The 72,089-nt window shown below is 32.4% G+C and overlaps 4 protein-coding genes, 2 long non-coding RNA genes and 1 pseudogene across 6 annotated transcripts; 2 read left to right on the top strand and 5 right to left on the bottom strand.

Annotated features, from left to right (window-relative positions):
- Window positions 1–14,977: 14,977 nt before the first annotated feature.
- On the bottom strand, window positions 14,978–52,955 carry LOC134262262 (uncharacterized). The gene is made up of 2 exons (XM_062744633.1): window positions 52,899–52,955; window positions 14,978–16,256 (listed from the first exon to the last, which is right to left on the bottom strand). Exon 2 carries the CDS (start codon window positions 15,996–15,998, stop codon window positions 15,102–15,104), a length of 897 nt encoding a protein of 298 aa, XP_062600617.1. The 5' UTR covers window positions 15,999–16,256; window positions 52,899–52,955; the 3' UTR covers window positions 14,978–15,101.
- Window positions 19,896–20,631, bottom strand: LOC134262261 (uncharacterized). The gene is made up of 3 exons (XR_009990991.1): window positions 20,535–20,631; window positions 20,247–20,352; window positions 19,896–20,018 (listed from the first exon to the last, which is right to left on the bottom strand). It is a non-coding gene; the product is annotated as an uncharacterized LOC134262261 (long non-coding RNA).
- Window positions 20,859–21,812, top strand: LOC134262260 (uncharacterized). The gene is made up of 3 exons (XR_009990990.1): window positions 20,859–21,032; window positions 21,486–21,580; window positions 21,725–21,812. It is a non-coding gene; the product is annotated as an uncharacterized LOC134262260 (long non-coding RNA).
- LOC134262264 (uncharacterized) lies at window positions 29,402–30,895 on the bottom strand. The gene has a single exon (XM_062744634.1). The coding sequence runs from the start codon at window positions 30,893–30,895 to the stop codon at window positions 29,402–29,404; it is 1,494 nt and encodes a 497-aa protein (XP_062600618.1).
- On the bottom strand, window positions 30,900–34,646 carry LOC134262258 (uncharacterized). Its single transcript, XM_062744632.1, has 3 exons — window positions 34,475–34,646; window positions 32,237–32,353; window positions 30,900–30,940 (listed from the first exon to the last, which is right to left on the bottom strand). Exons 1-3 carry the CDS (start codon window positions 34,644–34,646, stop codon window positions 30,900–30,902), a joined length of 330 nt encoding a protein of 109 aa, XP_062600616.1.
- LOC134262259 (uncharacterized) lies at window positions 43,850–52,014 on the top strand (annotated as a pseudogene).
- A 634-nt stretch (window positions 52,956–53,589) lies between the features above and the next one.
- LOC134262265 (uncharacterized) lies at window positions 53,590–65,398 on the bottom strand. Its single transcript, XM_062744635.1, has 5 exons — window positions 65,324–65,398; window positions 55,525–55,692; window positions 54,776–54,927; window positions 54,445–54,501; window positions 53,590–53,667 (listed from the first exon to the last, which is right to left on the bottom strand). The coding sequence occupies exons 1-5, from the start codon at window positions 65,349–65,351 to the stop codon at window positions 53,590–53,592; spliced, it is 483 nt and encodes a 160-aa protein (XP_062600619.1). The 5' UTR covers window positions 65,352–65,398.
- Window positions 65,399–72,089: the final 6,691 nt, after the last annotated feature.

The following is a 72,089-nucleotide window of genomic DNA, read 5'->3' as shown; positions in this document are numbered from 1 at the left end:
TGTATGTGACAACAAAGTTTAAGTAGTTTTAAAAACATGTCATTAACACGATTCGATACTTAAGGTATCCGGCCCATATTAGGACCAAAATTTCTAACCTTAAATATCAATTGTTTATAAAATATCCTGCTATTATTTTAAAGCATTTTAAAGTAGAAAGGGATTTACCAAGAGAAATTTTCAAAAATTTTATTACCTAAGCAGAAATTAATTATTGAAGATTGCATTGAAGTCTATGGAAGGAAGTAATTTTTTTAAGATAGAAAATAAATACTTCAAATATCAAGAAATGCTATGGTGGAAAGATGTATTTGATAACTGGGAATAGAAAAACAATTAGAAATAATTTTTTTACCAGACAGATTTTTTTAAAATTAATTTTTAATGAATAAAATCAAAGGGAGATAACTTGTCAGGGGCAGGAAAAGGTAAAAAATTAGGACATGTCCCACTCTTATATTCTGATACTAAAGGATGAAAATTACTTCTAACCACACTGTTTATTCAGCCCATACATATCCATTATACATTCAATTCCATTCAATATGAGGCTAATATGGATCGGATACCTTAAGTCACACGTGTTTAATGATTTTTTGGACATATTGGTCAAGAAAGTACATGGCGTTAAAAAAGTAAGTGGAATAATGGAAGCATAGAAGAAAATTTCAGTATATCTGGCCAGAACTGGTGATAAGACGCTATGAGGAGGCACATGAGTATGGACGAGCACTCGCTGGCAAAACGCAACGTCACTAACCCTAACCCTGCATAAAGACTTTATCTTTCCCAAAGCGGAATTAACGGTTATGAAACCGATATTTACAGACAGAAAATTGTCAAAAAAGGCTAAAATCGAGACGTCCAATGTGTACGGCAGTCCGTGAGGATCGTTATTTGGCCAATTTTGCTGAGACGCACCGCTTCCAAAGTGCTCCTAAGCTTAATACTGGGCATCAGAGGGCAACGGACAGACGGATTTCTTCTCAAACAGTTTGAAACAGACTTCAGGAAGCAAATCTCAAGTCTTGCCGACCAGCCGTATGTCCTGTATTGAAATAAGAGTGCCGCAGAAATCGACTACAGCAGGCAACAGAACACAAAAATTTGGCAACAACATCATTGGTGTTCTGTTCTCTTCTTAGACGAGTCACGATTTTGGATTGCAAATGGGGAAAGATATGCTGATTGTTTCATTTCTGAGCAATACAGAGTAAATGGGGGTTTGGTGATGATTTGGGCAGGTATAAGTATTTACTGCAAAACAGATCTGCTCATTATTTGAAGGCAACCTGACAGGTTTAAAATACCGAAATGATGTTCTTCTTCCTATTGCTAGACGTATTGCATGTACTCTGGAGGAGGATTTCATCTTAATGGATGATAATGCTCGACCTCATAGAGTCCGAATCGTAAACGAGTACATGGAAAGTGAAATAACTTAGCGTATAGACTCGCCAAGTCGTTTTTAGACCTGAAGTTAATTGAACATGTCTGGAACATTCTTTAGCAACGCATTTCAGTTCATCTTACACTTCCCTGAAATCGACGGAAGCTTCAGACAGCATTGCAGGAGGTATGGCAACAGATCCCTCAGGCTAGCATTGGACGGTTGATGGGCAGCATTGGTCCGCAATGCAGGGCTTCGCGGGGAGGTCATACAAAATACTGGCAATCATTTTAGTGACGTAATTTGACTTTTCTGAAAAAAAATCTCATTTTCAGGTCTACCACCAACATGCCGAATTCTAAAGTGACCGTAAAAAATATTCGTAGCGTGTGTTCAAACAAATTTATCACATCTAATGTTTAATTTTCACTTTTTAAATGTAAAATATGATACTAAAATTAAAACTGCTTTCTGTTTTCTATGATACAGTATTTGTCAAACATATTTCATTTGAAGATCTTTAACTTTTTTTGTCCAGTATACATATTATACTGTCACATCACAAACTCAAACATAGAATAAACATGCAACATGATCATGTACGTAGGCCTAACGTTAGGCTAAGGGTCTTCATGTACGTGCAGACGACAGCATTCGTATTTACTTTTTTTATTGCAACTTTATTTCGAAGTATATGACAAATTTCCTTTGATATTGTAAATCTTTCCTAAATTTATTGACATACTGTAAGAAAATAACAAGAGGCCCATGGGCCTTATAGGTCACCTGAGTGTCATGCGACAACTTTCCAACAATTAAATTTGATTCATGTTAAAATAAACCAGAGACCATGAAATTCACAATTTTGAAAGAGGCACCATTGCTCATCATAATTATACTCTTAGCATGCTTATTTGGTTACTTAATACCAAGAGGTAGATCAGAGTAACAAAGAGAAAATGCATTTCCACTTTTAGTGAATTTCATGGCCCCTGGGTCAGGTCTTGTTGTGGGTCCACAGTTGAGCTCCCCATACCACAGGAACCACTGACCCTGGGACCACATCTTTCAAAATTTTGGATTTTTAAAAAAAAACATTTCATCATGCAGTTGATTAATACCAAAGTGCAGATTTCAAAGCATTAAATTATTTCAGACTATGTTACCCCCCCCCAAGAAAAAGTACTTCTGTCCCAGGGGCCAGGAAATTAACCACTTTTGGAAGAAGCAGGTTTTTTTGTCAAACATGTAGATATACTAAGAACATTGGCATTATACCAAAAACAAAGGAAAAGATTTTCAAAGAATTCATGCATTTTCACTATATAAACACAAGAAGCCCTAGCCCAGGGACCCTGAAATTAAAAATTCTCAAAGAGGCATCTTTCCTCCTCATAACTATGTACATAGTTCATTGGTTAAATATCCAGTGCAGAAAAGAAGAGTTTTAAAGAATTTATGCATTTTCACTATATAATCAATAAAGCCCCGCCTTAACACCAGAACCCCCAGCCCAGGGGCCATGAAATTCACAATTTTGGAAGAGGTAGCCGTATTCAACATATCTATGTATTGATTGGTTTAATTAAGAAATAAAGTCCGCGTTTTCGTGAATGCTGTAGAATAACCTCCGAGGTCGATAAATGTGGTTTGAAAGATAAAAGCCGAGGCGTTAGCCGAGGCTTTTATATTTCAAACAACATTTCGAAACCGAGGAGGTTATTCTGCATCATTCACGACAACAAGGACTTTATTTCTATTCTACCATTTATTCTACAATCGTAAATTACGGATAATCGTTTCCTCTACAGAGAAACGAATTAGGTCACCATGTCTCGATTACGCTCTTTCATTTAACATCAGAGGTAAAATTTGTTTGCTTACTTGTGTATAGAATGCAGACGATTTGAGCTTTCGTTACATTAAAAATAGCCTTTTTAGCTCACCTGAGCCGAAGGCTCAAGTGAGCTATTCTGATCAAAATTTATCCGTCGTCTTTCGTTGTTGTCGTAAACTTTTCACATTTTCATCTTCTTCTCAAGAATCTCTGGGCCAATTTCAACCAAACTTAGCACAAAGTATACTTGGGTGAAGGGGGTTCAAGTTTGTTCAAAAGAAGGGCCACGCCCTCTTCAAAGGGGAGATAATTAATTTGAATTAGGAAAAATTAATGGCATTTTAAAAAAATCTTCTTCTCAAGAACCACTTGGCCAGGAAGGATGAAACTAATGTGGTATCATGCTCAGATAGTGTAGATTCAAGTTTGTTCAAATCATGACTCCCAGGGGTAGGGTGGGGCCAAACTGGCCGATCGAAGTTTTACATAGGTATAGCAAAAATCTTTAAAAATCTTTTTCTCAAGAACCACTGGGCCAGGAACGATGAAACTCATGTGGAATCATCCTCAGGTAGTATAAATTCATGTTTGTTCAAATCATGACCCCAGGTGGTAGGGTGGGGCTAAAATGACCGATCAAAGTTTTACATAGGAATATATAGGAACAGTCTTTAAAAATTTTCTCACGAACCACTGGGCGAGGAACGATGAAACTCATGTGGAATCATTCATGTGGAATCATCCTCAGGTAGTGTATATTAAAGTTTGTTCAAATCATGACCCCTGGGGGTAGGGTGGGGCCAAAATGGCCGATCAAAGTTTTACATAGGAATATATAGGAACAATCTTTAAAAATCTTATTCTGAAGAACCACTGGGCCATTAAAGATAGAACACATGTGAAATCATCCTCAGGTGGTGTAGATTCAAATTTGTTCACATTATGAACCCCGGGGTAGGGTGGGGCAAAAATGGTCGATCAATGTTTTTCATAAGAATATATAGGGAAATCTTTTAAAATCTCCTTTTCAAGTACTTCAAAGCCAAGATTAGTAACATTTATATGGAATCATCCTCAGTGTAGATTCTAATTTATTTAAATCATGACCCCCTGGGGGTTAAAATTTAAGCCCCCCTCCAACCTCAGTAAACTTTCATTTATGATCTGATATTTGCTTTTTCCTAGCCGGTGTGCTCAGGTGAGCGCTGTGGCCCCTGGGTCTCTTGTTAAATTACAAATTTGTTCGTAATATGTATTGATCAGTTAAAATGAATATACAATAACAAAATCATGTTCCTGTTTTACTGCTAAAATCACGTTGTTTAATGTGTAGGGAGGTCCGTGGAATAGCCCCGCTTAGCTATAAAAACCGACATTCTTCAGCAATTTGATGCAATGTACAGTGTTTATACTGCAAAAGACGACACATCGATGCGGTCTAAACAAGTGTTTCATTCTACAGCCAAACATGCATTTGAATTGCTCAGATTTGATACGTGTTTCCGATCTGATAATTTTTTGATGACGTTCGTGATTTAGTGGAGAATAATGTCCACCGGTTTCCTTTGATCTCTACAATAATCATGGTAGAATACTCAGGAGCAAAGAAGAAGATTTTAAAAGAAATGATTCATGTTTTACTACATAATCTATATAGCCCCGCCCTAACATTAGAACCCCTGACCCTAGGGCCATGAAATTCAAAATTTTGGAAGAGGCAGCCTTATTCAACATAGCTGTGTACTTGGTTACTTTATTAAATGCCTGTGAACAGAAAAGAAGAATTTCAAAGATTATTTGCATTTTCAACTATATAATCTATAGAGTCCCACCCTACCACTAGGACCTCTGGCCATGGACCATTAGATTCACAATTTGAGAAGAGGCAGTCTTATTCAACATAACTATGCACTTGGTCAGCTTATTTAATGCCCAGGAGCAGAAAAGAAGAATTTCAAAGAAATAATGTATTTTCACTGTATAACCAATAGAACCCCGCCCTAGCACTGGAACCCCTGATCATGAACCTGGGGCATAAAATTTACAATTTTGGAAGAAACATTCTTGCTCATCATTACTAGGTACTTAGTTAGTTTATTTGATACCCAGTAGGAGAGAAGATTTTCAAAGAATTAATGTATTATCACTATAAAATCAATAGAGCCTCGCCATTACACCAGAACCCCTGACCCTGGGGCGATGAAATTCACAATTTTGGAAGAGGCATTCTTGCTCATTATAACTATATACTTAGTTAGATTGTTGAATACCCAGGAGCAGAGAAGAAGATTTATAAAGAAATCATGCATTTTCACTATATAACCAATAGAGCCCCACCTCAATGGTCATTACATTCATGCTAATAGTTTGACTGCTTGATGTCCAGATGTAAAGAAGAAGATTTTTAAAGATTGCACTATTTTTTGTGGATTTGGCCCCACCCCTCAGGTCCCTGAGGGGCAGGGACCATGAAATTCAAAATATTTGTTCCCCTTTACCCATAGATGCTTTATGTAAAATTTGGTGGGAATTGGTTAAGTGGTTGCAGAGAAGAAGCTTAAAATGTTCAAATGTTAACACACGACGAACGACGCACAGCCGCACGACGCCGGACGAAAACAGAAAGCAATAGGTCACTTGAGTTTACTGTGACCTAAAAAGATAACATTTATGATTTTTACCTGTTTACATTCGGTAAGAAACTAGGCCGCTTCATTCTATGGCTTCATTCTATGGCGGCCTATGCGGGTTAAAAAATGGAATAATAGAACATGTAGAAATCATTTGAGTCTACACTACTAGCTGGCGTTCATTAAAACAAAGTCAGATAGACAAAAATAATAATTTTACATTTTTTGATTAATGATATTACCAGTAATTATAATCTATTTTTTTCTAAACTATTTTTTAGGGGTCAGTATTGTTTTCTGATGAAAAATCACACATGAAGAACTTTACAAGAGGGCAGGGATTGAATCACTTAAATCAGAGAAAACCATGCCAATCAGACTGAGAAGGTGAGACTGGATTTGACTAGTCCCAGGGAAGCCACCATCCAACACCACGCCAGGACCCAATCCGAAACCCACATGGCAAGAGAGAGAACATTCCAACAAACTATTTTGAAGTTTTATTTGTTAAATGATTACTTTTTGTTCATAAAAAGCTTTTCTTAACAAAATTCCAATTAGAACATGAAATTTTCACACTAAGTTTTATTATTTGGTGAATAGAAACACATAACCTAAATGCCTTGATTTATTTTCATTAAATGCTGAAAAAGGAATAGGGTGGGGATATAAAAAACCAGAGGTCTCTGTCGAGACTGTAGCTCTACTGATTTGTTCTTAAAAGTGTATGAGAAAAGAGGTCATTGCCATTAGACCAAAACTGTAGAAGGAGTAGCGTTTTAAAGGAATTTCACAGACATTTTTATTTTTTGTAACAATGGTAACATCATTCATGGAAATCAAAATCCAATGCATTATTCTATGTATCTTAGTGTAGTCTACTTGTGTGCCAAGCAATATTGAAATCAGATAAAACTTTAGGAGGAGTAGCATTTTAAAGGAATTTCACAGAAAATTCTATTTTTAGTAACAATGGCAACACCGTTCGTCGAAATCAAACACCGATGCATAATTTTATGTATCTTAGTGTAGTCTACTTGTGTGCCAAGTTATGTTGAAATCAGATCAAAACTGTAGGAGGAGTAGCATTTTAAAGGAATTTAACAGAAATTTCTGTTTTTAGTTACCATGGTACATGTAACACCGTTCATAAAAATCAAAAACCGATGCATAATTTTATGTATCTTAGTGTAGTCTACTTGTTTGCCAAGTTATATTGAAATCAGACCCAAACTGTACAAGGAGTAGCGTTTTGAAAAATTGTTTACAGACAGACGGACAGCTAGACAGACAGAAGGACGGACGCCGGGCGCATTTCTATCGCATAGGTTCTGGTTTCTGACCAGTAGAGCTAAAAATATCAAAATTTCTTATATGTTAACTACCCCCTACATTTCTTGCTATGAAAAGGAACCATAATATATACCTTAAGAAATTGTACAACAGTTTTCTGGAAAAGTTTAATTGTAGAAATATGTTTTTCTCTGATTTTCCGAGAAATTTCATAGGGAAAAATTTGCCTAAATTTGACACCAGTGAACACTTTTTTAGGGTACAAATTATATAATTGGTATTTATTTGCTCATATTTTGCTTTAAAAAATCAACTTTGCAATACTTTCAAGTAAATTTAAGCCAAATTAGATTTAAATTGATTGTATTTTTATGTTCATAAGGTATTTTATAGTCTAATATCTTTTTCAATGAAATTTTCGATGCTCTATTTTGGCCTATCTTTGAGGTTGAATATCTCTTAGATGAACACTGACATACACTTTTCTTGTCTTTAAATTGTTCCTTGGATATTAAACTTTCTGAAAAATATAAGCACGTGGAAAGTTTAATGCACGTTTTTTCCCGCATATCAGCAGAATACATCCTTAAAAGCATAATTTCACACAAAACCTATTACCTACAGTAATTAATACAGTAAATATTTTATATATAGGCCATACCTCAAGGGATCACATAAATCCAGATTTTGTGCCAACAATCTTTTCTCACCGAGCCGTTCCTAAAAGCATTCTGCAAGAAAAAGTTCAACATCACCAGAGGCTTCTTGAAACAAAACAGAACATTGCGAAGAACGAATCTGCTTAATTTCTACTCTCCTTGAGCCAGGAAGAACCAGTGTGTGTCACGACTAGATCCTCCTCACAAATGCCATTGCGATCTGTCTGTGATATACATGTACCCGTACAAACATGACAGGTCTGATTGTGACAAAACAGAACCTGAAGAGTGTGTGCGACAAGAATGCTGAGACTTGTGTGTGAAACAAGAACAGGAACTGCTACAGCGCAAGTGTGAAGAACAGGTTCAAGCCCTCATTAGAAAGACTGGAAGACGAAAACAAATTTCTGAGGGATGATTTTGAGAAGATGACACTTAGTTTCACTAAAGCAGTGATTTGAAAACAATAAAAACATAGCTGAGCAAGTCTATTTTTGCTTATGCAAATACAATTTATTTTAACACGTTGAAAGAAAGGATATTGTAATATTCCGGAAATTTATATTGTAATCATTTAGGTTCGGTGATTAGGATGTGAATGTTAACATCCTCTTTAAAAGGTATATAAAGGCTGAATCCGCATTACAAAGCGTCCATTCCAGCGCAAGCTGTGCTAAGAGTAAGACGTGTGCGAACCATAACAGCAGTAAGTGAGACTTAACAAAATAGTCAGCTTACAGAAGAAGTCCACCTTATAAAAAAAAAATAAGGTGTAGTCTACACAAAGCGTGAATTAATAAAGACTGTTATGTTTTGGAGTAGCAAGCCACTCAGAGGCTAACCAGCAACGGAGGTTAGCCACCACAACTGTAATTCGTCTTAAGTTTGTTGAACCGTATGGCAACCAGGCTGTTGTGTACAGTGTGTCTTCCTGAATAAGGCTAGCAGTGTGCTAGCTGAAGTTGAAGGGCTGTCACTTGTACTGACTGTGTCCTGAATAAGGCTGCTGCAGTACAAGCGTCAGTCCGAGGTTGGCCAGTGTAAGGGATAGCCTACCCACTGCCATTTTCTTAATCATCTGTAATTATTTGATTTACTATTCAATATTAACGTGATTATTTACCTAGATAAGGTTGGTCATCTATTAGTATATTTTGCAGGCCTTTGTAAACAATCATTTGTCAATCATATATTAAGAAAAATTATATTATATTATATAGGAAATCATCCTCAAGACTTAGATCAACAAGGTGCGACCCCGATTGCTATTATATATTCCGCTCGACAATATGTCAACTGACATAGTTTGGAATTTGATTCCTGCTGTATATTACATGTATATCTATATCTCGAAATTAAAAAAAAAAACACTCTTTCCTTTTTTTGATCACAAGACAAAGAAACAGAGGAAAAGTAATTATCAGTGGCAGCAATCTATGAAAAAGCTTAAAGCTAGGACTTCCAAGTTAGTTACAGAAGTAACAAGTAGTTTTCCTAATTGCACAAAATGTAAATACTGACTAGAGGTACTGTGAGCAATGAGCTCATTAAATGATACCCGCCTCCCATAATGTCCATGTGTTGCTAAACACTGTTTTACGGTAATGTGTAAAGAGGAATAACTCGTCCTATCAAATGTTATCCATAAGCTTCTATATGTGACGTCATAGGTAAACATATAATGGCAATGTCCATGTTTTGCTATGGGAAACCTAAAATATGTGTCGAATAAAAAAAGTAAAATAGAAGAAGCACAATGGCAATATGTAATAAAGATTTTGTGAAAGTTTCAATACATTTCACTCGGTACAGTGCTGCTATCCTATAAGTTGACAATTCTATCCTATCCTATCGTGAATCCTGTATCCTGAATCCTATCCTCTCTATCCTATTTCCTATACTTCTTTTAGGGGACCAATCCTATCCTATCCTATCCTATCCTATCCTATCGGGTATGTTAAAAATCGGAATCAATAATGAAAAAACGAAATTAATATTTAAATACAATTTTTAGCACCGATATAGCAGTAAATATTCGACTTATAAAAGATAAATATTATGAACAGGACTATATTAATATTTCCGTGAATTTTGTTATCTAAAATCGAGCTCGAAAAACTAAATTGAGTATTCCGAGCTCGACCGACTTCAATTTCCAAAATGGCGCGGATGAGAGTAGATGTGAAAGCGGGTGTGTGTCGTTATCGACAAGAAGGACGTTCTGTGGGTGAAATTCAGAGGCTTTTGAAGATTCACCATGGGACTAGTGTTTCCAGAGAGGCTATCTACAAGTTTTTAAGACACGGGACCATCGTGAGGAGGAGACATTCAAAGTTTGTAACGAAGAGAAAACTGTTGTTTGTGCACAAACAATTCATTCATATGTGGATGTCCGAAAATAAAGAACTAACGGCTGGAGCAATTAGAAACCGGTTAAGAGAACTTTTTCATGTGTGTGTGTCATTGTCTACGGTGAACAAAGCAAGACCAGAAATGGGGTGGAGCAGCAACACCGGGAAATACTGCCAGCAGATCAGCCATGCCAACAAGCGGGTAAGTACGAACGTTAACTATGTTTGTTTCGATTTTTTTTTTGTTTTGATTTTGTTCGTTTGTAATAAAAAGGGCCAAATTCAAATAAAAAACTGGATTTTAAATTTAGAAAAACATTTTCCTCTGTGAACATGGTGAAATTTGAGAGAACATAATCATGATCATTAATAATATTTTCAAAATAAATTGATTTTTTAAAGCACCAAATTCTTAATACTTATGCTGCCCCCGTATTTACCACAAAACACTCGGCAGTTAGTTTACGGTCTTTATTTCAGCATAAGTTCGCCGTAAGAACTACAATAAACAAAACACTAATAAGTTCTTACATTCTCACATACACTAACACACACATACTCAGTAATGAATTTAAGTCACGAGATACAGAATTATAAACTATAGAAAATACCAAAACAGAGGTTGAGGAAATTCGAACTGTCCATGAATACAAGCTTTAAAAGAGTCAACTTGCTAAAATATCACCTATCGATATGCCTATCTTTAACAAACAATATGATAATACACTTACAACGAGGTGCTTGACCAACTTTCTCAGCGATCATGTTCACATTCACATGGCAGAACAAAAACAAGCGTGCATTCTTTGCGCCTTTTTCACACAACGAACGATAACTCTCACACAGGATGCAGAAGTACAAAATAAGATAACTCGTTCCACTACAATATTGCCTACAAAGTCACTATTTCCTGTTTTAAAAACAATAAAAAATAGAAACTATCAGAATGCATAAAGCAGATGATCACTGGGCCTTCATATAAACTTGTTTCCCTTATGTTTCTCACACCCTGCCCCTTGGCCTGTGAGTAACGGACAGCATTGAGCAGTTGAACAGGCTGTAGAAAATAGAAACTATCAGATTGAATGAATAAAGCAGGTGATCACTGAGCATTCATTTTCACTTTTTTCTCACTTCCTGCCTCTTGGCATGTGAGTAACGGACAACATTGGGCAGTTGAATAGGCTGTATAATTTCCATCCTAAACATACACTAAGTCTTGTATAAGTATAACAGTATCAAGAAGTTTGTACACATACAAAAGCACATTGTAGTACAGACAATAAAAACCAAATGTAACATTTATTTAATAGGAAATAAATGGTAAATAAATGTTTCTTACTGTTACATAATTATTTTATTATATATAATAAAATGATATACTACTTATTTAATAAAATTGATGCACTAAGAATTTCACACTTTTTTTAGAGTGCCTGCAACCTATTTAATGTTTTATTTTATTTTCAGGCTCGAATGCAATGGTCCTGTCAGATGTTCAGGAGACGAGAGAACTTTCATGATGTCATCTTTGCCGATGAAAGTTCTGTGGAAATGAATGCCCATGGGAAGCTTTTCTTCCACCATTGTACCACAGGGATGCAGATGTCAACACGCAAACGATCAAGGCCAAAGCATGCTTATAAGGTAACTAAAGGTGTTTCAAATACACTATTAACAATTTCTATAGAAAGATTGTAGCAAAACATGGATCTGTGCCAATATTCAACACTCAACATGTTGCTTTTTGTTCATGTTGTTGATTACGTAACTTGAAAGGAGCATCTACTATCTCGTACTCAATGTAGAGTAGAATTATTTTTTCTAGGAATGTGAATAGCATATCAACTTTCATGTACCCTTTGTATTTTGTTGCTTGCTATGATAATGTACAGTAAATACAGATGACAGACTTGAGATGTCTGTTGTTCAGTGGTTGTTGTGTTTTTAGTTCAAAGCTTAGCAACATAAATATATACTTGAATGAAATATAATATATTTTTATACCACGATATGTTTTGATTATGTTTTTAATTACGCCTATCTGCTTTTAGGATTGTAAAAAGAGAAAAAAAAGTTTTTATTAATTAATGGAGCAAATAGAACCACATCTGATCTAAACAACCCTTGCTTTCATTCAAATTAGTCAACATGGTGCAAGCTACTTTTTGAATAGTGATGAATTGTTTACAAATGCATTGAATTTTTTTCAGGTCCATGTTTGGGCAGGAATTTCATACAGAGGAAGGACCCCGATATGCATATTCACCGGCATTATGAACTCTTCCCTGTACCAAAGAATTCTGGGAGCCAATCTCTTGCCATTTGTGAGGGAGAAGTTTCCTGAAGGATTTCGATTTTATCAGGTAAATAAATTTAAATTTTTACTTTCTGATACAAATTACATATAAAGATTAGGCTTTTAAGATTTACTGTAAACCAACTATTATTTGTGTCATCTTTTATTTGCAATTCTTCAGTTTAAATCAATCCAAGATAACTAATTTTCAAGTACAAGGAAACATTTTCTACAAAACAAAGCAAAATAAATGGTTCATGGGAATTAATATTTGCGACTCAAAGTAGGTTGCAATAGTAATTAATATTTCACGCGTGTGAATAACTTTGATTTTACAGTAATCTCCTGTTTGGGTTCATGTAAAAAGACACAGAAGTATGCTTTTCACACTGGGCTTAAAACTTATTTACGTGAAACCTACATCAGATTAATCTGCTATTATTTGCAGTTGATACATCTTGAGTAGAAAATGTTTGTTACATAACTTTAATTTAAGCAATTCCTGTAACTTAACTAACATTTGAACCATTAAAGAAAGAGTTTTTACTATTTCTACTTTGTGCTTACCCAAGTATTCTTTCTCTTATAGCAAAATCTGGAAATTGAATGTCTTATCTTTCCTTTAGAGCAGGAATTATGCATAGGCTCAAATTATATCTCATGACCTCATTATATTTATTTGTTTTTTATTTTTACTTCAGGACAATGACTCCAAACACACGAGTAGGTCAACGAAAGAATGGATGAGTCAGAATGGTATCCTAACCAGCGTCATGAAGACCCCCGCTTCCTCTCCAGACCTGAACCCCATTGAGAATGTCTGGGCATCGATGAAACACCATCTCCAGACACAGATCAAGCCCAAGACGAGAGATGAGCTTGTGAATGGTATCAGATCGTTTTGGGAGAACCTTACTACAGAGCAGTGTGGAAAGTACATCGACCACATACATCGAGTTATTCCACAAGTTATTCTAAATGGTGGAGAGGCAACAAACTTTTAAGTGGCTAACTGAACTTTCGATCTGTAAATACCATTGTTTACCACTAGTAAACCATTACTGAAAAAGTGAAGTTGGAACCAACAATTAAGAGAATGTGTATTAAGATATATATATGTTTGTGTGTGATGTAAATGTCTTGTTATAAATATATACATATGTTAATAAGATTAGTATTATTTTTGTCTATAGTCAATTTTTGTTTCATCCGCTTTTTTTCTTTCAATATACTTGGGTATTAGATTTGAGCAAATATTAATGATGTTAACAAAGAGGAAATTTGTACACACAGTATTTCTCAAAAATGTAAATATTTTTTACTATCTAATGCACTTTTAAATGTACATGGAATACTGGTATCTCTGCAGACAAACCTAAATACTGTATTGGACATTTAACACAATTTTTGTCAATGAATGTAACATAGGTTCACTGTATTTGAAATATAAAAGCTGTACATAGAAGGGATTTTTTAAAATACTTTTTTTTATTCTTTTGTTTGTTGTTTGGCATACTCTTTGAGTATTATATAATTAATGCATATCAATTAATATTGATTTTATTGTTTTAACATGGATATCTTTTCAGAAATATTTTTATGTTTATTGTATTGGCAGTTCCAGGTCATATCATTGACAAGTATGGAAGGTTCTTAGTGTGCATTGTGAATAAAATCATCTTAATTCAAAAATCTCAACACGTGTTAATTGTATATGTTTTGGATACCATGATAAGAGTGACATTTCGTCTGTGTCCTTAAATTTGTTTTGTGAAAATACTTGAACTGAAGTGAGCTCTGCTCTAAGACTATAAGTTGAGAATAGAACTAAATCAAAATTTAAATTTTCAAATTTTAATATTTTATTCAAATTTATACACATGACAGAAGAAAACTTTCTTAAATCATCAAAATTATTTTAAAAGTTATATTTGTGTGAAAATTTGTTTTAAATCTATTCTCAGTTTATGATCTTAGGCTTAAGGTAACTGGTGGATAACTCTTTCCCAGATAACTCCTTCCTTCTGATCACAAAATTGTCTATTGAAAATACCATAGGAAAAAAGCATCTGTAGATACAGAGCCCCCTCCCAAAGAAATATAATTAGGTTTCTTATGATTCAGCAGACGGACTGAAATACAAATGTATATTGATTTTGAAAAAAAACCCAAAACATTTACTTCCTGGCATAATTTGCTAAATACTGTATACAGGGGAATTTTCAGGCCCATTTTATTTTAAAATTTTGACCCCCTTGATCCATAGGTGGGGGAATTAAGAAATACACAGCATGATTTCATCAACAGAATTGCAACTGGATGAATTTAAAATGGGGCATAATTGTTTCCAAGTGTGAAAGGGCGAAAATAACCCTGTATGCAGTAGTAACTGTGAAAGAGAAAAGAAAAAAAAATACTACAATAAAATTTATTATTTAATAAAAGAACATCAATATTTTAAAGTCTATGTTCATCTCTTATTACATTTAAGAACATCAATATTTTAAAGTCTATGTTCATCTCTTATCACATTTAATATAAAAAAAACCCATGTGTTACAAATAATACTGAAATACACATGTATTGTAGTAAAATCAAAATCATATATGCCTCCAGCCAAATTCTGATCTTAGGGCAACTTTTCATTTAAGAGTCGAACACCAAACACTAGTATTGTAGTCCAAAGATGCTGAAGATTTCTTTACTTCTTCCTCTTCTGCAGCAACCCATTGTTTACCGAGTTTATTGCCTTCATCAGTCCATCTGTCATAGTTCTCTACATAGAGTTGAACGAGGCTGTGTCTCATCCTAGGGGACATCTTTTCTTTTCCTTTTCGCCCAGAAAAGTTCATGTTTCGACTCAATTCCTCCTCGTTGAAGAGGATCTTTGTCATTGTCCAAAGGAAGTTACCGGCTGAACAAGCTGAGTTTCTAGCTGTCTGCTGAAGTTCTTTGTTCACCACAAATTTACAATTTCCAGGCACAATGTCCTTTGGCGAACTAACATTATGGATGGTTGCATTTGATGGGCAGTTAGGCAGTATGGTGTTGTTTACAGATGAAAATGCAGAAACAACATCTGTCCTTGAAATTCCAACAGAAAGAGGCACCTCTTCCACACGATTTTCTTCATTTTCCTTGTCCTCCTCACTTTCTGTGTTCTCTTCATCCCTCTGTACATCACCATCCTCTTCCACCGGTCTGTCTGAGAACAAGTCATCTGGGGTAGGGGGTCCTTCACATGGCTGACAGTTCTCTTTCTCAAAAAGTTCAATGGCACTAAGAGGCTTCCTTTTGGGCTTTTGTGTCTCACTGGCACTTCTGTCTGTTCGGATTACACTAGGAGGGCATCTCGAAGTAGGGCATGGGGTTGTCATCTGCCTCAAGTAGTCACTGAGCCCACTAACCTCTTGTGGAGGATTTTCAAAAAGTTCCAGGAGTCTGCTGAGCTTATTGTTGGTCTCCACCTGCGTCTGCTGAATGAGGTCTAACTTTTCCAAGCAATGTTCCTTCACAGCGGGAGTGGACCACACGTCCATCTTAGACCTCGACAGGGAAACACTTGTCCTGGCATTTGCGGCTTTAATGTCTCTATCACTGCTTAGGACAACGACGGCATCAGTCTGAGTTGCACAGTTTGTACGATGGTTGGCGTCATTTTCGACCTGAAGCTGTATGACATCGGCTTGATCCACTGTGAGGTCACTGGTATAACACGGAGGCCTGTTTGGGGTGGCTATTTCATCTGTGGTATCTCCTCCACCTTGGAAAAGAACTTTAATTTTTCTTCCATCAGCCTAAGAAAAAAATGAAGTCAGATTTACTTTAAAGAACTTGATGGAAAATTTAAACAGGAAGCATTTGGACAATAGTTATACCATGAGTGAGTACAAGACACTCATCACTGCTTGAAAAAACACCTTTACAAAACTTTACTTGAGAAGTAAATTTCATTAAAGGTGCTCCAAAAAGCAAGGTCATCTTTGTATTAACTTTACAAAACGTAAAGGTGAAAAGGTAACCTTTTCTAACACGAAAAGATAATTAAATATAACCTTTCACCTTTAATGCCATATTAAAGTTTATTAAATATACATATTTTATAAAAGTCTTATTTAAATTCTGACTATTGTTTAATACACTTATACTTTGGATTTTCACAGTTAGTTTAAAGAATCTAATCTAGTCAGTACCCAGAATTTTAAGACAAATGTCAAAGATAATTTTAATTATCTTGTATCCATTTCCAGTTGAAATTAGTATTAGAAATGGTCATCTACAGAATCAAACACTCGACTCATCATTTTTTGACAGACTACACCTCAAATAATACAACAACTATGCTGTAAGCCAGGTTAGCTTAGTTGGAGCAGCTGGCGTTTTTTTTGATACATATTTAACATACATTACATTGAATGTGAAACAATAAAGCACTGGAATGCATTTGTAAAATATTTTACTTGTAATAAATTATACCCCTATCACAGACATTAAAAACCGCCCAGGCAAAAACCATAGATGGTTAACTATGGAAAACCTGTGTCCGTCGCTATGTAAATAATGTCTCAAGGGAGAATGCCGGACGTGCATTCAGTGCAATAGTTAAAAATGCACGAACACTCTATAATATTTGCATGTATGAAAAAATCCAAATTAAAATACATTTCAACAGTTTTGTTATTTCCATTACCAGTATATTTATACAAATATGATATATATTTTATATATAAAGCAAAAAAAAAATGTGTGTGTATTGAAGAGCACTGGCTTAGAATGATTTGAACACCTTACTGAATACTCATTTCTCAATGGCCTTCCTTTGGCCACGCCCACATATACAACCAAAACCATTAATATACGTTCCTCTCATACAATGTGTTCCCGCTCTACTACGAAACACGGGAAAAAAATATTATCTGCACCAGGATTGCCTACAACTCTCTGGATTGGATGGCATAGATTTTTTTTATGTACATTGATATTAATGATATATTAATTAATGATATAACAATGGGAAAAATTGGCATAGTGATAATTTTCATTTTCCAAACAAAAATGATCTAAAATATTCTGTATTTTGGCTTTGTATAATGTGAAAAAAATTACATAAAAGGCTATTTGATTTGCGCTTATATACAGGCTAATAACACCTTCAACTTGTAATGCAAAATGATGCATTTTACATATTCACAAACACAAAAAATGGTGAAAAATCTATTAGAATATATGTGAGGATGCAGTTTGCAAAATGCATGAGATTATGTATGAGTCCAGCTTCACCCAGTGAGCCTGTCTGTGCTTGACTTAGTTTAGATTATGTTTTTATGTCTGTGGTATATGTTAGTGTGTTTGCATATGTGTCCAGCTTCACACATTTTCATGCATGTGCTCGACTTCACACGCCTTGGAAAATATGTAATAGGTTGTGGCAGATGCATGTGTATTTGTGTATGTGTCCAGCTTCACACATTTTCATGTATGTGCTCGACTTCACACACCTTGGAAAATATGTAATAGGTTGTGGCAGATGCATGTGTATTTGTGTATGTGTCCAGCTTCACACATTTTCATGTATGTGCTCGACTTCACACACCTTGGAAAATATGTAATAGGTTATGGTAGATGCATGTTTGCATGTATCCAGATATATGCATTTTCATGTGTGTGCTCGATTTACATGTCATCAATGTAAAATATGTAAACATGGTGGTGTAAAACGTTTACAAGTGTATGATGCACACAGAGAAAAAAAAGTTCTGTGTGTTTTGTTCTGCAAGAGTGATCTTGTAAATAAACTACAATTGTGTCCTGTTGAGAAATTGACAATCATAATAAGTAACATATTCATTTTACATAACTGTACTGAAAATTACACATCCAGTTCAAATTACTGTTCTGAAAATTAAATTTATGCAAAAACTCTCTGGTTGAATAACATTCAAAATCATGAATGCTTGCATGTTCATCTATAAATCTCCAAGATATTTCCTAGTTATTTTGTAGCGCCGCACCGAGCAGTCTTACAACACATTTCATAATGTCAGTTTGCATGAATAAATTAATTTATCCTTGTTCCTCATATCTTGAAAATAGATGCCGAAATTCTAGTCTACAGTTTAATTACACAGCACATCACAAATAGAAACATTCAGGAAAAATAATTCACAAAAAATAAAATCCAAGTAAAACAATCACATGTACATATAAATCCAAGAAATATTACGTAATAGTCCAAGTAAGTGAGTAACTTTATCTATCTCTGACAGTTCTATCTATTAAGTCTTCTATATTTCCATCTTCCTATCTTATTCTAAAATTCTGTCGCGCTATATATATACTCAAGATCCGTTCCTGACGATCAGGAGCACATTACAAGATCCTTAAGATCAGGAGTCAATACACAGGTCATTACGATCAGCAGGGGGTTAGATAAGAGGAGGCGATTAATATACAGATAAGATTTATAGCATAAGTGTAGATTATAAAGTGTGAACAATTAAGTAATGAAGAGTGATTTACAGAAAAGATATTTTAAATCGTTACAAGTTTATATATTCTTGATCATATCATTGATAAGCGTATATATTCTTGATCATGACATCTGCATTGGATTCCCCTCTCTGACATCTTTTCTTGTTCACCAATTAGTTCAACAGTCATCTAGGTACTCAGGTGTTGTACAAGTCCAAATAATAAAATAATAATCATTTTCAAAATTATACAGAAAAACAATACAATTTTTAAAGAGGTTTTCATTACTTGTATTGAAATTAAAGCACAAGCTTTTGAAGACATACTTAAGTAAATTAAAACATGTATAACTAAACATAATGGAAATTTAAACAATGCGACTCAATGTCAAACATATGATAGTGATACATCTGTAATATCCATGAAACTTACTGAGATACTTAAAATGTTTGTGGCGTGCTTTCACTAAGCTAAGCAATATATAAACATTTCTTGATTACACGTTGAAGTCCAAGGCTTAAAAAAAATAAGTTTGTTTCCTGTAACATTCCCAAAAAATCAAGGGTCGGTAGGTCGGAATTTTTTTTTTTTTTGCTTATGAATGGTGAAACATCCCCAGACTGAAAATACCAGGTGTTATATTTACAGTGGACACCCAACATGGCATCCAAAATGGCTGCCTAGCGGCAGAAAACAAACTTCAAAAAGTTGTAGGGGGAAACTGTTGTTACAATAATGATTACTCTTTATATTTAAGGTAGATGTAAACTAGGTTGACATATTTTATGTCTCAAATTAAGCTACAAGCTATTGTTTTAATTTAACAAATGGAATCAGCTGATTTATCAAAAAAAGTTTTGCCATTTGTCAGCTGGGGAAAAAAAATCCACCGAGGGATAATTTGAATGGGTCGGTCGGGTTACAGGAAACAAACATATTTTTTTTAGGCCCAATCCTCACCTGACTTGCACATTCATATGGATTGGTTCTATGCTGATGATCCCTTTCAACAATCTTCATCACAACATCTGAAAGTCACCCATCTTCAAAATTAAATCTGTCGCTCACCTCAAATGTATATAGACTCCCTGTACAAATGCATGGAAAATAAAATTTTGAATAAAAAATGAATTATCTCTTCACCATACCCGGCCTCTTTAAAAAATGTGAGAAAATAATTTAAATACTTTTCTTTAGATAAAATCATGTAGTGAGTATCCAGCAATGGTGAAAAAAAGTTATCTCTAGAATTTTACATTTACATTGAATGAAAAATGCAGTGTTCCCTCTACTTAAAAAAACTCGAAAGATATTACCTATAATGGAAATAAGGTACACCTGTGACTGGTGACTCAGGCACAACCAATAAACACAAGACCTTTCCATCCTTAGCAGCATGCATTAGCTCCATATTCCTTGTTTCTACAAAAAATATACAATGAAAATTAAAAAAACTGAGAGTGGAGAGTGTTACATGTACTTGGGGGAACAGAGGAAGGAATTTTGAAGTCAAGATTAATTATATTTCTGCCAGTGTTGGGACGGATAAATTTTCATGATAAAATGAAACGAATTATTCGCAACAAATAAGACACATGTATTACCTTGCAGTCACCGTCGCACATAATGTATACATACAACTGACAACATCCCAAATCCCTTTCTTTGTTGTTTACTTGGCGGAATTTTCGTTTCCTTTTTAGACTGGTTCCCATACATTGTCGTGAATAAGTCCTACGTTTATTGGTTTTGTTTACAAGCTTCAATATCAATGAAATCTCCCGCACATTTACAGCCTGTATTGTTAACTACTAAAACATACTTTACAATGAATTTTCAGCTCAGTATTATGTTATCCTCTTCATTCAAGTAATATGTAAACTTTTCTCGAATATAAACGAACGATCTACTCTGATAAGTAACCCAAATATGGCACTGTGTATTCGGTTGAATAGCCAATCATTTCAAATCAAGTGGAGCGGGTCTGCATCGCTATTTTGACGAAGTTTGCAACCTGTGGTAATTTTTTGAAACCTCATCTAAATTTAAGGAGATTCTTGTCTTGACAACTGCTCGAACTCCTGGATTGGCATGCACTGCAGGTTTGTTTACGATTTCCAGCCATTTTCACTTTCAGCATAGATCAGTACATTGTGCATACATGTAGTGAAACAATGAAAGTCAGGCAAAATTTCACTGTATATGTTATTTACTGCCAGAATGTTAGATTAGTATTTTGATAATTTGGGGATTAAGTGTTTATGGGTTTCAGTTTATTCTGTAAAGGTGTATGTCTCTGGAATATTAAACAAGACAAAGAAAAACAATTCTGGAGTGGGACTAAAATGAGTAGTTAAAACCGAGCCGGGCCGGGAATTTGAAACTGAAACCGGGTTTTTGCTAATTACTGAGAATATACACAATCAGTTGTCATAAAACTTAGTTACAGATGTATTTATGCCTTGGCTGAGAGTTTAAACTCCGAAATTGACAAATAAGTTTATTTTATTTATAACATTTTGTATTTTAATTGTGTCCATTTTGTTAAAATACAGGTTGAGTGAAATCAGTATGCAGATTGTTGAAGGGAAAACATCAAGACGGGGCGAGGAAGACGACAAAACATGATTGAGGATCCCAAAGTTCTTTGGTACAAGCACATTTTTAAAAAATCAAATAATAAGTATCGTGAAATATTAGTTAAACAAACATTTACATTATTTAGTGCTTGACTTGCTCGGGAGTCATTAGTGTCTAATGTATTCATATAAAATGTTCAATTTCTATTGTATAGGCTCAAGCTACTCAGCCTACCATGAGAAAATTAAAAGATCTGCCATGAAGAAGAGGCGGGTTCTCAAGTTTCATATTATAGATGGCAAGTATTGTTTAGATTTAATTTTAAAGTTTTCTTGATAAAAAAAGGGTGTTTGACAGTTCATAGCTATATTAACTGTGATTGCTTTGTGTATGAATTTTCAAAATCAATTCATTCTTTGGTGACCATGTGCTTCAAACTCATAATTTTTAATAAAAATATTGACTATATATTTGTCCAGGTGTATAAAATGTTTAATCACTGTATGAATTCTATTTCAGCATGATTGTCATGTTCAATTTGAGGGACTCTCACCTAAAGTCCTTTTACTGTTCCATATCAGGAAAAAGTTCATGAGCAGAAACATGCTATTTGGGAAAAAGGTACATATATCCTAAACCATAACTTGAGTATGATTCTGTACACATGTACAGCTAAGCTAAATATGTAGCACTATTTTGTTCTTTTTGTAAACTGACTACTGAGTAGTCAGGAAAACCTATCATTTCTTTATGTTTCAGGGATTTATTCTTTGATTGTGATAAGTACCCTTGAAAAGTACATAATTCTCAAATTGTAATTTTAGGCATTAGGCTTTTTGTGATAAGGGATACATGACCTAACCCATTGATTCTTCATATAATATGTCAATAATAAGAGGTCCACTCATCTTATTAAATTAATACAATTTTTATTTTTAAGGTTAAAGGTCATGTATGAACTTTTTATTTATTAATTAGGTTGTGAATTGTTTTTCGTTTTTCGTTTTATTAATCATGGTATTGTGAATTCTGATAACAGATGCCTTTGAAAATATTCATACTTATGCATAGCATTTTAGGAAAAGCATTAGAAGAATGCCTGCATGGGAAGAAAAGTTTTGGACTCTGAAAAGGGAGATTTGACAAATACATTTTGACAGTTATTGATTTCCACTGTAACCAATATCCACAAGAAAGAGGAACGTAGTAGTTTTATGTTGATTCACAACTTTAAATTCAAGAATGTACAGTTGGTTTTATTATAAAACATGTCGCTTACGAAAAAACATTTTCGTGAAGTGTACTCTGTCTTCGATACTTATTTATGTGTATGTGACTTGCAGGATAGGATGTGGGCAACATATACTGTCAAGAATCTTGATGTTTTTGATCTTATGTTTGTAAAAAAAAATTGTAATAAACAAAGTTAAAGTCAACTTTTTGTTACTTTGTGTATATTAATTATGATGTCCAGATTTCCGCAGTATCGACTTGGAAGAAAAATCTTATTTATAAATTGCATAAGGCTTTATTCACTAGAATGGAAAACAGAAATTAACTTTTGTGGTAATTAAAGATGGTATTTATTTAAATTTTAAGATCTGTAATTATCAGATTTAATATATCCTAAATATGGTGTTTAATGGTTGTAAATATTAACTTTACTTTTTCGTAAAGTCAAGACAATGTGGGACATTACATCATATTTAAGTGCATGTAAAGTTAATGTAAAGGTTACCTTTTCCAACTTTGACTTTTTTCAGAAAAACCAATTAAAGGCATTGTAAATAATAAATTTACATTATCTTTACTTGTTTTGTAAAGCCAAATTTTCATGCAGTGATATGACATGGACCACAAAGCTCACTTGACAATTTTTAGCCCTAGATTATTGAATTATTTTTTAGAATTTAATATTTGTATGAAAAATTAAATTCTAACCTGATATTATTAATCTGATACTCTATTCGATTTTAAACAACGTGGGGATACTTTGATATTTAGGCCAAAATAAAATTATTGTTTGTTTGGAATTGCCTCCCGCCTCATTGTAATGCCCCCTCCTGAAAAAAAAATTATTGACCAAATTTAGGAAGATATTTTTTTATTTCATTTTTACATCAAATTTTTTGCCCGTTATTACATGCACCATACAAACACTGAAATGAAGTGTCAGATCTATGCAAAATTAGGTTTCTTTGTTGACGGTAGATACTTTTTTTTTAAGTCAGAAAAATGTTTTTACTGTTTTTATTTTTAAAAAATTTAAATTTCTCTACAATTAAAAAAAAAATAATTTCCCTCCCTCCCTCCTGTGTCTGAAACCCTTCAGGCGGTAATTTCAAACGAACAATTTTTTAAGGATGGCCTTATTGATCAACCTGGGAATGAAGAAGATTTAAAGAGACTCTTTTGATATCTTTTAATGTTGCGTGTTGAGTGTTGCTATCGAAAACTATTTTAAGGTACATTGATACTCTGATAAGAGAGATAATTCTTAATGACACAAATCTCTATTATTCCTTTATAAATTTGTCAAGTTGAAGTGCCTTTTTTGTCAAATTTTGCCCCACAAGCCAAGATAAAAGTATTTGTATTTTATTAAGTATATACTTTTCTTTTGGAAAATTATAAACGTTAAAGAAACATTTTATATGAGTAAGCAGAGGGTTTATGAACCTTAAGGCAAGGCAGGGTAATTATAAGATTTAACAAGAAGCCCAGTGGTCACATCGCTCAAGAATATTTGTATGTAATCCTTCTTAAAACTCTTATCAGATATAATGGCCCCATCCTTGTCACAAAGGTAATGATTTGAATAAAATTGAATACAGTACAAGATGATGCTTCATTATAACTATAACCAATCATGGCTTTGCTGGGTTTTTTTTATTTCCCTATGTTAAACTTTGATCCCCCATTGCAGCCCCACCCTACCCCAGGGGGCCATGATTTAATCAAACTTGAATCTATACTACCTGAGATTGCTTCTACACATGTTTCATCTTTTCTGTCACCATGGTTATTGATGAGAAAATTTTTAAAATATGACATTAATTATTCATTAATTTATAATTATCTCCCCTTGGAAGAGGGCAAGGCCCTTTAATTGAACCAACTTCAAACCCTTCACCTAAGGATACTTTGTGGCAAGTTTGGTTGAAATTTGTGATGACAACAACAAAGACAATGATGACAACAGACAAATTTAGATCTGAGCCTTCGGCTCATTTGCCTAGTTCTTATCAGCTGATTTGTTTTGCTTGTTTTTGCCTCCAAAAACATTTTCACTAAACATTTTAGTCTGTCTGCCCATTCACCCACTATTCTGTCTATCTGTAACATTTTTCTTTCACTGCAAGACTTTGAGACATTTGAACATTTGCAATGAAATTTTACAAAACTTTTACTTCTGGGCTAAAGAAGACCTAAAATATTTTTTTGGAGGTCAAAAGGTCAACAATCATAGTAATAAACTCAACCTCCAGAATACTTTGTAAAAGATAGGTATTTTAAACAGTATACTAGTTTCCATATTGCCTTGGCACGTTTTTTTTAAAATTTGCTTTTAAATTAGCATGTAATTCTGCAAATATGGCATCCTCCCCATTCTGCGAATGATCTTCAAATTTCTTTACTTAGTCCGGGGACACAAATTCTCTTTATAAGCTTGTTGAAAAGTTAAATCATTTTCATCCTGTCAACATAAGACTTAAATATAAAAATTTAATTGGCCATCGATGAAAAGGCAGTTTTAAATATGATATGGGCCAAAAATGAATAATGAATTTTTCCTTTCAGTGACCTTGAACTTGCACTGCTTGAAAAAACAGCTTTACAAAACTTTACTTCCAAAGTAAATTTTATTAAAGGTGAACCAATATGCAAGGTCATCTTTGTATTAACTTTACGGAAAGTAAAGGTTTAAAGGTTACCTTTACAAACACTAAAATTTATTTAAATATGACCTTTCAACTTTAATTTCATGAAGTTTCACCTTTAATGTATTTAAATATGATTTGATATCATTGTCTTTATTCAATCTTTTTTTTTAACACATTAAAGGTTACCTTTACGCACACGGAAATGTAATTAAATATGACCTTTAACCTTTTGTTATAAAAATGTCATTAAATATGATTATTTTTTTAAGTTATATACAGGAGCTTTGGCTTTAAATTCTGTTTGGGACCTTCGTATCAAACTTTGTGTAACTGTTGTTCATTGGGAGAAGGCAAACTTTTGTTTAAGTACTCTATTCTATGGATTCGATTTGTACCTCCTTTTAATAAACAATTTTTATGCACCTTAACATACTCATTCACTTTATGGTCCTCTAAACTTCCTACCAAACAAATTTAATTTCAAGTTTCCTTACTTTGAAATATATGTCAGTTTGAAAGGTACACATGGGATGGATCTCGCTCTGACCAACACTCGCAATGAACAATGTGTGCGTGTGGTCGCCTGTCGTGGTTTTACTTATATATATTATTAATGTATATTGATTAATTACTGACCAATATGTCTCATATGAACAAGGACACATTAATTTTTTCAGCACACAGATTTTTTAAATTATATTCATAACATTTGGTAGACAGACTGCATTTCAAACTTATCTTGCATTTGTATTACGTCAAATTAAAAATACAGTCATTCTAAATTCATGATTTATTTCAGTAAAAATAAAAGCAAAATGAACGATAAAAATCACAAACAGAAACATTAAAAAAAAAACAAGTAACAAATTCAAAGTCAAGAAATACATGAAAAGGTTTGTATTAATCTATAATTGTTTTTCTTAAAAAAAATGATAATAAACTTGACAGCCAAATATAATGAGCAATATTATCATTAATGTAGCAGCAAAATGATTCAAGTAAGAAAAATGAAACAAAACAGAAAATTATATGCATTAGCAATTGCAACATATTTTTTTGGTATTCTCATTTTTGTCGGGAATTTTCAACAACTTGAAAATGAATTCACAATGTCAAAAATCAGAAAACACATTTAAAAAAGAATATCAACCATTTATAACCACTAATATTTGTCCATTAGACAATATACACTTGTTTGAAAAATAAATAAAATACAGCAAAATGACTATAAAAGCGAGAAAAATGAAACAAAGCAGAAAATTATATGCATTAGCAATTGCAACAAATATTTTTTTTTGTATTCTCATTTTTGTCAGGAATATTCAACAATTTGAAAATGAATTCACAATGTCAAAAATCAGAAAAACACATTTAAAAAAGAATATCCACCATTTTTGACCACTAATATTTGTCAATTAGACAATAAACACTTGTTTGAAAAATAAATAAAATACAGCAAAATGACTAAAGTAAGAAAAATGAAACAAAGCAGAAAATTATATGCATTAGCAATTGCAACAAATATTTTTTTGTATTCTCATTTTTGTCAGGAATATTAAACAACTTGAAAATGAATTCACTATGTCAAAAATCAGAAAACACATTTAAAAAAGAATATCCACCATGTTTGACCACTAATATTTGTCAATTAAACAATAAACACTTGTTTGAAAAATAAATAAAATACATTTGAACATTTTGAAATTTAAGTGTCTAGCTTCAATTTAAAAAAAGTCATAACAAAATAAGAATTTAGTGATTTTGAAAATGAATGTGTATATACATGCGTGCTCTGTGTGTCACGCTTCACACATGAACATGTCTGTGCTGACTTCAAAAAGGGAAAAGTGTGTGTGTGTATATATACATGCGTGCTCTGTGTGTCACGCTTCACACATGAACATGTCTGTGCTGACTTCACAAAGCGAAAAGTGTGTGTGTGTGTAAGTGTGTATATACATGCGTGCTCTGTGTGTCACGCTTCACACATGAACATGTCTGTGCTGACTTCACAAAGCGAAAAATGTGTGTGTGTTGAAGTGTGTATATACATGCGTGCTCTGTGTGTCACGCTTCACACATGAACATGTCTGTGCTGACTTCACAAAGCGAAAAATGTGTGTGTGTTGAAGTGTGTATATACATGCGTGCTCTGTGTGTCACGCTTCACACATGAACATGTCTGTGCTGACTTCACAAAGCGAATAGTGTGTGTGTGTGTGTTGAAGTGTGTATATACATGCGTGCTCTGTGTGTCACGCTTCACACATGAACATGTCTGTGCTGACTTCACAAAGTGAATAATGTGCGTGTGTTGAAGTGTGTTTATACATGTGTGCTCTGTGTGTCATGCTTCACACATGAACATGTCTGTGCTGACTTCACAAAGTGTAAAGTGTGTGTGTGTCAGATGTGTATAATTATATACATGTGTGCTCTATGTGCCAGGGTTCAAAAAACATGTATTGTGTACAAATGAACATGTAGATGTCAAGACCAAAAAAAAAAAAAAAGTAAAAAGTGCCAAAATAATCAAGCAACAGAACAAATATTCTTCAACATTGTTTCACTCTAAAAAATATCTTATGCATGCATAAACAGTGACATAAAATCTAGTTTTATGTAGCTTGTTACATTTCAACATAAAAACCTTTCTCTAGGCATCACCACAATAACATTATGTCCACTTACTTCATCTTTTGCATATACAAATTTAGACTTAATTCTTTGTACAGGTATATACATTGATGGTCCTTCAACATCAAACAGATCACAACTCCATGCTCCAACTGGCTTTCCATAGTAATTTAGTATATGTTCGTTTGGCTTTGAAAACCAATTAACTCGAGCTATTAGATGCACACACGATTTTCCATCAACTATTATATTGTGCAGTAAAATGTTTTCAATCTGTCCTGGTCTAGGTGAGAGTCCAACATCTTCGTAATCACAGATTTCCCCATCATCTTTATGCCAATACGCATTTATCATTGAGGACCTATTACTTCGTCCCAGTTTGATGCCTAACACTGAACCAAAGAAATCTACATACTTTGTAGATCTGCAAGTACTACAGACAGTGATTCTACTTTCTACAGTATTTGGATATAAAACATTGTACATTCTTCTTAAAAAAAATACATCTCTTTCACTTAAAGTACAGTTTTTCAGTGTAGATATTTTTACACCATCAAATGAATCTATTTTCCAACACAATGATTCAACACGAACATCTTTAGATGACATTTTTACAAGCTCATAACTGGCACCTGTGTTCATCTGACTTAATGTTCCTCTTTCATTGTCTTCATGCAAGACCTTAAGTTTTTGAAAATCTGGTCCAAATTGTTCTTCTAGAATTTCATCCGAAAAAAGGTCAACAGCATGACTGTTTTTTAAAAACCTTCTCATGAGCTGAATTTCAATATTTCTTTTGTTAGTGGGTATTGACCCCAAAATCCCATTTTCCCTTTCAAAGCTAAATAGCCAAAATGAGTATACAGGTCCAAAGTCATATAAACATTTGTCGAGATGAGCATGCAAGTGCATATTTGGAGTGATACATTCACTTCCAAATGCCTGTTCTACTTTCTTACAAAAAGAAATTAACAAAAGATGCGCAACCTTTACATTATTTTTTGATAAAGTTCGTGTACAGAGTATTTTACATGCCAATACAAATTTTCTCCAGTATTCTAAATGCTCACCTGGCAAAACCCCTTTTAATGCATAGATAGAAAAAAGAACTGTCCAATTTTTAAACTGATCGGCATTAAAGAATCCGAAACTACTAGCCATTTTCTGGGGAAGTTTTCCAACATCTGATGGACAAAATATTTTTTCAATCCGTTTTTGTATTATTTCAAAATGCTCCGGTAGTAAAACCTTATGATCTTTCCATAATAACAGCATTCGTTTTGCAGTGCCCAAAAATAAATTGTGCATAGGGTCGATAATAGTCATTGTTACAGGATCAAAATACTCTAATTCTAGCAAAACAGAATATCTCACTCCATATTCTTCTCTAATTTTTCCCTACTAGATTTTGTCTTGCTTCTAACAATTTTTTTTACAATTTCTTTGTGATCTTCCAAATTTCTATGTTCCCAAAGAGATATATCAAATCCACCATAATTCTTTTCTCCCACCCCACCTTCGAATGCTTTCATACACTTGTTGCAACCTTTAGTTGCTGCATGCCCTAAAAACCCACACAATTTTCTACTTGCTGGAACATCACAGCCAACACAAATTAAAGCTAATTTGAATATTACAGGTTGTGATGGCGAGTTGAAACTCTTCATACAGAAACCGTTCCAAGCTTGTTTTAGTTCTTCAACTAAGGGCTCAATAAATGTATTAGTGGGAGGCTCTGATTTCATATCAGGAATAAGACCAACTAAAATGACATTTTTCTTTTTGAATCGCTCACTTCTTGGCAGATTTAAAATGGTCAAATAAATAGCACCCACAGAATAGTTTGTATACTTAAATGGCTGGAACCAATCTACATTAAGCATAATGCCATAATTACGTCTTGATGTGAAAAAATTAAATTTCCCTCCATTAAAACATTTCCAAACATTGCCATCGTAAACATCCATTAAAATTTCATCTGGTACATTTCTATTGCGCCAAGTTTCACAAAGATCTTCAAAACCTTCTCTGTTTACTAAAATTTGCAAACTTTCTTCAATGCTCTTATAACAAAAATTTTTTCTTGGTACAAGTTTTTTCACACCGTTAATGTTAACTGACTTTAAAAGAAATTCTCCACAAGGTTTTCGAAAGTGCCTCAGAGCATGATTTGGAAACAAAATATTTGTACATTTCTTGGACATTTCATCACCTTCAATAATGTCAACACACTCAGAAAAATTATAAATAGCAAAACATTTTGGACAAACTGCATATTTTCGAAACATATCATTTCTAAAGGAAATACTCTTATTCAACTGATATAAATTTGATGGAAACTTCTTGTACAATTCTTGAGTAAATTCAGAAGTAGCTGACACCAAATACAAAATTGATTTGACAAGAAGAAGTAAATAAGAAAGTGCAAGATCAGACACATAAAACAAGGACTGCCAGCGCAATAATACTTTCAAAACAGAAATAATCAAAAAATTGATATTATCTAATTCTTGACTTGATTCTTCTTCCTCCTCCAAAAAGGCGTTGATATCTATGTCACACAATTCCTCTTCATCATCAGAAGACTCAGAAAAACAGATATCATTCATTTGAACTTCTTCTTCTATTGGAAAATTGTCCTCGTCTTCGTCGTCAATGCTTGGCAAGGTTAGATTTTGAGGTATCTCTGGATCTGACACAGAATTTACCAAGGGGTCTGATTGAACCATTCCAACATCATCACTGGAAGACTGTGTTTGATTTGATGGACAAGTGTGTCTCAAAAGATGTCTTCCAGAATACTCTTCACCACAACCTGAACATGTTTTTGGTTCCCTCCGTTTTCTTTTGCGCTCCATTTTCATAAAGTTAAAACTTGTATGGTTCCTTCAGGAAAATATGTCTTTTCACTACAACCAAAAATTAAATATGTGTAGCATTATCCAATATGAGTAAACATAACTTGGAAAACACTTCAAAAAACAACCGAATTATCTTCCTCATATTGGTGCATCTAAGACATGAACAAGTCAAAATATTAAAGGACATACAGAGATTTATTTGCAAAGTTATCAAAAGTATAATTATACTGAGGCAAATAATAAAGACTCTGGACCCCCTGGAATACATGTGCCCCACCACTGCTATGGAGTGACTAGAAAGTTTTGTTTTATTATTTTGCTTTTGGGAAATATGACATTATACATTGTGAAATTAATTCTTATAACCTTATACCAAAGTGATATTGAAAAGGAAAGGTTTTAATTTGACAAACATTATGAATTACAATAAATCTTAGCTCTTATAGTTTTTAAGTCATAGGTTGTAAAAGGCTTATATATTACAGACAGACAGATGGACATATATGATCGCCACACATTAATGAATCCCATCATAGATGGGCTTCTAAAAAGATAGCAAGTTTACAAAGATACATATAGAATCTTGCTATTCATATTCATTACCTCCCTTTGTGCTCAAGCTTCAGTTTATTGCCTAATTAATTGCCCTTTTACTTTGTTAAATTTTTTAAAAATCTGTCGGAATTTATTTTAAGGTATTCAATGTAAATTGGTGGGATTTGGAATGTTTTTAAATAATTTTAAACCAGTTAAAACGCATTGCTATATAACGATAAAAGTAACATGAACCAAATTTACAAGACTGATAACATATAAGGAGACCATTATTTTGCACATTAAAAGTTTTGGAAGTTATCTTCCCTTGATTAAAAGAAGAAAAATTTTAATTTCTCAAACATTTTGCGGAAATAATTCATTTTATTTCATATTAAAGATAGAGTTTATGCATATTTTCACCAAAAGATTTATTTGAATTTCAAATTACTTTTTGCAATATCTTAATATAAAAACATGCACTGCCCAAAGACTTCAATGTAAAATTCAAGGTGAAATTACATTGGACAATAATAAAAATCTTGTAAATTCCTTTGATGGAGCATTTTTATTTGATAACATCTTCAAAACAAAATGCCACCATGATTAAAAATATAGGACAATTCATTTATTATGTACAGAATATGGCCGTTATACATTGAATACCTTAACCTAGCTGTCATTTGTAATGCTTTAATCATTTTTTTTTTAAATGGAAAACAGGAATTCTGAGCTCCAACTTGCTTAATAAATTACACTATAAATTCTACATACCTTGTATATTAATAAAAGTGAAATATAAACTCTTACCAATTCCATCAACAGTATTTACAACATGACCACTGCTGTATTTCTTGACGTCAGCCTTTGCTTTCACATAGCTTAGGAAGTCCTTATAAAGCCTGTCATCTTTCAAATCCTCTTGTTCTGCAATAGAAATACACATTTAAATAAAATAAATCAAATTTTCTGCCAATGGTACAAAATAAGACCTTACAGTAAGGTTTTATCTTATATTACAGGTTCCTGCATTTATTTTCATCTATATATAATAATTGCAAAAAAAGTAAATGCCTCTTAAAAATAAAATTTTTACCAGTTTTTTTACTGCAATGATGAGGGTGGGTGGGATGGGGTTAATTATGATATTCTCACTGTAAAATCTAACCTTAAATAAATCTTAAATAAATTCAGAGTAAAATAGACAAGTAAACTATCTATAATTTTCCTTTGTAAAAAGTATATCTATTTATGCAATTGCATGCATTTTTTTCTTCATATTTGACTTATACAACATACACTGTATCAAAGATTCTTAAATCTAATATGCACTTTCAATGCATATTTATTTTTCCTGAAACAATTCATTATGGTTACTCAAGTTCAATGATCATTTGAAAATAATTTCCCAACCGAATCTACGTATGAGCTATCTAAATATTTTCCCAACCAAATCTATGTTTGAGCTATCTAAAGATCTCTAATCCTTGACAGAGGAAATTCGAATTAGAATAAAAACGATCATGGCAGGGTTGTAATACATAAAAATTAATCAGGTATTACTGCAAAATTGGTCAAATAAAGGATATTTGTGGGGAAACTGACTATATATTTATTTGGCCTTATAATTGCAAAAAAAGACCTAAATTTTACCGGTAAAAACCGATGGTCCGGTGACTTTCGCATAGACTGTAAATGTTGCCATATTTTTCAAGACGCAAGACAATAATAAATAGAAGTGAATGTCAGCATAAAATCATACAATTTTAAATTAGTGAACAGTGAGTATTGGACTTGTTATGTAAAAACTGGATAAAATACATAATTCTGATGCTTAAAGTTCCAAAGTAATTGCTTCTTTATAAATATAATTGAATTGTGAATATCAATATGTTTAATTCTACATTAGAAGTACAACAAAGAAAATTTCTGAATGCAGATACCTGAGCTGAGTTATTGCCCTTGGCATCATTTTTTCATAGATTGGATATTTGATTTGAAGAAAAGAAAATATATATTTTTATAATTCTTATACTTAACAATTATATGTACTACACCTCTTGAAAAGCATTCATCCAAAAGAAATTTTCTAATAGGTATAAATGTATTTATTTAGATTTTTTTGCAAAAACCTGTGACATCACAGGAGGATGGAAATACATTGAGCTCGAGAAAGTTAAAATTTTTCAAACAATCAGATTAAAAACTGTAAACCATGTTCAAATTAAGTTTACCCATTGAAATATAATTGTAATTTAGTTTTTCAAACCATCAGATTAAAAACTGTAAGACCTGTTTTGAATATAATTATTGATTTTCCAAAAAAGGTTGTTTCAATGCATTATGTATAGCACTATCATTTGAAAAGAATTTTGTGGCAGAAATATGTACGTGTACATCCAAATAATATACAATTCTGTAATTTGATGACAAGTACTGATCCAGCATTCTTACAAAAATTGTGTATATATTTATCACCAAAATTTTTGACTCTCTGTCCTCCTGTAATTTCTTCTCGTCAATAATTATTGTAAATATGTATATATGTACCTCTTGAACCATACTGTTTAGGGCTGTATCAATATACTGATATATTGATACGTATCGATATTCAAGAATAATATCGTATCGAAAAATAACTTCCAATACGTATCAGACAGACAGTTTTTCTTCTAATTCTGTTATAAGATTGGAATTTCAATCACCAAAGAGTATATTTTACTATTTTTAATTAAAACTGTTCAATAATTATATAATTTGTAGGAAATAACACAGTTTTTATAATTATTACAAAATACAAAGAGAAATTTATTTGAACATGTTGATTTTACTGTCATTGAAAGTTTTAATTTGAAGTGTTACATGTATTTGTAAAGACAATGAGACAAAAACTTTAAAATGGGTAATTAAAAACCTAAATGTTCTGAAATGTATGCATTAAAATGATTAAGAAGCCTTTTCTGATGGAATTGTTTTAGAATTACATATAAATAAAACCATAGCATTGAATCATAAATGTTAGTTTACTTTATTATATTTATACCATACCACTGTTCACTGAAGCTTCCTCAGTTTCTCCACTTGAGGAACATTCTTCATAAGTCAATGGTGTCTTTTGCTGATTTGCTTGTAGCCGTAGGATTTCCTTTTTCCTCAGTCGCCTCCTTTTGGACTTTGCTTTTATAGCTTCTTTGCTTTTTCGTCCTTTTTCCTTTTCCATAGATCTGGAAGAAATGAATATTGATAATTACCAAAAAATATCAGTTTCAATAGTTATCTGCGAGGGGATATAATTATATTCATTTATTATGATGTAATAATAAATATAAAGAAAATATAATTTATTTTTCATTTTCTTTGCATGTTACAAAATACAAAATTCATAACTTACAAAATGGTATTCTGCATGTGTAAAAAATGCATTGTATGAAAAAATTTCTCAAATAAGGCAATAACATAGTTCCTGTTGAAAGGGGGTTGGGAAATTATTTTTTTAATTTATTTCTTCAAATTAAAGTTAAATTGATAATAAATCTCCTTTTCATTCTTAAAGAAATAAAGAATAATGCAGTTAGGCCAGCATTTTTTTATTTTAAGGTTTACGAACATCAGAATGAAAAAGTCCCGTAGGAGGAGGAAATAAAAAAAAAAATAAAATTATTTTTTTTGGATAAGTTATCGACTTTTGTACATAAATTTTTCTTCTTTTTTCATGCTCTCCTAACATGCTCCATGCCACTGCATGGACGCATAAGGATTACAAAGGGGAAAATAGAACCTTTGTTTATTGCATCATCTACCAGTTGGGGCCAGTGATATACATGTATATATTTTGTTATGTTGGACAAAATACAGATATTAAAAAAAAATCATTTTTTTCAAAACTCTTTCAATATATCTTCATTTTTGTTTTTAATATGTTTTGGTAAATGTGTAGAAATTGTTCTAAAATATACTTGAGACTTAAAATATTTAATTAAGTGTAAAATAATTTTTCTTGCTGCCACAAATGATACTATTTGTATATAATACTTGTTTTTAACAATTGAAGTATTTTATTTCTTTAGGCTATTGTTTATTTCTTCCTCAAATGGACTTAACTTCTCCCATAGTTTTAGAATGATGTTTATAAGAATGTAAGCTATAACAGAAACTTAAACAATATCTCTGACAAAAGCTTACAATGGTAGCCTACCATGGACAGTTTTAACAGGTCCAGTACAATCTCTTGATTTAGCTATATAGCTTTAAATAGCTATATAGCTTTATTAAGCTATGTAAAATAGCTTTATTTAACTATTTATATACAGTTTTTCACGAACTCTTTATTGCTGAAAATAAACAAAAAGTCGCATGTATTTGACTCTTCATATTTGTAATATGGGCTATTAAAACAACAACCAAAATCTAAAAAGTTCTAACTTGGCAGCTTTTGAATACTTTTAAGCAAAAAGAGAATTTCTATTGTTAGACTAACTGTCCACTACCTTGGCTCAGTGAGGCAAGGATAAGTATGATTGCTTCTCATTGTGCTGAACTGTTACCATTCAATTATCTTGTTGAACATAATTGGTCTCCATTATAATATCATTGCAGAAGTAACTGTATCATTTGCTTTATATAGCCCCAAAACTTGTAAAACTCTGAGTACAAAGTCTCTCAAGGAGACGTAATTTGATGAGTGATTTTTACATACATTATTTTAAGAAGAGTTCAAAGTTGTATTTTATCACTGCACCAAGGTGCGCTTTTTTGTACATATTGAGAAAATTACACCTTTAAGAAAAAAGTGTAGTAAAATAGCTAAATTAAGCTATACTGAATAGCTTAATAAAGTTATATAGCTATTTAAAGCTATATAGCTAAATCAAGAGATTGTACTGGACCTGTTTAAACCTGTGGGAGGAAAATAATTTACAGATACTTTTGAATACGGATACATAATTATCTCACCAGCATGTCATCGTGCAATAAAGTCGTCAGCATTTTATTTGTCCTCTGAACTTGTGAAACGTTTTGAATGGCACTCCTATCGATGAATATTAACATTAAACAAAGCTTTAGTGCTGCTATGGACTTCGCAAATCTACTTTCATTACCCGCCATGTTCATCTAAGACCGGAAGTACGAGTTCGTAAATTTGAAATCTCGATCCCGACTCAAATTTGACATTGGAAAGGAAAAAAATCAGTTTTTCTCAATTTTATTTTTTTTCTGAAAATTCAAAACATTGAGCGACGGGTTTGTAAACCTAAAAATAAAAAAAAATGCTGGCCTTATGCTTAATATCTGACACAAGTTACAACTTCAATATGCTTACCTTATAGGGGTACGTCCACAATCAGTGTCTTTTTCAATGGTAAGGAAACTTAGGTATCCAATTCTTGTAGATCTGTCTGACTTAGCCAGTTAATGATATATGCTACATATACCAGTTATCATAGGAAACAGCACTGCATTGCATGTATAAAGGTATTTCTGCAAAATAAACATGATTTCTTAATTTCATCACTAAATGTTTTGCAAATATATATATATATTAAAACATTTTCAAAAATATGTGTTTTAGTAAAGTGACACCTGATCTATTTGAATTGAAAAACTATGATCTACAAAATGCTTTAACATGTACATAATCAGAAGCTACATGTACAAGAGTTTTACTGAAAAGGAATTTTAATTTATAGACAGAACCATGAAAACCAATAAAATACTCAAAAGTCTGAAGGTTAGATATCTAAGGCATTGGCCAATAAAACAATTACATGAATTCTTTTTATGTAAAGTTTAGATGTAAACTAATTTTTTTAACAGGGGTTATTAAATAACCTAGGATGTGTACAATTTCAAGCAAACTATATTTAGTGGATATTAATTTGATTCAAAAAGAAAGGGGCTGGCTGGTATGACCTTGGCATGCACTCTCATCCATTTTAAGTAAATCTTTTTTCTGTGATGGAGAAAATAATTATGAATATATAAACTGTTTCTGATTATCAATATACATTGTAACGTTAGTCTTTTGTTGGCATAAAAATAAATAATCCAACTCCCCTTCCAACAACCCCAAAACATATAAATATAAAATAGTCATTTCCTAATTTTGATAAGGATTAAATCTTTAAAAATAAATGAAAGGAAATTTTCAATTGGTAAATTTATAACGATATACCGGTAAGGATGGTATAATATATGCGCCATTTTTCTTTTTCTTTCTTCCACTAAATTGGTGTTCATGTATATGCTGCATTATAGTATATACATGTACATGTGTATAATTCTGGTGCATTTTAATGATCAAAGTTCTGCATGCATTTCAGATAATGATTAATTTTGCAAATCTGGGAAAATAATTATAGTCTGCTATCTTATTTCTGTTAACAATCAAATGTTTTAATCTTTTGTTCCCTTTATTATGCTCCCCAAACGAAGTTGGGGAACATATTGTTTTTACTCTGTTTCTTATTATTATTATTCTTATTATTATTATTATGTTCCCCAAACGAAGTTGGGGAACATATTGTTTTATGTTCCCCAAACGAAGTTGGGGAACATATTGTTTTTACTCTGTTTCTTATTAAGGTCTTCCGTCTCCAACGGAAGACCTTATTGTTTTCGTTCGGTTTCTTTTTCCCTATTATTATTATTATTATTTTTCTTACCGATTTTGTGCACGCGATTTCTCAGAAACGGCTGGACCGATTCTCACCAAATTTTCAGATCTGATAGATATTTATCTGAACCTTGTCGGAAATTTTTCGTAAGTTCGTCGTCACTTCCGGTCGTGAGATATGGACGATTTTCTGATTTTTAGAGGGTCAGCTTGTCCTGAGATCTCCTCCTAAACGACTTAAGATATCGACTTGAGATTTTCAGTGAAGGTGGAGGAAGGATAGTAGATGTGACATTTTGCATATAGAGCTTTCCAGGTAAAAAGGCATCGACGCCCGCCTGGGATCGAAAAATAGCCTCATAATCATCTCGCAAAAATTGACACGTTTTCTTTTATATCTTCTTACCTGTTAATATTTTGTTAAGACATATATAATAAAAAATGTGCAGTATAGTAAGACCTTTCATTTGATATCAAGTAAACGGGGTTAGTCCTTCAAATTAGGGGCATAGAGGGGCCAAAAGTCTCTCGTCTTTAACTTTTTTGTTTTTCAATCTTTTCAAATTATATTAGTATAGTTGATAGAAACATTTCTTATTAGGCTGAATATATAATTCGTTTGTAAATTTATAAATTCAAACTCGAGATATTAACTTTCAAAAATCTGAAGCGGGAACGAAATGGCGGCGGTCTTTGTAAATTCCGACATTTCGCAATAGCAGTTAACAGAGGCAGCCGAGCGTTTGCTTGAACGAAAGTAACATAAGGAGCAATAAAATGTGTAGGGATACTTGGATTGTCACGTCGTAGGTTCGTTGCAATTCTGTGTCAAACTACATTCATAATCCAAGGTCTCCTTACAAGTCTTCTTTAATTGGTTTTGGTTGTTTCTCAAAGTAGAAAAAAGAAAAGAATTAATGTGCAAATTAAGTACGCATTGATGATATTATCTAAATCAAAAGGATTTAATCAAAAGAGAAAAGGCATGATTCCATGATGTTTTATCAAAGATCATAGTCAAAGTCATATCTCATCTTATCGAAAATTCGGACGGAAGACCTACTCGTTGCTCGCAACGAGATCGCATCTAGTTATTATTATTTTTCTTCTTCCTGGGCACTTTTTTGTCCACGAATGATCTCGTAAACTACACATCCAACTAAGGTGAAATGTTTTTAGGGTCAGTAGACATGTTATGTAGATTTGCGGAACGAAGGTCATTTTGCGCGCACGTGCTTGCAAGAGCGCGCACGTGCAACATGTGAAATGACCAATATAATGTATATTGCCGTAACTTTTCTATTTTTTGATGAAACGTTATGAAACTCATAATGTAAGGATATATTAGTAGTGTAAACAAGATGATGTGGTCAATATGGCAAGAACTCACGCGCATGCACGTGCGCTACGCTCTGATTGGCTAAAACTAAAGTCTCAATATCTTTCTTGTTTTTTGACGAAATCCTTTGAAATTTTGATCATTGCCATGCATTAGGATATCCTACAAAATGATATATAGCAATTATCATGAAAACACGTGCATGCACGTGCGCTGCAATCTGATTGGCTGACATTTTAAATAGCTATAACTCCCTTGGTTTTCAACCAAACAGGATGGGATTTGGAACATAGATATATATAATGGACTTCTACAAGAGGGTATGGTCAACATGCACGTGCGTGTACGAATGCTGCAATCTGATTGGCTGAAACTTTAATCAGCCATAACTCCCTTCGTTTTCAACCAAACAGGTTGGGATTTAGAACATAGATATATATATAATGGACTTCTACAAGAAGGTATGGTCACCCTACACATACATACACGTGCGTGTATGTGCGCTGCAATCTGATTGGCTGAAACTTTAAACAGCTATAACTCCCTTGGTTTTCAACCAAATAGGATGGGATTTGACACATAGATAGATGTAATGGACTTCTACAAGAAGGTATGGTCACCATGCTCATGTATGCACGTGCGTGCACGTGAATTGGGTAAAATCAAAAATGCACTTGAATGAGTGTTTTTTCTTTCATACTTTTGGATTAAATACTTTAATATTTAGCATATTAAAATATATAGATTGTTTAGACAATATGATATGGTCATTACGCACATACATTCAATGCGCAAGTGTGCAGTGATAAAATTTTAATGAACATGGCACACTTCTGGTAAACGTTGTTAAAGTCTCAAATGCATAAAGTTTGTCTTATTTAATTACGCTTTCAGGGAAGAAGACTTTAAAAGGGATTTGGGGAGCGTTTGGGGAACATCTGTAACGGTCCCCGTTACAATTAGCACTAGTTATTATTTTTCTTCCTGGGAAAATCTTTTCCGCGAGTGATTTTGTAAACTACACATCCGACTTAGGTGAAACCTTTTTAGGGTAAGTAGGCATGTAATGTAGATTTGCGGAATCAAGGTCATTTTGCGCGCACGTGCTTGCAAGAGCGCGCACGTGCAAATCTTAAAATGACCAATATATAATTGATATAACCGTAACTTTTCTATTTTGTGACGAAATGTTTTGAAACTTATAATGTAAGGATATATTAGTAGTGTGCACAAGATGACATGGTCAAAATAGCAAGATCGCACGCGCATGCACGTGCACTTCGCTTTGATTGGCTGAAACTAAAGTCTCAATATCTTTTTTGTTTTTTGATAAAATCATTTGAAATTTTGAACATAGTCATACATTAGGGAGATCTACAGCCTGTAATATAAGATTTATCATGAAAGCATGTGCATGCACATGTGCTTGCAAGAGCTTCACGTGCAACACGAGAAATATCCAATATAATTGATACAGACGTAACTATTTAAATATTGGATGAAATGCTTTGAAATTCATATTATAAGTATATATTAGAAGGATAGACAAAATGACATGGTCAAAAAAGTAAGATCTCACGCGCATGCACGTGCACTTCGTTCTGATTGGCTGAAACTAAAGTCTCAATATCTCTCTTGTTTCTTGTCACAATCCTTTGAAATTTTGAACATAGACCTACATTATGAAGATCTACAGCGTGATATATAAGAATTTTCATGAAAACATGCGCATGCCCGCGTGCTGCAATCTGATTGGCTGAAACTTTAAATGGCTATATCTCCTTTGTTTTTTGACAAAATGCTTTGAAATTTAAAAGGTAGTCATGCATTAGTATATACTACAATATGATGTAGAAAAAAATCATGAAATCACGCGCATGCACGTGTGCTGCAATCTGATTGGCTTATACTTGAAATGGCTATAACTCCCTTGTTTTTCAACCAAACAGGATGGGATTTAGAATATAGATAGATATAGGGGACTCCTACAAGAAGGTATGGTCATCATGCACGTGCACGCACGTGCGTGCATTTGAAACGAGTGAAATGAAAAATACGTTTGAAAGATTGATTTTTCATACTTTTGAACTGAATGCTTTAATATATTTTATATGTAGATAGTGTAGACAAGATGATATGATCATAACGCACATGCATTCACATGCGCACGGGTGCAATGCTAGAATTTGAACATAATTGGTATCCTGCTGAGAAAACGTTGTTAAAGTCAAAAATGCACAGAGTTTGTCTTATTTAATGAAGCTTACAGGGAATATGGCACCAAAAAGGAGTTGGGGAGCGTTTGGGGAACATCTGTAACGGTTCCCGTTACAATTAGCACTAGTTAATATTATGCTAATGCAAAGATGCTTATAAATATATCAAATGCTGGTGGGTTTATCCACAATCAGATGCTAAGGAACATGTTTAGTGTATGTAAATTATACAACCACCATTTAGCAGCATGATATGTGGAATTCTTTCATCAGATGACTTGTTAGCTGTTATGTATAAATAGCATGTCTAAGCTTTAAAAGAAAAGTCTTACACTTTGTGGGACCTCATACTGTGACCATGCCAGCAAGTTAAGCTTTCTTTCAATATGACATGCAATTAACAGGTCATAAACAATTCATCTTCACAGCTAACTGAGTGGGTAGGATATTTCTTATCTATGCATTAATCATATGAATTCCATTTACTAGAACTAGGCACTAATTACTTTTCCTGAAATGTTTTGTTTCTTAATCTTATTATACAGCATTTACATTTTGTTTGGCTTGTTTCATAAATTATCAAATATTTCACTCTTTATCAAAAGTTATAGTTTCATGGTTCAAACACCCTATTTTACATAAACTTAAAACTATCAAATTGATAATTGTATTCAATAATTAACCCTGAGTGCCCCTTTCCACATAATATGGTTGTTAACAAGGATTAAAATGTATACAATAATTTAAATAATGGTCAACCAAATACCAGTATGATTAATTATCAATGATTTATTTATATGTCAATCTCTGAAGCTCTTAATTTGATTTTATATATATCCTCTTCAAAACCCCTCATTGTTATCATACATGTATTATACAAGTTACAAATATTCCTGGTTTTGGAGCATCATAATTTAACTACATTTACATTTTCTTTTTCTTTTTTTGAAACAAAATTGGGCCAGCAGAGTCTTTACTATACATAGCATCACTCAGTTCATAAGAAATGTGCATCTAGATAATGATTGATGAAAACTTTATAGTGCTTAATATGAATATAAATAACAAATTCTTTTCTCCTCCAGTTTTCACTTGAAATTCTTATTCCAAAGGAATATAAGTGAATTAAGAAATAAATGCAATTATTAATATGCATGTAGATTCAACCCCTGAATCATATATGCAACATTTAATGTTGATAAGTATAAAATTGAAAATATACTGCCTCTCATTTCTGAATACATGCCATAATTAACTGCTGGGGGGATTAACATGGTGGCACATAAAGAATATTCAATGGACATGCAAATATGCAGCATAGACCTGAGGTCTATCAAGATATCTAAGACTAAAGAGGAGGGGGTACATATCTTTCATTGGTCCTACTAGGGGAGTTTTAGTTCTATAGCTATCCCTAACAACCCCAGCACGTAGAATTTACTATTCATTAGCTGTTTTACTTAGCCCCCCCCCCCTCCACACACACACACACCCTCCACACACACAAAAAAAATTGTGCTGCAGCATAATCTAAGTAAATGTTATATAGTAATGTATAAAGAAAATTTACACAAACAAAAAGGATTTGCGAATTTTTAGAATTTCCGTTTTTCTTGGCACAAGTTTCACAAGTGATGCAATAATATCCCCCCCTTCCCCGCCTTCAAAACCGATACTACGTGCCTGCGATCAACTAAATAGGCACCAATGCTGCCGCATATGATATCGGAAAATGATTCATATATAAAGGACTAAACTTAAAATGACATTCAACTGTTGAAAGTTAACATTTACTTGTTCTGTTAAAAATCGCGCTTTTTTTTTACATGTCCGACGATCGAGTCTTAATGAAATAATTTACATTTTCATTACTTGCAATAAGATAAAATTACAAAAGTTGTCCATGAAAATTATTAATATTCAACTTAAAGAACACTTACAGTGAGCCTTGGCCTTCAATATCTAATGTTCAATTCTTAGATCATGGTCAGTTTCTCTTTGTTCTCAAGATCAAGATTGCGCCAACTGACCATGCACTAATAAACCAGTAATTGTTGCATCGATGTATTCGTAATTACTTAAAGAAGTTAATCATTGTCAAGGTTTATATTTATTGTGTTTCGTATCGTATTGAAAATTGATTTCTTAGGACACTTTCTATAATCATGCCCTATTATTGGAATATTATATTCTATACTTCTTATAAATTGTAAATTGCAAATCATACGAATCAATTGATGAATGCCTACCTGGTACTCCCAAATATGGAGGAGGATGCTGTGAACCAATCAGAGTTGAGGGCGCACATACAAAGTCAGATAAGTTTGAATTCGCCCAGCACACAGGTCAAGCAAAGTGAATCCAGAACAGCGGAGTGATGTCGGAATACGATGTAAGCAATTCTGAACCTGACGAAGAAAGTCTTAACTTGCGAATGGAGGAAACGGTCACGGAAGTTAGCGGGATGGAGACTGGTCCGAGTCAGAGTCCAGTCAGACGTCCAAAGAAAAAGAAGCGGATTATTCGTCCGATGTCTCCTGCAAGTGAAGCTGAATCTGAGTCCATTCTGACTAAGGTATTTTTTTTTTAAATCTATTTTATTTCTCATACCATAAGTCATATATAATATCCACAAACAAAACCATTATGTTTGTGAAGATCTTAGCTAAGAACTAAAAACTAAATTTGACTGTCCAGCAGAAGAAAAAAAATACAATAAACAAGTTAGCTCAAGAGGGGGTATCAAAACTTTTGGAAGATTTTGACTATGCTGAGCTGCAACAGCAAAAGGTGCTAAAATTCATGAAAATCATGTTATTAAATTTTGTTTATTTAATATTATAAAAATAAATAAATATAGAAAGGGAGGACAGTCGACCTCTTGATCTGCCCCCAACTGTACTGCACCTGAAGTCAATGTCAATATATTACTTGTATTTAAGTCCTGCATGTAATTGAGGGTAAAATTGAAATTTTTCACCCCACTGGCCAAGAAAGCTATTGTCAACCGAGTTGTATTACAGTGAAATACATATATTTAGAGAGTTCGGTGAGTCAGGGATTGTTACGTCACACCTCTATAGTTTTATTGTGATTTTTTTAAACTTATAAATGCAGGGATTTTCCACCCCATTTTTGAATGGGGCCCAGACCCTTTACCATTGGGAATTGAACAACATTTCACAGTTTTTGGGGAATTTTTATAGCAAGATGTCTTTCAGAAATAAACATTTATAATGAATAAAATTTATTTGTTACTTTATTATTCAGAACTATAATTCAGAGAATAGATCAATTATCATAAAGATTTAGCCAAGTTTCCAAAAATTTTGTTCATTTCATTCAGAGTTCAAATCTGACCTTGCTTGTTTTACATGAGTTTTTCAAAGTTTGAACACAGACTGTTCATTTTTGCGAAAAATTGAGTGATTTTGCAATTGGGAATGGGGCCCATATTCGGCCCTACACAGGGCAGTGGAAAATCCCTGAAATGTAGCATAATTGGTACAATATTGTCTCATTCATTATTTTATAATCACTGGAGCCTGCATCTCATAGGAATTTATGTATTAAAAAAGAAAAGAAAGTAGATTGTAGAAATTTTGACTTTGCGAATTTAATCTTAATTAGGGTATTGACTATTCATTAATTAAAAAGGTTATCTTAATTACTTAGAAATCTGCGACAACACCAGTACCCCTGAGGCGATCACCCAGAAAGAAGTCATCACTGAATAAGGCACAGAGAACATTAATGGAAACATCTGATGAAGAAACTGATGATGATGATGATGATGATGATGTTCCATTATCGTTTGTTAAGGTACAGACCCAATCATCCTTCAAAATCATTGTTCAGTAAATCAATCAAATACAAAATTAGACTGAATTTGAATGCAGAGCTTTAAAGTATGTAATAAGCAAACAAAATTTGACAGTTATGCCCCTTGGACTTAGGAAAATTCAAATTCTTGGGATGGGGGAGGGTTAAGTGTTTTTCAAACATTGTTCTTTTTTCAAAATAAATTTTATTGGTTGCAAGTTGATATTATACCTTTAAGTATATACATGCCAGAGTTGGGGCCAATTACTTGAAAATGTAATTAGTATTATTAGATACTTTCAAATGCATTGTTAGATAAAATCATGATTGCTAAAATGTTTAGTTTCATACCAATGATCGAGTTCTAAATTTAAGTACTGAATTGACTCGGAATTACTTAACTTCCCTCCAAGAGGCAAGAAAGCTAAAATTACACACATGGTTTAAATTCCAGTGAAAGTTGTCAAAAATGGACCATCGGTAAATTATTAATTTTTTCCAATTTTTTGTGTTTGGACTAATTAGCCACAGATTTTGTTAGTCCGAATCAAAATGATTTAGTCTGCGATTAACAGACTAATGTTAATGTTGAATTTTGACATGACATTTTTGGAATGTATTAATTTAAAAACATTCAATTATTTTAATTGAAAGTAAACTAAAAAAAATGTATTTACTTACAGTAAATTACAATTACTTATTTCATTTACCCCATCCCTGATACATGATTGTTCAAATTCCACAGAATGTAAGAACAAGCACACCTCTAAGAAGATCTCCTAGAAAACAAAGAGCTAATAACTCAAGACAATTACTAGAGAGACAGTCAGAGGATATCCAAGAAATAGAAACAGATATTGAAACTGCAAATGATGACAATCTCTGTGGAAAGGTAAGACTTTTCTTATTAGTACTCTAACATATATATATATCACTTGTTTTATATACCCAGTTGGCCAGTTCCTTTGTAAATTTAGGCCAATTTAATTTTTTTCCTTTCATTAGCATCTGCGCGTGCAGATGGATTGGTTTTGAGGTTATGTAATTTAAAACAAACAAATTAAAATCAGCAATTTATACAAAACTTTGAACCTCAATTTATTGTTTTGCATTTGGCATACTATATGGTATTTGTTATTTAAGTCGGTGTACCAATTATTATTTTGTTTCAATGGACAAGCAGTTTACGTATTAATATCAAAGCAAGAAGAATTCTCAAATGATGATGATCGAGAGACCTAGAATTGTACTTAAAAATTGTTCTCTATTTGGTTTGTGTGTTTTTTTTTTTCAGAAAGAAGGATAGCTTTTTAAATTTAGGTCGGAGGCTAAACAAAGAATAAACTTAAATTGGCTTTATACATGTATGCACAGCTTTCAGTTCCTCCCTACTTTGATTTGTACTTCATGTTTTCTAGGGCTGTCACAGGTACCCTAAATGACCCAGAACCGCGAAACAATTAATTCGGGTCGGGTTCGGTTCTGTTTTTCCGGAATTTGGTTTGGTTCCGATTTGTACAATAGAGTAGTTTTAACATAAAAATGGTGTCTAAAACAAGAGATCCATTTTAATGTGATTTAAATAATTTGGTACATTTGTTTTCTAGTCAGAAAACTACTATAAACTAGTAATTATGTCGTTATTTCTTAGATTAAATGAAAAAAAAATTTTTTTTTGAATAATTATAATTTATATCATGAACTTTTATTCCATTGTATACCCCAACTGAAGAACCCGAAAACGAACCTAACAAAATTGGAACAGACCCGACCCAAAAAATTTTGGAACCATGACAGCTCTTTGTTTTCCTTTAGGAATTTTGTAAGCCCATTAGGCTAAGAACTGATTTTTTTTTTAAGTTAATTTTTCTTCTTAATAATTTTTTTTTTTTTTTATAGTCGGCATATTTTGACATATATATTGCATGAACAATTGTTAAACAAGGATCATTGCTTGTGAAAGATTGGTGATGGTGTGAAGTAAGATATAAATGGATCTCTACTATGACTTTTTTTGGGTAATACCAGGGCTCCCTTTTTTTCCCGACAAGTGACCCAATTTCTTTCACCCTTGCCTTTTCAATTTTTCAACTTGAAAATTAAAATTAAGTCCATTTATTTACACGTCATGCACTTGATTGATTCTAGATATATATGTTATTGATAAATACAATAAACACATAAAACGAAAATTTAATTTAGGCTCTCTGTCCTGACAATAACATAAATGTCCTCAAGTGAACCTGTCAACATGATTTTGACAGCTGAATAGATGTTAATTGCATGAACAATTGTTAAACAAGGATCATTGCTTGTGAAAGATTGGTGATGGTGTGAAGTAAGATATAAATGGATCTCTACTATGACTTTTTTTGGGTAATACCCTGAATACTGATAGACCAGGTCAATAAAAAAATCTGCAAAATGGAAAAAAAATCAAATAAAAGCCCCCTGCCCACCATGATTTTTCGAAAAATTCATATGAGAATCTAGAATTTTTTTTATTATGGCCTTATTCAGACTTAATACTGTATTACAAGGATATATATTTACCCCCATTTTATTTTTGCCTCTTTAGCCCTACTTTCATTTGGGCGAAATCAAAGAATACAGTAAAATTCCTTAAACAAAACTAGGAGTGGGCAAATTTAAAAAGGGGCAAAATTGTTTGCATGTGTGAAATGGGGAAAATTACAAGGGGCAAAATTAACCTTGTATACAGTATTTATAATGGTAAAACTCATACATATTACATGTAAATATTTGGGTAAGTTTAATTTTCAATTTTTGTTTGTTAAGCAGAATAAAGGAGCCTCAAGACTGGAACCAGCATGGACACAACCACTAAACATGGAGACAAGCAGGATAACACCTTCATCGAGCAAAACACAAAGTAAAAGTAAGTTACATGCAGCTGTCTTCTCTCTGATATCTCTTTGAAAGTTGGGTGTGTTTTCTCGATAATTGGTAATGATCAATGTAAATTTCAACAAGTGAAAGTTTAAAGTGCCTTATAAGCAAGTCAATTTCCTACAGCTGTCATTTTATCTGACATCAGTTTTATTGTTTGATTGTGATTTTTTTTTTTTTTTTTGGTTTTGGTTCTTGTTTTTTATTTTCAATTTATAGGATAGTACATGTATTCATCTTCTTATCAGATGAAAAATGAAAAGACGGGCACTTTCAAATTGATATTTATATGAAGTCCTTGAATTTATTTAAAAAGTGTATTTTACAAAGATAGCTCTATGATGTTCTAAGAAATTAAGTGATTATCCTGGATGGAGAGCTGCTTTAAATTTTCTGATAAAATAAAAAAAGATCATGCTCATTCTTGCATTAAGAAATATTTATGCTTTTATTGAAAAGGTTTGCAAGGACAGCTTAAAGAGATCCTTCAAAATCAAAGGGAAATTCTTGCCCACATTGGGATCATTAAGAGGGACATTAAAGGACTAGCACAGGAATTTGAAAGAAAAAGAGAAGAAGTGCAAGCACCAGTCAGTGTTCCCAATAGAATCAGGGTAAGTCACTTCTAATATCTTGTTCCTCTGCTCACTAAAGATTCATTAATATATAAGGTTCATCGATACTCTGATATATAAGAGAGATAACTCGATGACTTAAATGTCTATTATTCCTTTATAAATCTGCAACGTTCAAGCATCTTTTTTGTCCAATTTTGCCCCGCAAGCTATGCTATAATTGTTTGTATTTTGATTATAAAATACATTTCTTTTGGAAAACCATTAAGGTTCAAGCAACATTTTATATGAGTGATCAGAGTGTTTTTGAAACTTTAAAAAAAATGGTTTGTTTGCAGTTGCCTACCAATCCACTAAAATGCCCCCAACTCAAACTTTTTCCAGCCATTATTTGAAAAGAATTTTTCTTGGAAGTTTCAAATTTTAAGGATAATGAAACTTGTTTTACATGTTTAATTTTCCTTGCTTCTGTCAATAATTGGCATTAAAGAATTAGAGATTTAATTACATTAAGTAAACCTATGAATTTTTTTTTTTGATTTTTAATCCAACAAAAACTTTATAAATATAAACTATTTTTAAAAAAAATCATACCTACCTACCAACTTACCCTAAAAATTTTAGGTTGGCAACTGCAAACAAAGATTTTTTTTTAACTTGGCCCAAGGTTGGCATTTTTTTTTTTAATGTGGTAAGATTTTTTGGGTGAGGGTTTTTTTTTTTTAGACTTTTAAGTTGTTTTTCTCGTAGCTGAAAGTATGGATTTTCATTTCCATTCCACCATGTTATATGAATTTTTATACACATGTCAAATTATGAATCTTTGTGTACACATGAACATGAACTTTCAAGAGAAGGAAATTTGAAACTCAGCATATTACCGTATAAGTGGAAATTTTAGCAAGACACAAATTTTATTTTTAGCGAGATGTAATTGTAGTGATTTGAAAATGCTCACTTTAAAGCTATTGCAAATTAAAGACAGTTTATTTTTAGCAATATTTAATTTTAGCGATCTCAGAACCTTCGGTAATAATGCTAAAATTAAATCCTCACTAAAAATTCTACTTATATATTTTTTAATTTGCAGACTGCTGTTAAGGAATACTTTGCCAATGGGGAGGATATGGAATTAAAATGGGACTACAGGAAGAGGTTAGTTTAGAATTATTACCATGTGTACTGATCGATAAGAATCTTGTCTCAAAATTATTCAGATGAGTAATTACTAGATGTTTTTTTTTATTTATAATTGCAACTGTGTAATTCATGATCACATCTGTTAAATTTCTAAACTTGACCGAGATACTCCTTTGTGTCTCTTAAACAGTTTTAAAAATTATGCACATGCAGAAATAATGAGATTAATGAAGATTTTAAAGACTCAAGTTGGTTTAATAACTGGTTAATTATAATGGCAAATTGTTCATAAACATATATATATATATAAATGCAAATTGAGTTCTGATTACTATATGTTGTAACAATTTCTTTCCATGACCATCCTTTATTTGTAAAATTATGTTAAAAAATATTCTGCAGATTCTATGACGAGGAGAATTGTGAAATGACTGAATTTATAAAGAAAAGCGTAAAGGGAGTTGCTCCTGAAGTAGCTAATGAAGTTTTAGAAGGTAAGGTCATATGATTGTGACATCACATGACGTCATAGATACTAATGTTGTATTTCCCTAACAAAGTCCAAATAGTGCCTATTTTTCCTTGTCACATGAATAAAAAAATGAAAATATAAATATAAGAAATAAGATATATTTTTGAGAGTTCTATAAGGAATGAAATGTAGACATGATCAAATGTACTATAACATCCTTTGGGAGTTATAGAATTTGTTCACATGATCGACTTCATGTCATATCCCAATAAAACACCTAAAACAATATCTTAATTCTAAAGTTACCCTCCTATGAAATCAGTTGGAACTGTTTGTGATCTTTTACAAAATTTATAAGCTTTTCTGATTTAGGTATTAAACTATTAACACTAGTTTTTCTTACTCAAGTAACTGCCTATATTTGGTAACAAATCTTGTAACCAGTGAGAAAAATGTTATAAAATCATTTTTATTTATATTTCTGCAGTTGCTGTAAAGAGATACTTTACATCCAAAAAGGAGGCTGCTAACCGGAAATCCAAAAACAAGGATACCCTGCACAAACAGAGACAAGCCACATACGAGAGAAAGAAAGAGGCAAGTATTTTGAAACCCCTTATCAGAAATTAACTTGATAAAATGTAATTTGATTGTCTACTCTTCAAGCAGATTTTCTAAAATATTTACCTTTTGTTTATGGAGATAGAGAGAATACATAATTTTATTACCTAAAGAAAAAAAGGGAGCAAGCATAATACTATTTTATTTTGACTTTTGTGATGGCACACTGAGGATTTCCAGAATAAAAATACAAATAAAGTCACTGTTGCAATTTAGATTAAAATTCATTTTATCTTCATTACAGAAAACAAGACGTCGCCTGCAGGCTGTTGAGAAAAAGAACTGGGGTGAAGAGAAGAAGAAAATGGTAACTGAGATATTAAAATCCAAATCAGCACACAACCTGATGTCCAGTGATGAGGAGGCTGACGAGGGATTCATATCGCACCCTTACTCGTGGGAGAGTGATGCCTGGAGGGCAATCAAAGACAGTCTGGATAAAAAGTATTTAGAAATATGTCCATCCAGAAGCAGGAGGCTTCTCCAGAAAAGAACAAGGGGATCTGTGAAAGAGCAGGAAAAGCCAGACATTGATGAGAAATTCTCTTGGTTATTTAATTAGAAGTTTTTCTACGAATGTATTGAATTTCAAATGTATCATGATTTGATGTAAACAACAATTTCCTGAAGCAAAATTATACTTAATAACATTTATTTTAATCCAACTATTAGGTACAAATTGTATTATAACATTGAATTATTATGTACAGTTAAATCCAAAAGTATTAAAATTGTATTCTGTGAAATATCAGTGGAACTGTGGGACTGATAAACATTTGACCTGGGGTTTCATCCCCCAGTTTAGACTCATTAAGAGTCATTGTATTATATTTATACATGTATGTAGCATATTTGTTATTTTGTAAACTGATGAGCTGTATTACCCAAAGTTGTATTCTGAATAAACTATTAATAAAACTTTCTGAACACTTTTTTATTCAATCAATGGTTTTAGATTTACTTGGATTTAATTACCTTTATACTAGGAAAAAAATTAAACTTAATATTTATTTAAAGATGAAATTTACAGTATGTAAACATTATCTTTACTGCAATTAAAGTAGATATTTAAGAATATCTTTTAATTGATTTAATTTTGTAAATTCATACTTTACATGAAGCAAAGATTAAATTTACTGCAAGTAAAGTTAATATTTAGGATTTCTAATTATTAAATTAAAGAAATTAAACTTCTTATTTAAGGACAATTAAAGTTGCTTAAATCTTTACTTTACTTTGCAGTAAAGTTAATTCAATGTGGGACATTACATCACCTTTAAGGCCAAGTAAAGTTGATGTAAAGATGACCTTTACCAACTTTGACGTTAAACAGTAAAGCTGATTAAAGTAAATGTAAATATTAAATTTACAATACATTTACTTATTTTGTAAAGCTATTTTTTCAAGCAGTGTTGCATATGACTTATGAGCTATGTTTGTGTGAAGAAGTACATGTAGATTTAAGATGAAATATTCATAAACTTCTTTCAATGAACTTGAACTTGCTAAAGTGAGAACTTGCACAAATGTATCGACACCCCCTTAGGTCATGATCAATCATAGTGTCAAGTAGTAGATTCTAATGTTAATTTTTATGAAAGATATTGACTGGAAACATTTGCACAAACAGCTATACTAACAGCTAGACAGACAGATGGACATGTTTATTCCTATATACCTTACTATGACAGTGGATTAAACTTAATGTTCATCCCCAACCCCTAACTCTAATAAAGAATATTAAAGATATACAGAAATGCCTACCTCTATATCTATAGGGTAATGTTCCTCTTTATCAGATGAGCTTCTTTCTTCAGGTCCAGTTTTTTATTAAAAAAAGGAATTACATGAGCATTTCTTCTTTTGACAAAAACAAATAACTAGTACTAAAATTAAAATTTGATTTTTTGGAGGTGGAATTGAACATTCAAATTGTTCCAAGTTCAGAACAAGAGGGATAACTGTCAGAAATAATGATTAAAATCTGACCTGCGTTTTTTGGTTGAGAAAAAAAACCAACATATGCAATTCTAAAAATATTCTTTTTTTAAGTTAAAGAGGGAGAACTATATCATTGGACCATGGTCAAACACATGCATGACTGGCTTATTTATATGACAAATTTATAAGTCAAATTGAGTTGAATGTGTGCAATTTTTACTGAGATAATGAACAGACCAATTTATGTTGGGCCATATTTTTAATTCACTTAATTAAAGGAAGCAGTCATCTTTATATGTAGAATGATTTAGTTTGATGATTTTTGGTCTAATATTTTCTAGTATGAACCCAAAACTAATATGCCATACCTTTATAATTACACTATCAATTAAATTTCCTTAGAGAAATCACATTTGCTTTTCATTGCCCATGACCCAAGGGTGTGTCATGACCTTGACCCAAGGTCATTTGGGGAAGTTCATTGCAAAAGAGGTTCAAATGTGAAGATTTTATTCTAAGTAGACAAGATTACCTCTTGAACAGTGGTTCCTTTGTCTTTTGTTGGAACTGGTGTCGACAACCTTGAAAGTACCTAAGAAGCAAAAAATAAATAATAATAATAAATGAATAAATAAATGAATAAAAAATGAAGACTGTTTGACTATGGTCTGACTGCCTAGTTTAATTTATCCTTATTACAGTAAAACTCGGTTGTAATAAAGACCCGGGGACTTGTCAATTTAATTCGCTATATCCATGACTTGTTATATCTGTATAATGAATTTGTATCACTATATAAAATAGCAAATTTACAATATCCACTTTTTCCTTCAAGAATTTCTACCAAATAAATTAGGGAAGCAATATTCACAAAACATACTTTGAATAAGTTAGGTTTTATTATGAATTGAATTTTATATAAAACACATAATGAAAATTAATTAGTTCAAAATATCAAATTTTGCGATCTTTGAAAATTCGTTAATAAAGATGTAAGTTACGTTCTTTTTAAACTCAAAATCAGTTCGCAATACATACCTGTAAATTCGCTATATCAGAGTTCATTATAACCATAAAATTTTACAAAGAATTGATAAAAAATTTTCTGGGGACCCTGAAAAACTTCGCTATATCCGTGAACAAGGTGAATTTGCTTTATCTCTGTTCATTCTAAATGAGTTTTACTGTATATTTAATTGAAATAAATTTTTAAAATGTTTGATTAAAAAAAAACAACTAGTATTCTACAGTTTTGAATTTAATTGTCACCTTTTTGTCAGTCTTGAGACATAAAAATATCACATGAATTATTTTACTTACTTAAATTTTAAAGCTTCTTTTTAAAAATAAATCGAAAATGTGTACATACCACTCTAGGCTGCTTCTTTGGCTGTTTTGTCTTCCTTACAAAAATCTCAGCTTCATCCTGCAAAAAAAAAACAACTTATGATTTCTAATTTATACATGTATTTACATGATTTATCATTAAAAAAAATACCAGTACTCTTTCATTGCTTAAAAATTCTTTACAAATCCAAATATGGTTGGGTTAAATTACAGTCATACTCATATCATAGAACAAGAACATATACTCTCTGAAGTTAAGTTCAGGAGTTTTCTGGACATAAAACAAATGACCTATGCAAGATTTTTTCAGTACAAGAATTAAAAAAAAATAACAATACAAATAAGTTTTATACCTCTTCACTCTCGCTATCCTCCTTGATATCCAGAAAGCCACCATACTTTTCTTTTCGACACATCTCTCTTGCATCCCTCGTGGCTGAGATGGCATGTGCCCTGACTCCTCTACCCCATTCCTTGTCTCTGTTGTACACTTGAGGTTCGGAGTCTGTGATAAAAATCAAAGTTAAAACATGTTACTAATTATGCATTGTACCAATGTGTTTCTTTTCGCATTTAGTGAGAATTCTTGCTCTTCTTTGCTCCATCTGCTGATCAAGTGAATCATAAACCAAACTAAAATTAAGGCTGTTTGAAATTCAATTTAGGCCAAATTAAATAAATTCCAAGATTCTTATCCAATTTTAAAAAACAATCGAGACGAGCGGGTGGCTTTTTAAAATATTTTTTTCAATTTTGCAGATTTTTTATTGACCTGGTAGACCCGTGTAAATTTATCTATATAATACTCAAATAAAAGTAGAAGTCATATATCTCTTACTTCACATCATCACCCATCTTTCACAACCAATGACCCTTGTTACATAGGTATTACAGCAATTACCATTTTTCAGTCGTCATAATCATGCGGATATTCGTAGGATTTAAAATGAAAATAGAATAGTAGTTGAATATTGATTCCGATCTGAATAAAGACGAAGAACAACAGAAATAAAAAAAATTGAGGTGGGGGTAAAAATTGGGGCGAACGGGGATGAGAATCTAGGAATATTTTTACTATGGCCTTATTGCTACATATGCATACCTGTCAGAGTGAGAATCTCCACCAGGTGTATTCTCCCCTCAAAGGACAAATTCGTCTGACAGCCAGTCTGTAAATTCTGCTGATTATCAAACCGCTTTGTTTCAACGACAGCTGTACATCCATCCCAGTCGAACAGAACTAGAGCCCATTTAGGTGTTTTGGTTTGTGCTGAAAATCAATGGAAAAAATTGAAAAACTGAACTCTGATTCAATAATCATGATCTTTAATTTTAAAAATATATTAGCATTGCCCCTAATGTACAGTAAAGATCATTCCCTTCCAAGTCCAAGGAAATCTATATTGTTATTCCTCTGTATTATTTACAACTTACTTGTTTTACTTTTAATTAACACTTGAGCAGGAAAAATAGTTTCAACAAAATTAGTGCAATATGCAATACTCTTAAATTATTTGGGATGCTTAAATGAATAGTAAAAAGACACATTTTTTTTTAAATTTCACTTAAATTAAAGGTCACAGTGACCTTGAAATTGGTCGCGACACACCTTCTACCTAAGATGCATAAACTGGCCAAATTTGATGAGTGTAAGTCTTATAGTTTTCTAGTTATGGGCTGGAAAGAATTTTTCCATATTTGGCTATAACTTCTTAATAAAAGGTCAGAGCGACCTACTTTTTGTGCGCGACACACCTTCTACCCAAGAACACATCAGATGACAAAGTTTGATAATCGTAGGCCTAATAGTATTAAAGTTATGAGCCAGAAATGAAAAAACTAACAGACAGACGGACGGACAAGAAGCCTAGAAACATAATACGTCTTGTCTTAAGACGGGCGTATAAAAATCAGTATATCTCAAATAAATTTTCAGGAAATGCGAATAAAACTACCAACAGTATATTTTTTCATAATTGAAAATTGATCAACTAATACATTTTAGGAATAAAAATCGTAAGTATCCAGGCTTTTGAGGAAAATTTTATACATGTATTAATTATACTTACTCAGTACTTTAGTTTCTCTTATTTCTTTGATCATTTTATAATGCAAGGTGTATAACGTGTTTCTTATCTTTAAAAACACCATACATTACTGCTAATAAACATTGGTATCTAAGGCTAAAAGAACTTCCAGTTTTTAATATCAATAAAACGTCTATGTAATATACTTGTCAAAATTTCTAAATCCTCACTTTTATTTTTTCAAAAAGTTCAAATCTAGCGATTTTTAATGATTAGAAATTTAGAAAATTGATTTACTAACAAAATTACTCATAAAAGTTCCTGAAATTATGAATTTCACCTCGCAGGGGCATGGCCCTACCCTAAGTGACCCTTGGTGGTTATGACTTGAACTAATTTGATTCTACACTACCAGAAAATGCTTCCATATAAATACTAGTATTACTAATAATGGCTTTGCTATTCTTGAGAAGATTTTTGTAATATACATTTTAATGTAAAACTTGCATCCCCCATAGTGGCCCACCCTATCCCTGGGGGTTATGATTTAAACAAACTAGAATCTACACTACCCGAGGATGATTCCACATAAATATCACTAATACTCAAGTCGTGATGTTCTTTGTACGGCTAAACATGTAAACCTCTTGATTAAAGAATCATATAATATTAATATATCTATACATGAAGAAGGATTTTACTCCTGGCATACCCTTGCAATGTCTATATCTGAAGAAAATAATTGAAATAGCAATGACTACAACAAAAAAGATTTGAAAATTTGACAAAATTAGAAATTCAGTTAAAATGAAGTTGAAGAAAATTGTACTAGATACAGTAACCGCATCGTTATTCTTTACAGGATACACGATACGATAGGATACACGCACGATACGATAGGATACACGCACGATACGATAGGATACACGCACGATAGGACAGGATACACGCACGATAGGATACACGCACGATAGGATAAACGCAAAACACGATAAACGCAAAACACGATACACGCAAAACACGATAAACGCAAAACACGATAGACCTGATAAACGATCTTCCTGATAGGATAAACGCAAAACCTGATAGGATTGTTTCAAAATGCGGAACGTTTTCTAACAAGACGAAAAGATTATTTTGTTTAGTTACTACAATATTTCAATTTAAGTACTTGCAAAGCTTCAAATCTAAATTATAAAGTACATTTAATTATTATAATAATAAAAATTGAAATCACTGGTAATTTTACAAAAGTTGTGTCTTTATATATATTTTTTGACTATGATTAAAGGGATTATTTTGAAATGAAAACTGTAGTTTTTTTTTTAATTTCTGCTCAAGGGTGTGGATTTACAATTATTTGTGTAAATGTTGAAATTCTCATCTTAAGGTGGAACAATGACTTCTTTAATTATGGATATTTTAACATACATCTAATTCTTGCAAAAAAAATCCCTTACATACTTGTGTGCTGTTTATTACGGGTACTATTATAAATTTATGAAACTCTTTAAATAGATGTATTATTTATTTTAAAAAATATACATTTGTACCTAATAAATTCATCTACAAATACTAAATTATTTCACGGAAGAAATTTACGCAATAAATTAAATATTTGTATTTAATGTCTAAAGCTTACAATCTGCGGTGTATCCAAAAATCGCAATTAAATATTAAAATCTTAGGGAACAAATACATGTAGAAGACCGGCCGAAAGACAGGTCCAAGGAAATTAGCTTTAAAGAACTATATAGTTCAAGAAAATTAATTTCCTGAGTAGAAATCTTAATAATTGTTAATATAATGGGGCTCTGCATAAATACTTTAAACTGTATCAACAGAATTTGAATCTGCTACAACTGCACATGTACGTTTTCGCTAAGCTCTAACTCATGTTCATGAAAACGTTTATACATCAGATACTTGAAACCTCGTATTAATTAACAAACATTGAATGACTTTTTTTTCTTTACAATAGAAAACAAAAATTGAGAAACAAAATTATTAAAAGGGTGAAATGCGACTAAATAATTATAAATCATTGCTGTTTCTAATGAATTATTAAACCCTGAAAATTATTTTGGACTTACCCGGAAATCTCATATATGGCGTATTCGAAGGGCGGGGTGTTGAAAGTCCGTAACCAATTTCAACCAAATACATGTAGCCAAAAATAATATTGATTTTTTAAATAAAGATATATACGTATGAAATGAAATCGGTTAATACTATAAATTTATTGGGTGTAATGCGAGCAAATTTTCATAGTTTAAAATGTTATAATTATTTTAATCTTTTCTACGATCAAAGAAATTGTTTCCTAGAATTAATTCTGTCTTTAACCCGATGAAAACCCGGTGATCCGTTAGAAAAACCGATGATCCGAAAGTTCATGTACCATACGTGCAGTATTTTTTTTTTAATTTCATTAAAAGACATTTACATAAAGTTATGGAAACATCGTACAGATAAAATAAATCAGCGGATTGAGTTAAGTGACTTTGTTTCATTAAATTAATTTATAAGATTTTTTATTTAAATTCAAGTAAGGAAATGATTTTTTAAATCCATAAATTGTACAATTATTTAATTGATTTAGAAAAAAAAAATCAATTATGAGTGTACATGTAGTTCACGAAAATAGATACTGTTTGACACAAGGTTGACGGTGAACACACACGGGCCGAGGTGTCATTTAGGGGGCTAGGGGAGAAGGGGAAGGGGTGTTGACCGCACAGAAAGGCCGTGTGGTGATTAGATAGGTACACATACGTGTCAGCTTTATGGTAGGGAAAGCTCTTCGATTTGACATTATATTATATTGACATACATTATATTTTGGTTTATTTCCACGCCGAAAAGGTAAGCTGTTCAAAGTCATAATGTTTTTTCCTGTTTATTATTTTTAGATTATCAAATGCCAGATAAAATTAATGTAAAACTTCTATTCTATAGTAACTGCCAGGCATGGTGTGATGAATTGGGTAGAGCATTTTCATGCATTACATTTTATATTTTGATATAATTTTTTTTTTTAATTTAGACATATCAAGAAATTTAACTAATTAGATAATGATAAAAATAAGTATAAAAGAATGTACCTATACGGAGAAAATCTGTGTTAAAATTATTTGGATCATTGTCTTAAATGCTTTGTTATCATTTTTTTTAAATCAATATTTTAAATAATTGTGCATGCATGTACATGCAGATCAGAGGCGAAAACACATTCCTAATATAACCAGACGATTGATAGGGGGAAAATGAATATTGTGTTTAAAAAAGATACATATAAATCCTCTGCTAATTATTATTAAAATTTTCCGTGACTTACCGAAAACCATCGTCTAGTGACTCAATTCCATGAATAATAAAAAAAAAAAACCAGGGAATCGATTATTTCATTTTCAAAAATTAATTTTGATTCTCTGCTTGTCTATGATACGATTATTTTCTTGATTTAATTTATTATTAATTGTTTAATTTATTAATTATGTTATTTATATATTTATTCTTTTCATTCCACGCTTCAATATTTCTTTTAATGATGAAAAACTAAGGAATTAAACTATCTTTTCTCTTTCTTGGTTAAAATAATCTTATTTTAGTTAACAAAACGAAAAAAAACTCGGAATGCCTGGGTAGTTTCTTCTTGTAGTAAAGATAAAAAGCAAGGGTTTCCGAATATACACGATAAACGCAAAACACGATACACGATAGAACCTGATAAACGATCTACACGATAAACGCAAACACGATAAACGGAAAACACGATACGATAGGATACGATAGGACACACGCACGATACGATAGGATACACGCACGATACGATAGGATACACGCACGATAGGACACGATAGATTTGTAAAGAATAACGATGCGGGTACTGTAATTATAAAGAAAAAACTATGGAAAAAATATCTAAATTTACAGAAAATTCAAAACTATACTTGTACAGTAAAATAAAACACAATGTCGATATGGAAGAGTATCTTATGCTTGAAAATAGTTTTAAGAATAGACAAGTGCTAACTAAATTTCGAACAAGTGACCACTGCCTAATGATAGAAACTGGTACATGTAGACATACAAAAATACCTCGAGAACAAAGATTATGTTCTTCATGTAGATCAATACTGTTGATGATGAATCACATTTTTTTCTACAGTGTAGCTTGAATATACAAGCAAGGAATCTAATTATAAAAGCTATGTTAGATAATTGTTCTTCATTCTACCTCAAATCACCTACTCAGAAACTTGAATATATACTAAGACCAAAACTTGAAGTTATACCGGCTGTTTGCACTTTTATAAAACAATCATTAGAATTGAGAACTAAAAGGTCCACATCGGTGTAACATTAAGGGAATAAATTTCTATATGGATATTGTATATATAATTCATTGTTCTCATTGATTTTGTTTCTTTTTTGTATTGCTTGACCCATATGGGTGTAATATGCAATAATTAGATTATATTATATTATACTAATCATGGCTTTGAAATACTTTAGAAGATTTTTAAAGAGATTTCCCTATCTAGTCCTGTGTAGAACTTTGATCAGCCATTTTGCCCCCCCCCCCCAATCCCAAGGGGTCATGGTTTGTACAAACTTGAATCTACACTACCTGAGGATGAACCAACTGACCCTGGGGCCACAAGATGTCAAAATGTTGGAAATTTTATCATAATTTTATTTCATCATAAATTGTTGATTAGTACCAAAGAGCAGATTTTAAGGCAATAATTTTTTTTCAGAAATAAATTATTTACACCCCCCCCCCCGATACCTCTGACTCAGGGGGCATGAAATAAACCATTTGCTACGTGCACCTTTTTTCATCATAAATATATACACTTAGATCACTGACATAATACCCTGGAGCAAAGGAAAAGATTATCAAGGATTTAATGTATTTTCACTCTGTAATCAATAGATCCCCCCCTACACCAAATGACAACACCCCTGACACAGGGGCCATGAAATTCACTAATTTTGTTTAGGTACTCTTGCACATTATAAATATATACTTAGTTAGTTTATTTAATACCAAGAAGCAGAGAAGAAGATTTTCAAAGAATAATGCATTCTCACTATATAATCAATAGAGCCCCACCCTAACACCAGAACCCCCGACCCTGGGGCCATAAAATTCACAACTTTTAAAGAGGCATTCTTGCTCATTTTAACTATGTACTAGTTAGTTTATTTGATATCCAGAAGCAGAGAAGATTTTCAAAGAATTAATGCATTTTCACTATGTAATCAATAGGGCCCCGCCGTAACACCATAACCTCTGACCATGGGGCCATGAATTTCACAATTTTGGTAGAGGCACTCTTGCTAATTATAACTATGTACTTAGTTAATTAATTTAATACCTAGGAGCAGCCCCACAGGCCCCAGGGGGGGGCAGGGACCACGAAATTCACAATTTTTGTTCCCCTTCACCCATAGATGCTATATGCCAAAATTGGTTGAAACTGGTTCAGCGGTTTCAGAGAAGAAGCTGAAAATGTTTAAATGTTAACGCACGACGGACGACGACGGACGAAAACAGATAGCAATAGGTCACCTGAGTTTACTCAGGTGACCTAAAAATATATTGAATGGTTTCATTGAAACTGAGCTAAAAGTAAATTCAGAAAAGTGAGGTAAATCGCAAAAAATTAAGCTAACAGACAGACAAATGGATGGACAGACATAAAGACTATAACATAATATTACATAATATTCATCATAAAACAAATGCTTAAGTATCAATCCTGAAAAAGGATTAAGATTTTATCAGAAAATTTTGCTTATAGACCTAATTTTTAAAGTGACTTTTATATGGGCCAACTTGTCAATAATCGGTGGCCAACCTGCCAAACATTACTATCTGAGGTGTCATTGAGCGCAGCTAGGTTAAGGACTGCCAAGAGAGGGTTAAGTCTATATATGCAGAGCTTTGGGAAATCAATTATGACGTCACGGTGAAACTACACAAATGAATCTCAGTGAATAAATAATAATTTTCTTTTTCATACACTTTTACATTAAGGTGGAAACTGGAATGCCACAACAACTTTTCCTTCATTTAAGACATCATATCATGAGTACACCGTGAGAAAAGAATCTTCGTTAATACAGCAAGTTGAGAGAAATAAAAAAAGCTACATGTATGAACCCATAATAGAAATGCCTATTGCATATATTAGTCTTTCTATTTATTAAAAATGATTTTAATCTAAGTCTTTGATTCTTCCCCTCAAAATGGAGATCGTCGTTACCATTACAAGAATATTCATAGTCACTAAAAGGCTTTTACATCTGTACTTTGTTTATAGAAAAATAAAACACTGAGTTAACCTTAATCCATATCATTAAGTAAGTCGTACCTGTATTCTTCAACCTGTTGTACGCAGTACTTTCGTGGTGTAATGCGTATCTACAATCGCTAATGCGTAAATGTTCGCCCTATTTTAATTTTCAATGCGTATTTTGTAAAATTCAATGTGTATTTCTGTAAATACGCACCTTATCTGGTATCTTGTAAATGTGAAATTTAAAACTTCATAAGCGTGATCTAAAATCAAGTCATATTTTTTAATGCATTAATTAATATTCAGTCTTATTAAATTAATAACGAATAGGTCTTAAAGAGCCGCAGTCATGCCCTTTTATACACAAATGTACTACAATCACATGCACACACCCCCCTCCTAGAAAATCTCAGAAGTTCAATGATATTCCCTTAACTATATATTATGATATTTTGTACACATGTAGCTATTGTCTGTACTATTTTGAAAAGTTGGGAGCAAGTTGTGCGCTGCTGCTTTTTGCTGTAATTTTACATTATTTCAATGCGTATTGTGTAAATCCACAAAGTTTTTAAAGAGACGGCTACATTTTATACAATTCCCGTGCATGGGGAAGTTGCTCCCAGCACTTTTCGGGTTAAGAAATTTGTCTTAAAGAAAACACAATCAATTTCCTGGTGAAAAATTATCCATATATTGTTGAACTTTTACAGTCTTTGTATCTGTACATATTTTATTCTAATTTTAACAATGTCATGTGACGTACAGATGATGTAGGTAAAGTCGCTTTGGCCACACTTTGTTGAGACCCCATACAAACATATGCATTAGTACAATTCCCATCCAATTTAAACTCATGCTAATCATGCTAATAAAAAAGATATCAAAATTATATTGATTTTCTCAGAATATTTTAAAGCATATTTCCTATGGGCGCCCTTAACCTAGCTGCGAGCAGAGAACATCTGAGATATCTGTCTAAGTACTATTAGTTGGCCCTCCATTACATGTTTGCCCTGAGTGTGTTCGCACTGAGTGGTTTTGCCCCAATTAATATTAAAGGTGTCAATTTTATGCATGTGTGGATTTATGCAGTTTGCTAAGTTCTTTCAATAGTGTTTGTTTTCTTGCATACATGTGTCTTTTGTTTACAAATTAAACAATATAATATCTACCATTTCTAAACCATTATGTTTTTGATAATTAAAGTAAATATTTATTCAAAATTTCAGGAAAATAAAAGGAAATTGTTGGGGAAAAAATGAAACAATTAAACGTAGTTTATTTTTAATTTCAAACAAAGGTAAAATTGTTTTTCTCATATGTTTATGATATTTAACAAAAACATTCCACCATCTGCATGATCTGACTAACAGTCTTTAAATCAGAAAGAGTAATTAAAATTTAATTCAGCAACATACAATTGAATTAATCAAAGTGCCTATTAACAGTTAATTTACATTTCTATTGCTGATCAAATGATTTCTTAACAAAACCAATCGAGACAAATCCACTCGAGGGGGGCGGGGGCAAGTAAGGGGGTGGGGTGTACAAGTGGAGTGAAATAACCTGGATATGTTTATGCTTAAAGTTGGTCTTCGTTAACTTATGCAACAGTAAGAAATTGATTATTCACCCCTGTTCCTTTTATTTTTCATTTGTTTATTGAAATTAGAATAAAATTATAAGAAGTATTATGTTAAAGATGGTACAGAAAATTCTATTTTTAGGCACCACGGCAACACTTTTCATCAAAATAAAAAGATATTCAGGAATTACTTTTTTTTTATATTGGTAGACTACTTGTATCCCAAGATAATGTGTATATAAAATCAGACCCAAACTGTACATGCTGTAGAGGTAGCATTTTAAAAATATTTACAGATAGACACACAGACAGGTAGACAGACATCTTAACATTACATTAGCTCTCAAGTAACACTGTCATACGAAATTTTTCTAACACTACTTTCAATCAAATTGTAGGTACATGCATCATTACAAACTTTTGGTTTAACAAATGTTTAAGAATAATAGTTTTATTATGTATTTGCTATTGTCTCCTTTTTTCCAGTTTTGACATGTACTGCATATGAACATGATGAAGGTTTTGAAAAGATAGCTTAACTATGATAACTCAAATTATCATGCATCCTTGAATAAGTCCAAAATAAAATTTACTCTCGTTTCTTGTCACCTGACCTACCCTACATTTTACCCTCCGACCCTAAAAATTTTTTTTTTTTACATTTTCATTCTTTGGGGGCTATTTTTCTGAAATACAAAAGTCGGCCAACAGAACTAATACTAACATCACAAGTGTACAGGATACCTTTGGTGGCTTTACTTTATAAATCTTTATGAACAAACTTGCTTTGTAAAATGTTAACATACAGTTTATTTTTGTTATTATATATGCTATATCAGCCTTCTGGATTCATTGAGTTTTGAAAATAGTTTTTTTTCCCTGTCTACCTACAGGTGTACCCTATTTTTTGGCCAGGGGACACGAAACAAGTATTTTTTCTTTTGGCCTAACTACAAATATAAAAATATTACTTACGTAATGGTCCAAGACGACGGCGTGGCATGTTGTCTGCTGCGTTCTATACTTAGGATCTCTTCACTCAAGGCAATCTGAATTAAAGATGACACTGTATTTTTTTCTTAAATATACTATTCATCTGCAACAAAAATAACCAATCAGAAATTACAAAAGCATCTAATTCAAGATGTCTTCTTAGTCTATCACCCAATCAGAAATTGCATACCCCTAATACCTACTGTCAGGGATTCAATGTGCCAGGTAGAGAGACCTTCGTTAATTGGTGGCATCCCAACCATACGAAATTTTTCTAACACTACTTTCAATCAAATTGTAGGTACATGCATCATTACAAACTTTTGGTTTAACAAATGTTTAAGAATAATAGTTTTATTATGTATTTGCTATTGTCTCCTTTTTTCCAGTTTTGACATGTACTGCATATGAACATGATGAAGGTTTTGAAAAGATAGCTTAACTATGATAACTCAAATTATCATGCATCCTTGAATAAGTCCAAAATAAAATTTACTCTCGTTTCTTGTCACCTGACCTACCCTACATTTTACCCTCCGACCCTAAAAATTTTTTTTTTTTACATTTTCATTCTTTGGGGGCTATTTTTCTGAAATACAAAAGTCGGCCAACAGAACTAATACTAACATCACAAGTGTACAGGATACCTTTGGTGGCTTTACTTTATAAATCTTTATGAACAAACTTGCTTTGTAAAATGTTAACATACAGTTTATTTTTGTTATTATATATGCTATATCAGCCTTCTGGATTCATTGAGTTTTGAAAATAGTTTTTTTTCCCTGTCTACCTACAGGTGTACCCTATTTTTTGGCCAGGGGACACGAAACAAGTATTTTTTCTTTTGGCCTAACTACAAATATAAAAATATTACTTACGTAATGGTCCAAGACGACGGCGTGGCATGTTGTCTGCTGCGTTCTATACTTAGGATCTCTTCACTCAAGGCAATCTGAATTAAAGATGACACTGTATTTTTTTCTTAAATATACTATTCATCTGCAACAAAAATAACCAATCAGAAATTACAAAAGCATCTAATTCAAGATGTCTTCTTAGTCTATCACCCAATCAGAAATTGCATACCCCTAATACCTACTGTCAGGGGTTCAATGTGCCAGGTAGAGAGACCTTCGTTAATTGGTGGCATCCCAACCATAATTGGCTTCTTAAGTGTTAAAACAACAAACTTTGTATACTCCTACATATTAACTTCCTACACTTAGTTTGTCAATGTACAAAACCTAAACATGCTCACCTTTTTTATAGTTTCAACTTCAAAAAAAATCAAAAACAAAAACAAAAAAAAAAAAATATTTGTATATAATCCTGATAATTTAAAACTTAATAATTTTTCAAATAAATTTCGACACACATTGTGTAGCAATATCAGGATCATTCATTATATTCATTGAGTCAAACTAAAGCAATATATTTCACACCCTTTAATCAGAATATCAATTTTACTGCATTTAAAAAAAATGTCCCTGTTTTTTTTTTTTGTGATTCAGAAAATAAGATCACGAAACAAACTTTACTTTCATTTTGTTCTGCCCTCAGATCAGTTAACATGGTTAATCAACAAAATGACAGCATGAAGTTTTAATTCAATTTTTTTTTTATAATTCATATTAATAGTATTTAACACTACAACTTCATAGTCATAACATGTATCATTAATATAAATGCTGTAATTATACCTTGTAACTGATTCAAGTATATATCATTAAATCAGTGTATACATCTCTAATAATTGTCTTTCTAATTTATCCCCTTAATATAAAACAACTTAAGGTCAGTAATGACTATAATATTTTGGATAATTCATGCAGTTGACTTATCTTTTATATATCAAGGTAAACAGATTATCATGAAACATTAACATTTTTCAAAAGAGCATTTTATGTTAAAAGAGGTTAAAATATACTTTAGCTTATGCAAGGGGGAATACAAGGATCACATGGAAATTCAAAGATTAAAGTGAAGGTACATATTAATACATAAATTACCTACAATATTGTTTCATATCAATGTCTGATAAATCATGCAATGGCAGTCATGATAAAAGAAAAAAAATAAATGGTTCAATTACATACAATTAACTGAGATAACTACTTTTTTATTATAATATAATGTGATTTATAAAAAAAAAATGAAATATTTTATTGTTTGCTTATCAATTTCCACGGTTTACTTGGATTATACAAAGGTGACACATGGAATCCATACATGTATCTAGTGGGGAGGACTGGTAGAGAGGATATACAAACAGTGACCATACAAACAATAGGCCAGCTAGTGTCCCTTTGACACTTAATTAGGCTAAAATAAACACCAGAATAATTGTTTTAATTGCTGATTTATATATTTTATTAATTTTTAACTACATTAACTCTGATGAATGTCTATATAACAAATAAAACCACTGAAATTTTCCATTTTTTTTTTAATTATTAGAGAATGTAAATGGTCTGTGTTTATTATAAACTATATAGAATTGATGTGCCTCTTCACCTACATGTTCAAGTATATCTTATAAGAATATTTGAAATAAAGAAATATTGATAGATTTGTTGAATGTTCATTTATACGCATATTTACCACTCAACGAATTTGAGGTGCAGTTTATCATGTTTATAGGAGAATTCAAATTTTAAAAAATAAAACTGTTATATCAGTTTGGGTATTAAGATAAATTCTAATGGGATTATGGACGTTAGAACAGAATTAGGCTAATTATTTATAAAAAAAAAAAAATTAACATTAGGAGCCTTAATTTTTGGGAGTTTGTCAGGTTGGAATTTTTCAACTATTTCACAGAAAATATAAGTTAAAATTTTAAAGAAAGAATTACAGGAAAAAAATAATATCACAGTGTGTAATTTAAGTGATATTGCACCTGAAATGCTGAAATAGAAATCAATGATATTTATAAAATATCTGTACACTCAGAAACATTGAAAAAAATCTAAAATATACATCAACATGTGCTATTATTAACTACAATTGTTCATGTATGATACACGTAATCATCACATCTTTAAATTGTATTTGTTTTAGTCACGATTATTTACTCGATACATAAAGTGTCTTAGTGATTGTGACGGACACAATGTGGCATCGATGGGCCAATGAGCCTAACAAACAAAAAAATATCATTGTTATCTATGAAAAAAACCTGCCATGTGCTTGAATATATTATGTTTAATATTAATCTTTTTTAACAGAAAATTCAAATTTATATTATTTTTGCATAATGTTTCTATGGATAGAAAAGAAACATGAAGCAATGACATGATGATAAAAAAAATAGCGAAAAATAGAGTTGTTTTATTTTTATTCAATAGAAGGTGTGTAATTTGTAATTAATTTTGATATAGGCACCAGAATTCCAAGATTTAGTAGCCATTATGGCTATCAAGGATTACAACTTAGTTTAAAACCCGGCCTGCAAACAATTATGATTTATTTTCTTGTATCAAATACATGTATTAATTTAACTAAATATTCTCAAAACCCCCACTGCATAAAAAATAAAACTATCTGGTTCACAAAAAAATTAATAAATCTGCTGAAGTTTTATTGTGTATCCTTATTTTTTAATTTTATAAAATTTTACCTGCGTAAAATAAAATGTTTAATCTATGGACGCTAGTGTAGAGCTGGAAAATTCACTTAAGTTCGTGTTACGGTGTAGAAATATCATTAACTGATTGAAAAAAAAAATTAAGTAGTAACACCTTTATTACTTTTTTTATACAAACATTAATCAATTAATTAGTTAAAAGCATGCTACACATCATTTTTAACAGTAGGGCTAAGGCAGAGTCTGTTATAGTCCGAGTTTGTGTTGGCCAACTTAGTAATAGTCGAACTTAGTCATAATCTGAGGTTGTTGTGGGATGAAATTTCACGTAATCGTGTACAGACTACTACGTTCAGTACGTAATTGAAGACAAAAATAAAGAATTGAAGGTGGGATGTCTAGCATGTAAATTTTCTAAATTCAGCATCGTACTAGGAAGGACGAGGGTGGATGAAATTGCCTAAATACTGACTGTAAAAAACTTTGTGACTACATGAATTCATGACCCCCTTATATTGAACTTGTCTGATCGCCAAACAGATATGTGACATGTTTTGCTTAGTGTTTTGGGGGAAGAAAAAAAACATACTACCACATAGATACTGCTCAAAGGGTGGCAAAAGGACTTCACTTACACAATTATACAGTCAGCTGATAGCTATAGACTGATACTTGAAAATGCCAATGGCTATAAAATGTCATAAGAAATTTCTCTGTGTCATTTGTTGGTCGTCGATAATTTGTTATTTTTTATTGAACACACAGCTACACGCCTGTAAAATAGTATGAATGCAATCTTGTGCCAGTGTACTAACTTACGTTTCGATTTCCCCGAATCCCGGCGAATTTTATGGCTGGCTTCAGACACGTAAATACACCAAGAAAAACATTAAACAATCTTCTCTTCTTTATAGTCATCTTTCTTACACCAAATGAACACTTCAAAACAACTGAAACAGTTGGTAAACGATGTATTTTCCAGCAATCAAACGATAAAATAAGACACTCGTCACACTCTCCAAAACTCGCTGAAAGGACGCAATATCCGGTTTATTCACAACGGTTAAATCGTACGTAATTAAATTCGCAGAGTAAACACATGTAATGGGTAATATTGTTTCGCATACGAGACGATACTTGCAGATGAAACTGTTTTATTTTTTTCGTTTTCTTAAAACAATTCTGTAAAATTAATAAACTTGTTCTTGATTCTGATTGGCTGAAGGATGTGGGATGGGATAGGATAGGAGAGGATAGGATTGCCCTTCTAATGTTCTATCGTGAATCCCCAATCCTAAATCCTATATCCTGAATCCTATATCCTATCCAATCCCATCCCATGTCAACTTAAAGGATAGCAGCACTGTAGTACAAGAGGACTTGTGGATAAGAGACAAAGCGTAACAGACGGACGGACGGAAATCACGATTACTAATACCCTCCCACTTTTCAAGCGGGGGGTATAAAAACTATTAAAGACCTAACAAAAATATATGTTTGTTTCCTGTAACGTGCTTAGAAAGTCAAGGTATACAGGCTTTACCTTGACTCTTATTGAAAAAAAACAAACAAAACAAAAAAGAAATAAATTAATATCAAATATAAGGTATTTTTCTGGAGTACTTTGGTTTCATCAATTTTCGTTGGCATCAATTTTCGTGGATTTTGTAAAACAGACGTTTTCGAGGATACATAATTTCGTCGACAAAAGCATTGCCTATACAAATTAATGTCATATTTCGTAATTCAACGAATATTTGAATTCGTGGATCTGCTCAACAACGTTCACGGTAGCTCAGTCGGTAGAGCGCTCGCTTCGTCATCGGGAGGTCGTGAGTTCGTATCTCGTCCGCGTCTGACCCGGTCGATAAAATGGGTAGCAACTGTACCTTCGCCATGCTCTCGGCACTTTGAAATGAAAGTTGCGGGTCCTTCGGATGAGACGTTAAAAACCGAGGCCCTGTGTCAGCGGCAGGCGTTGGCACGATAAAGATCCCTCACTGCTGAGTGCCGAGTAAAGGTAAAAATTTGAAGCCCTTCATCGGCATACGGTGACGTCTCCATATGAGTGAAAATTCTCGAGAGGGACGTTAAACAATATAAAATCAATCAATCAACAACAAAATCACGAAAATTGGTGCTCAAAGAATTTTGATGAAACCACAGTAAATAAAGCATGCCAAAGAAATAGTAGTACATTTATTAGTTCACTTCTGCATTCTAAGAGCTGCAAATGACAGCAGCTAGCTGCACACAAGCATGCTCAATATATATATATATAGAGTTTTAAAAGTATAGATACAAAACAAAAAAAATCCTGCTTAGAAAAAAAGAAACATCTCATCAATTCATATTTTTTCACCCGATTAAGCAAACTTTCTTTAAAAAATCACTAGGGGGGGGGGGGGGGGGGGATTAGGTCGGTCAAGAAATAAACATTAGTTGTGTTTTTGTTTTCAGACTTAAAAAACATTTTTCAAGCTGTAGAATTCTTAACTCTACAAAATCTGAAATATTAACAAATTCATGTTTACATTTGGCTTACACCTGTGCCTCAGCATTTCCTCTGAGAGTTCAGAAGATAATTTTGTTGCAAATGCACCTAGAAAACATAGGAGGAGGGCCGGGTATTCAAATGAAGAGAAGGAGTTAATAAGAGAACTTTTTAATTCCTTCTTGGAAAAGACAAAGAATGGGACTACAATCAGATTAAATAGAGAAAAGTTAGGTGACCACCCTATACTTCAAAGATATACAGCCTAGCAAATAAGAGATAAAATCAGAGTGATGAAAAAATAACATAGAGGATGTTTTTTTTCTGAACTACATTTTTATTAGTCAGAATGATGTGACTTGGTTGAGTGTTGTTTTTGTATACCAGACAAGAAGACCAGTTATCACTGAGCTTTTGTATGGCATTCACAATTTTTGTCAGTAAAACTAATAGAACCAACAAGTTTTGCAATCTCTGTGTTCACATCTAAATGGCCCAGTGGTTAGAGCATTCGCTCAGCACTAGAGTCGTGAAGTAAGGAATTGATCGTTACGTCGCGGATTCGAATCCCACTGTGGGACGTGGAGACCGGTCCTACGGATGAGACCGTATAAACCGAGGTCCCGTGTCGCAGTAGGTGCTGGCATAAAAAAGATCTCTCCTTGCTC

This window comes from Saccostrea cucullata, unplaced genomic scaffold, assembly GCF_032062105.1.
Source record: "Saccostrea cucullata isolate Sc308-1 unplaced genomic scaffold, CSIRO_AGI_Scuc_v1 ctg528, whole genome shotgun sequence".
Classification (NCBI taxonomy): Eukaryota; Metazoa; Mollusca; class Bivalvia; order Ostreida; family Ostreidae; genus Saccostrea; species Saccostrea cuccullata.
This window is presented reverse-complemented; position numbering and strand designations above follow the sequence as displayed.

Excerpts from the sequence above, each read along its gene's own strand:
- LOC134262264 (XM_062744634.1), bottom strand. The coding sequence starts at position 30,895 with ATGAAAATGGAGCGCAAAAGAAAACGGAGGGAACCAAAAACATGTTCA.
- LOC134262258 (XM_062744632.1), bottom strand. The coding sequence starts at position 34,646 with ATGGAAAAGGAAAAAGGACGAAAAAGCAAAGAAGCTATAAAAGCAAAG. Across the intron at positions 32,354-34,474 it reads GGAAGCTTCAGTGAACAGTG|AACAAGAGGATTTGAAAGAT; the intron begins GTATGGTATAAA and ends TTTCTATTGCAG. Across the intron at positions 30,941-32,236 it reads AAATACTGTTGATGGAATTG|TGAAAAGACATATTTTCCTG; the intron begins GTAAGAGTTTAT and ends TTTTGGTTGTAG.
- LOC134262265 (XM_062744635.1), bottom strand. The coding sequence starts at position 65,351 with ATGCCACGCCGTCGTCTTGGACCATTAC. Across the intron at positions 54,928-55,524 it reads GGAGATTCTCACTCTGACAG|ACTCCGAACCTCAAGTGTAC; the intron begins GTATGCATATGT and ends TTTTTATCACAG. Across the intron at positions 53,668-54,444 it reads CAAAGAAGCAGCCTAGAGTG|GTACTTTCAAGGTTGTCGAC; the intron begins GTATGTACACAT and ends TTTGCTTCTTAG.
- LOC134262262 (XM_062744633.1), bottom strand. The coding sequence starts at position 15,998 with ATGGACGTGTGGTCCACTCCCGCTGTGAAGGAACATTGCTTGGAAAAG.